General features: G+C 39.6%; 2 protein-coding genes across 3 annotated transcripts in view; both read left to right on the forward strand.

Moving 5' to 3' along the window:
* Window positions 1-18,635: 18,635 nt before the first annotated feature.
* Window positions 18,636-40,420, forward strand: LOC130930010 (nuclear receptor ROR-beta-like). The gene is made up of 10 exons (XM_057857670.1): window positions 18,636-19,080; window positions 26,351-26,436; window positions 26,518-26,659; window positions 27,443-27,973; window positions 33,079-33,200; window positions 33,362-33,494; window positions 33,953-34,060; window positions 34,745-34,855; window positions 37,950-38,059; window positions 38,140-40,420. Exons 1-10 carry the CDS (start codon window positions 19,074-19,076, stop codon window positions 38,299-38,301), a joined length of 1,512 nt encoding a protein of 503 aa, XP_057713653.1. The 5' UTR covers window positions 18,636-19,073; the 3' UTR covers window positions 38,302-40,420.
* A 22,575-nt stretch (window positions 40,421-62,995) lies between these two features.
* The window catches only part of LOC130930459 (endophilin-A2-like), a 10,684-nt gene continuing 7,737 nt past the window's right edge, over window positions 62,996-65,942 (forward strand). The window contains exons 1-3 of one of the 2 annotated variants that reach the window (XM_057858428.1): window positions 62,996-63,222; window positions 64,648-64,716; window positions 64,808-65,024. In XM_057858428.1, coding sequence (XP_057714411.1) covers window positions 63,178-63,222; window positions 64,648-64,716; window positions 64,808-65,024 — 331 coding nt within the window. In that variant the 5' untranslated portion in view covers window positions 62,996-63,177. The remainder of the gene's footprint in view (window positions 63,223-64,647; window positions 64,717-64,807; window positions 65,025-65,942) is intronic. The other variant, XM_057858429.1, reaches the window with a different exon arrangement.

A 65,942-nucleotide genomic window follows, 5' to 3' on the forward strand; every position in this document is an offset into this window, starting at 1 on the left:
CACACAATGAGTTGCCACAACAACTGTTTAACAAGTTAAACGATGACTGACTCATGCAGCACTTGATGTTTGCTTCTCTGGCAAGATCAAGTATTAAACATCTGTCAATCATCATTGACTTTAATAAGCAACTCCAGTTCACTGCCACCAACAAAGAACAGAGAGAGGGAGGGAGAGGGAGACTACGTGATCGGCTCGGGACAGCTCATCCGTATTACCGTTTTGGCCCGAATATAAGACGGCCCTGATTATAAGACGACCCCCTCTTTTTCAAGACTCACGTTTGAAAAAAGACTTTTGAACACCAAATTAATTTTTTTACAGAAAATGATTACAGTACATCTGAAACAAATGATTATAACAATATATTTGAGAGAAAAAACATGTTATTTTGCCTCATTCAAATCTTAATATATGAACATTTGAATATGTAAACTAAAGTGCAATCACATTTGTAAATGAATGGCTTCTGGTTTTTGAAATGTAAATAAACCAATCTATTGTGATAAAACAACAAAATTGCAATAACTGCATTAACCATCAAAGCGAAGTCTAACTGTAACTGTAGTCTTGAAACAAATCTGAATAAGGTACAACATTGCAATAAAATAATGCAAACTGGTTAAACTTGAGAGTAGCTGAGATCTGTCATGACAGAACATCGCTTCATTGATATCTGGCGCCATCTAGCGTCGTAAATTGATATAATGTGTCGACCACGAATATAAGACGACCCCCACTTTTTCAGTCTTATTTCAATGCAAAAAACACCATCTTATATTCGGGCCGATACGGGGTTGTTGTTTGTTTTTTTTTAATATATAATTGAAAAAAAATGGGGGCAAACATTTCTTGGCTACTGAGAGTGATGTGGGGAGTGGGAATTTGAAGATGGGAGGGAAAAAATGTAAAAACAAAACCAAAAAAAGATCACGGCCAGGGTAAATTAAATCACAAACACACATATCTTGAGACTTGCTTGGATCTTGAAAAGGCACTCATAGCTAAATGAAAAGCTTACACTGCCCTCTATTGACCCTTGAGTCCTTCTCTTTCTGCACATCTACTTGAACTTGAATGGGAAAAAACGGGGTCAAAAGGTTAGCCAAACAGTGAGAAGCCTGGAGGTTAGGTATACCGTAGCTGGTTCTCTAGTAAAGTCTGTCATTAATCCTGTTTATTCAACCCCATAGACATTACATCGTCTACTGCAGTGGCCATGAAATTCAAGCTTTAACCTGAGAAACACAGGAAATAAGAGATTAGAACATGTTTATGAGTAATCATAGCCAGTATTTGTGCGTTTATAGCATTTCTGATTTTATTAAAAGCTGATTTACGCTGCGAAGATGTGATATCTCCCCCAAACGAAGAGAAAAATCTAATATTCCACAGGATGTGTGGGGGTTTAATATTACGAATGAAGCCTGTTGTTGTTATTAATTTGCCGTAAGCCCCTGGAGGCTCTTCCTGTTTGTGCAAAGATCTTTCCCATCTCGGCACAGATCTTGTATATCATTGTGGATATATTTGTCTGCTTGTCTCAGTTGACCTTAATTGTGTTGCATCCGTCCACCCGTCCTCAGTTTGCCCCCCTCTGTCTGCCTCTGCCGGACTTCCATTCCTGACTGTCTGTGCTGTTTGAAAGTGCCCTTTACACGTCACCAAGTCAGGCAGGGATGGTGGATGGTGGGCTGTGGGGGGCGGGGGTTCTATTGCTGTAACTAGGTCAGTGAAGACACACCCATCCGTCCCCTCCCAACGTCCCTGACCACCCCTCGCTCCCTTTTCCCATTGTGACGCAATGCAGAGACCGTTGCACAGATCATTTCTTTCTGTCATATTATCAGCATGCATCCACTCGAGAAAAACCTATTTCACTTAAAATGAGTCAGCTTTGCATCCTTTTAGTAGTTTCATGATTTGATCCGACATTCCCACTATTGCATAATGTTGTTTACTAATATGGCGCTGTCAAAAGTACATTATACAGGCGAGAAAAGAGTGTGCATATACTGTAGTAATGTTGGTATAACTTTACGTGTGACGATCCTATCTTTGGCACTGCTTTGAATTTCCAAAAGATGTAGAAATCATCTTTGAAGTCAACATATTGGGTATTGTAATGAAAACTGTAGCTTGAAACCTGACAGCACACCTTTTAGATTGTAAAAGAGCAATAAGAAAGCTACCATAGCACTGCATTCACCCGCAGTTTTCAGCCGCATCACAGCTTGTGACTTGTCATGTGTCTCTGCAGTGTTCTGATCAAAAGGGGATGAGAGTCATACAATATGCACGATCTAGAGCAAACTCCAACTATTACATAAGGGCGCCTGTGGTATCTCAGCGCCAACACTAGATGTCTCTGTGAAGGCCTGCGCCCCTATGAGTCATCTGGGCTGTTGCAAAGGAACTGATTTATCCAATCTCACCCATGTCTGATTCTCAAATGCAGCGTTTCTGTGTTGATTATTACACCAAATCTGGGGTGATGCATGCACCACTTCTGCAATGACGAAAAATGATGTGGGTGGTGAATGTGATTAAACTTTAACAATGCACAAGTTTGAATGGAACACAAATGCACAGGGAAGCGTATGCGGTTTTAAACTGATGATTCATGTGTGAATACAACCTCATAATTTCAAAAGCCTCAACCAATGACTCCCGTCTTCCATGATTAGATAATGTATGACTGCTAAGGCTTAAACAAACATGCAAATCTGGCCCTGAAGAAAATTGAGAGATGAGAGAATCTATGAAGGTTGATGAAAGAAATATGATAAGGAAAGTTTGATTGCCCAGCAGAAAACTATGGACAGCAGAGAAAGGTTCCAAAGGATGTAGGTCATTGGGCTAAACACGAAGGAAGCTAAAAGTATTTCCTTTAGGGAAATATGCAAGATAATGGGACTTCTTGTTTCCACCTCACTACACTAGATGGCCTTGGATACAAAATACAAACAAATATTACAACAGCGTCAATGCGAATGGAGGAGGGGAATCGCACTCACTACAGGGTGTAACTGGGTCAGGTTCACATAGCAAAGCACGTTGAATCACACTAGGGATGAAAACAGTCCGGTTGCCTTGGAAACCTCCCTTTACGCAGATATTTGCATGGCATATATTTGCATCCGAGCTTGTGTACACACAGGAAAAACAGCTTGACCTCACATATGTGCATTATACGCAGGTTGGTGCTCTAATCACTCAAGAACATCTCATTTTAAGTTAATATATTACCTAATTTAGAGGCTCAGTACCATTACTGTGTCAACATTAGCCACAGTCCTGCTATTCAAATGCATGTGGGAGTGGAAAAGGAACAAAAAGAGATGGACAGAGTGACAGAGGAAGAAATACATTGCTGACTGTGTTTGTTAGGGCATGTCTGGGCATATTGTGGAAATGCATGAATCATAATGCATGGAACGAAAAAGGATAATGGTCTGGATTTAGAATAAAGTATGTAATACACTTTAAACAGTATTTTTCCTTTTCTCAAATATTTTCAGTTTTCCAAATTTACTGTTTTAGTTTGTAAAAAAAAAAAAAAATGTAACTATGCGACAAAGGTAACCTAAGTACGCATAAAATGTAGTTTTTGAATGTTAATACTTAATTTTATTATACAGTGGTATGATAAAGTATCTGAACCTTTGAGAATTTCTCACATTTCTGAATAACGTCACCATCAAATGTGATCTGATCTTTGTCAAAATCACACAGATGAAAAAACAATGTCTGCTTTAACTAAAACCGCCCAAACATTTATAGGTTTTCATATTTTAATGAGGATAGTATGCAAACAATGACAGAAGGGGGAAAAATAAGTAAGTGAACCATCACATTTAATATTTTGTCCCCCCTTTTGGCAGCAATAACTTCAACCTAACGCTTCCTGTAGCTCCAGATCAGTCTGGCAAATCGATCAGGACTAATCTTGGCCCATTCTTCTCTACAAAACTGCTGTACTTCAGTCAGATTCCTGGGATGTCTGTCATGAATCGTTGTCTTTATGTCATGCCACAGCATTTCAATGGGGTTCAAGTCTGGACTTATACTTGGCCACTCCAGAACGTGTATTTTGCTCTTCTAAACCATTCTGAAGTTGATTTACTTCTGTGTTTTGGATAATTTGTCTTGTTTCAGAATCCTTCCTCTTCTTAGCTCAACAGTCTGACAGAGAGCCTCATGTTTTCTTGCAAAACATCCTGATAAACTTTTGAATTCATTCTTCCATTAATGATTGCAAGTTATCCAGGCCCTGAGGTAGCAAAACAGCCCCAAATTGTGATGCTCCCTCCACCATACTTCACGGTGGGAATGAGGTGTTGATGTTGGTGAGCTGTTCCATTTTTCCTTCACACATGATGTTGTGTGTTGGTTTCATCAGTCCACAAATTATTTTGTCAAAACTGTGAAGTGTCCAAGTAACTTCTTGCGAACATTAAGCAAGCAACAATTTCTTTTGAGACAGCAGTGGCTTCCTCCGTGGAGTCCTCCCATGAACACCATTCTTGGCCATAGTTTTACATCTGGTTGAAGTTTGCACAGAAATATTGGACTCTGCCAGTGATTTCTGTAAGTCTTTAGCAGACACGCTCGGGTTCTTTTCTTCCTCTCCGAGTATTGTGCGCTGAACTATTGGCGTCATCTTTGGTGGACGGCCACTCCTTGGGAGAGAAGCAACAGTGCCAAACTCTCTCCATTTGTAGAAACTTCTCTGACTGTCAATTGATGAACATCCAGACATTTAGAGATAGATTTGTATCCTTTCGCAGCTTTATACAAATCAACAATCCATGATCACAGGTCTTCAGACAGCTATATTGACTGAGCCATGATACACATCAGACAAAGCTTCTCATCAAGACAATTCTTACCAGGTGTGTGTTTTACAGTGGGCAGGGCAGCTTTAAACCACTCATCAGTGATTGGGCACACACCTGACTTAAATTGTTTGGTAAAAATTGGTTTTAATTGCTCTTTAAGTCTCCTTGGGCAGAGGGTTCATTTATTTATTTTTCCCCCTTCTGTCATTGTTTGCATGCTATCCTCATTAAAATATGAAAACCTATAAATGTTTGGGTGGATTTAGTTAAAGCAGACACTGTTTTTACATCTGTGTGATTTTGACAAAGACCAGATCACATTTGCTGGTGATTTTATGCAGAAATGTGAGAAATTCCAAAAGATTCAGATACTTTTTCATACCACTGTATTCATAAAACTAAATAAATAAATATTGCCTCCTTGTTAAATCATGACATGCCAAATTAGTCAAATATGGTGGTGGTCGTGGTCGTGGTCTGTGGCTGGTTTGCCATTTTAAGACCTGGACAACTTGTTGTGATTGATGGAACCGTGAATTCTGCTATTTACCAGCACATCCTGAAGCAGAAAATGAAGTCCTCATTAGTGACCTAAATATTAAGTGCACTTGTGTTTTGCAGCATTACAACAACCAAAACATAACTGCAACTAAAGGTACGAATGACTCAAAAAGACAAAATGAAGATTTTGGAGTGGACAGGGGCGCCTGGCCGTCAAGGTGTGCCTCAACTATGTAGTTATGCATTCACAAGACGCCAAATGAAGTACCATTCATTGTTCCAGGTTATGGGATTTATAATTGGTTGACAGCTGACATTTGAGCAGGGTGTGGTTTTTAAAAAAAAAAAAACTAGCAGACACGCGACATTGATTGTTTTAGATTATTTAAAATCATTCAAGTTTGGCAGAGTTGTCTGTGTGGTGTGACAAAAATTTACAAGGTCAAATTTATTTTTTACCTCATAGGGAATTTAACAAAACGTAACATGAGGAAGGAACAGAGTTTGGCAACTGGAGGCAAATCAAAATGGAGAGGAAGCCTCTGAAAACTTTGCTTTACATCTAAAGCCCGCTGTATAAAATCAGGTCAAGGACAATATAAAAATACACTGTATGTTTGCGTTTCTCTCAGCTATCCATCTAATTCGTGGTGGGGGTGTATTTGCACAATGAGATAATCTCTACCTATTGACCTGCATCTGAACTCTAATACTATTTATAAATGCTTTATCATACTCAAACCTGTACACTGTATGACTAATGACGTTGATAACAAAAAACGACTTTGGAAAATAATCCAGGTGCACTTCAAAATGGTATAAAAGACATACACACGTACAATAAAACATGGGAGTGGTGAGGGATGGGCGGCAGGAGAGAAGTGACACACTGACCTAGTGACATAGCAAAGAGCAGCACTGCAGTTTAACCAGCCCTGTCCGTTGTAAAGGGACCTTCAGAGAGTTGCAAGTAAACAGATTTATCAAATGAGAAAAATCTGGATAACAGGGTAGGGTGGACTCTGACATAACATGAAATATCCCTGTTTACATAGATTATATTTGGTGAAATTTGTACTCCACACAAATGAAAGACTAAACATGTAGTTGTGAATTTTGTCTGCAATCTTTTTCATATAACCTTCGAATGTTCCTTGGTACAGCGTGGGAGAAGGAAGAAAGGAATGTACAGAGTTGATGCGACTAAAGCAAAAAAAGATTGGCCGCGGGGCCCCCATCTAAAACCATGTGCAGCCAATCAGTTACAGTCCAACCGCCATCTCGAAAAAGGCGCTTTGAAGTAAGCAAGGCCCTTAAATTTATCTCAGCAAAGTCACAAGGCTGCACTAGCTTTGATCAGAGACAGCAGATACCTAGAAAATGAAAAAAGTCTGATAAAAAAATCCTAACGATCTAGCTATTTAAAAAAGAGCTATGCATTACGTACAAGGAAATGCAGCAGTTGACTGTCACAGCCAGCAAGGCCTTACTTGTTATGAGCTGGCCTAGACATAATCAGAAGCACTCACCCAAGTTACAAACCTAAATTGTAATATTTGGAATTGGAATCTTGTCACTCCATTCCATCCATCCATCATCTTCCGCTTAATCCGGGCGGGGTCGGGTCGCAGAGGCAGCAGTTTTAGTAGGGAAGCCCAGACTTCCCTCTTCCCAGCCACTTCAACTAGCTCCTCCGGTGTTCCCAGGCCAGCCTAGAGACAGTCTGTCCACCGCGTCCTGGTCGTCTCCTGGGCCTCCCACTGGTGGGACATGTCCAGAACACCTCACTAGGAAGGCGTCCAGGTGGCAATCAAATCAAATGCCTGAGCCACCTCAGCTGGCTTCTCTCAACGCGGAGGAGTAGCAGCTCGACGCCGAGTCCCTCCCGGATGAATGAGCTTCTCACCATATCTCTAAAGGAGAGCCCCGACACCCTGCGGAGGAAACTCATTTTGGCTGCTTGTATTCGGGATCTTGTTCTTTTGGTCACGACCCACAGCTCATAACAATAGGTGAGGGTAGGAACGAAGATCGACTCGTAAATCGAGAGCTCCACCTTTCGGCTCAGCTGTTTCTTCACCACTACGGACCGGTGCAGAGTCCCAATTACTGCAGACGCTGCACCGATCCGCCTATCGATCTCCCGCTTCCTCCTACCATCACACAGGAACAAGACCCCAAGATACTTGAACCCGGAAAGGGCACGCCACTCTTTTCCGACTAAGGACCATGGTCTCGGATTTGGAGGTGCTGCTCTTCATCCCATCCGCTTCATACTTGACTGCGAACTGCTCCAGTTAGAGTTGGAGGTCACAGCTGCATGAAGCCAACAGCACCACATCATCTGCAAAAAACAGGGATGCAATGCTGAGGCCACCAAACCTGACCGCCTCAGCGCTTCAGCTGCGCTTAGAAATTCTTTCCATATAAATGATGAACGGAATCTGTGACAAAGGACAGCCTTGTTGGAGTCCAACCCTTGCTGGGAACGAATTGAACTTACTGCCGGCAATGCGGACCAAACTCTGACACCGGTCGTACAGGGACCGAACAGCCCTTACCAAGGGCCTCGGTACCCCGTACTCCCGGAGCACCCTCCACAGGACTCCCCGAGGCATATGGTGTGAATATGTGTATCAAATCGTCCTCTTTATTCGCCCCTCTGGTGATGAGGTGTTCTGACAGCTTTACGTAGGTGTATTACCTTGTAGTCTTTACTGTTCTTTGTTTTTTACAAAACGCACAACTCTCATGTATTTGTGACATGTTGTGATGCATTTGTATCCTTTATAAAAGATTTATGTCTGAATTTTGGGGGGCTTGGAACAGACTAAAGCATTTACATAGAAAACGTGTATCTACTTATGGAATTTTCAGTTTGAGAAACTGCTTCCAGAACCAATTAATTTCGTAAGTAGAGGTACCACTGTACAATCTGAGATGCACTACTGAAAATGGACATTGTTTATCACTTTGTATGCAGGTCTGCTTGTTGTCAGAAGATTTATGATGTCAAAAACTCATGTTTGTATATTCACCATCCACCCCCATCCGCTCTGTTATCCTGTTATGCAGCAGCTGGCACCTTCCCAAAGCTATTCCAGCTCTAAGATCTTCTCCTTCCTTGTCTCTTGTTCCATTTTACTTTTACATCACGCAACAAAATGTCTGCCTTGGCAAAACCTTGCTTTCTCAGTTCCTCTCTCTCTCTCCTTCCCCTGCTGTCTAACCTATCTGCACAGCAGTTACATAAGCGCTAAGGTCAAAGTGTCACTGCTGTTGTCAAGGGAGACATATAACAGAGGGGCTTTATAGGAGGTGTGAGTGTGAGGCAAAGGGAAGAGGAAAACGGCTAACGGTTGAACGGAAACAACTGTAGGGATTTGCACACATGTTGGAGAATGAAAATATGCAACAAATTAGATGAGGAATGAAAGGATTAAAAGGATTTCTAAAAGGGGAATGTGTGTGCGTGTGAGTGTAGGAGCGAGAGAGAGAAAGAAAGAATCTGTGACTGCCGCTGCTCTACTAACCTAGTTTGAGTAATCTCTGCCTTCATGCTGTTTCATAACATTGCTGCCAGAACATTGCATCATAAGCACCCGCCCCCCACACGCCACAACCCCCACTACACCCCACCTCATCATCACCCACCTCCTCATCACCAGAGGGAGGACTGAGTTACGCACATGTTTATAATAGCTTACAATTGCAATTCAATGTGCCTGATTGCAACAGAAAAAAGTCATATGTATTTGTTGCACTGACATGTGTACTTGTTGTTACACTTCAAAATGCTAGAGTGAAATAATAATTGAAAACAGTGTGACATTAGAAAATGAAGCGAAACAGGAACTAAGTGGTATCAGACCGAGGTCAATGGGTGTAAACTCTGCAACTTCTCTACAGAGAATACATTGAAATTCTGTGAGCAATGACTGTAGAAAAATATCCAACCTTCCACACTGACTGAATTTATTTGCACACGCACAAACAACGTTCTTAAATTGTTACACATGTTTGGAAGTTTGACCATGTTATCGTAGTGCCATTGGGAAAACGTGATTCTTTCATTATACTGTCACAGTATAATACAGTATATACCAGGAGGGAACCTTGTTAGCAAGTTATACAATACGGAGACGTAAACAATTGTAAACTTATATGGTTTATTTTTGATACTCTCATAGACATATTCAGTATATAACACTAATTATTATTTTGTATGTACCTTTTGTAGCACTACAAAACATGGATTGTTTGTCACTGAGAACATTACAATGCCAAGTGATAACAAGTAATGATTATTCACTGGCAGCCCTCCCATTTCAAATGGATTTGACGTCCTTGCGGCATCAATGGCCACCATCGACGGCGACAGTTCCTACCATTTCACCAACACTGACCGATTAAGAGGGACAAAGTATTTGTTCCCAAGCTCTATAAATCTATCGATATTGTGTAAAAACAACAGACAAAGTGGCCAAAGATCAACTGATTTCTACAATATGGGGGAAAGTTTCTGTTTTATGTAGTACAAACAACAGCCCTTTGCCTTTCCAGAAGGAAATGAGAGTTTCAAACTGTTTAATGCGCTACTTGAAAACAGGCCTAGAATCAATACCTATAGTACTTCAGCAGACCTGTTCTTATTTTTAAGAACTGCACTAGAAAATACTGTAAGGACCTATGTTTTTGCATTACAGAGGCCCTTTAAAGTGACAGTTTTAGCCACAATTAAAATCTCTATATTTCTATTTTATAATTTTGACCATTTGACATGTTCTGTTCAAACTAGGGAGGGAACGTAGGGAGGGATGGTATAGTACAAGAAAAAGTTGTATTATTACATCGGGCTAATGTAGCTATACTGTATAAGCAGATACATGCTTTATGTACGTAGTGCGTGGCCGCAAATCAACAGTATTAAAAGTAGTGCTGCAACGATTAATCGATTAACTCGAGTATTCGATTAGAAAAAAAGATTCCAATTAAATTTTGCTGCTTCGAGTATTCGTTTAATTAAAGTGGCGTTGTAATGGTTTGTTTTTTAAAGTGTTTGCGTTTAGTTTTATTGATTTGCGTGGATACACTGCCCTCTAGTCTGCCTCATTTTATATGGCCAAATCCAGCTGCTCCCTGTTAAGACCAACATAAGCTAGGTTTTTGTTTGAGCTAATGTTTTTTAATGCATTCGTAATTTAGTTTAAAGGTATATTTAGCCAATTTTTGTGGTAATATGTGTCGTTACGATTTGTTAAGAGCATTGTAAAATAAAAAAAGTTTTTTTTAGTATTTTATAGCATTTAAGCTAATCGACGTTTGCTACGGAAGTTAGCCAATTGTTCTTTTGTTGTACATATGTACAGAAACAGGAGGGAACCTTGTTAGCAATTTATACAATAAGGACACGTAAACAATTGTAAACTTCTAAGGTTTATTTTTGATAATCTCATAAACATATTCAGTATATAATGCTAATTATTATTTTGTATGTACTTTTGTAGCACTACAAAACACTGGATTGTTTGTCACTGAGAACATTACAATGCCAAGTGATAACAAGTAATGATCATTTACTGGCAGCCCATTTGACGTCCTAGCGGCATCGATGGCTGCCATTGATGGCGACAGTTCCTCCCATTTGATTTCAACACTGACCGATTAAGAGGGACAAAGTATTTGTTCCCAAGCTCTATAAATCTATCGATATTGTGTAAAGACAACAGAGAAAGTTGGCCAAAGATCAACTGATTTCTACAATATGGGGGAAAGTTTCTCTTTTCTGCAGTACAAACAAGTCTTTTGCCTTTCCAGAAGGAGAGTTTCAAAATGTTTAATACGCTACTTGAGAACAAGCCTAGAATCAATACTGATAGTACTTCAGCAGACATTTTTTTATTTTTTAAATACACTACAAAATACTGTAAGGGCCTCTGTTTTTTGCATTACAGAGGCCCTTTAAAGTGACAGTTTTAGCCACAATTAAAATTTCTATACATCTATATTATAATTTTGACCATTTGACATGTTCTGTTCAAACAAATAAACTACAAGTTGTTTGCAAATTCATAACTTCAATGTAGAAGTTCGTGCATCAATTAAATCATTAGCTTCCATTGACGCCCTATACCATGGGTCCCCGAACTTTATAATTTTGACCATTTGACATGTTCTGTTCAAACAAAAAAACTAGAAGTTGTTTGCAAATTCATAACTTCAATGTAGAAGTTCGTGCATTAATTAACTCATTAGCTTCCATTGACGCCCTATACCATGGCTCCCCGAACTTTTTCCTGTGAAGGTCACATAACGTTTCCCCTCTCTGATGAGGGGCCGGGGTCAGTTTGTAACAGAAAAGGTGTGACGATTGCAGGAGTGCCTAAATGTAAAAACTGTATTGTTTTTCAGAAAGCCACAATAAAATAACCCTCTGGATTCTTCACGGAACAAAAGTAAATAATAATAATATAATATAATATAATATAATATAATATAATATAATATAATATAATATAATATAATATAATATAATATAATATAATAATAACACTATTAATTAAATAGATAATAACCAAATAACCCTCTCTGGGTTCTTTTCAGAAAAAAAGCCAGGAAATAAATAACACTATTGAAAAAAAAAAATTTGTTCAGGGGGCCTGACCAAATGTGGGGACCCCTGCCCTATACATTTGAACTCGGAGGGTTGACAGCAAATGAAGATTGGTTCCTTCACTGCTAAACCTCCCAGGTCAAATGGATTGGATGTCTACTAATGCCAAACTATTGAAAAATTGACAGCACAAGGATGAAAAGAGACACCTAACTAGGGTTGGGCATCGAGCATAGATGGGATCCGGGACGAACAGTTCGACTCTCCCGGGGAACCGTTCGAATTTTCAAATTTTCTATTCTATGTTTCGATGCCCTGACCACCGATCAGCAAAAAAAATAGCTGCCGAAATCCACAAAGAAGAAGCCACATGCAGCATGTGTTTGTGCATTGCAACTTGATTTCAGTATACACTGCGGCGGGGCTCAAAAGTTTGGCTCAACTTCATAAAGAAAAATGACCGGTCAGCTCAGTGCAACATTTGCAACACAGCTATATCATACAAAGGTGGCTGGACGCCCAATATGATTAAACACCTCCAGCTTCATAGAATACAAGGGCTGAGTAGTGCATACAGTGCTGGCCAAAAATATTGGCACCCCTGCAATTCTGTCAGATAATGCTCAATCTGGGAGAAATTGAGCATTATCTGACAGAATTGCAGGGGTGCCAATACTTTAGGCCAGCACTGTACTAATGCTTCGTCGTAGCTCCCAGGTAAGGTACATGCATGTAAAGTGCGTAATATTTGCGACTTTTTCTTGCTTTCTCATATTTATGTTCAAGCTTCATCTATACCCGGTGAATTTGTGTTCTCCACTGCAGGAGACACTATCTGTCTAGAACGCTCACGCTTACTGCCCAAGAAGGCAGATATGATCATTTTCCTCAAAAAAAAAAAAAAAAAACTTTCTGATTTTATACTGTACCCACTGCTAATCTGGACTGAGTTTTACAAGTTTTTTTGTTTGTTTGTTTCATATTCTGCACCAGGTTAGCCCATTAGTGAGAGCGCAATAACATGCAAAAATACCTGCAGCATAAGATACTCTAAAACATGGGCAAAAGAATATGTGGTAATGTTTTCCTCCACTCCTGTGGAAAGAAACTTCATCATATTCAAGTTCAAAGACTGATATATACTGTGTATATACAAGTTAAAATAGCCCTGTGAGAAATTCATAGTTATTTGAAAGTGCATATTTAGAAAAAATAATCGAGAAAAAATTAATATAAACTATGTAATTTTTAAAAACCTGCCTATTAAAAGAATCGGAATCGGGAATCGTTTGGAACCAGAATAGAAACGTCGAATCAGAATTGGAACCGTTCAAATTCAAACGATGCCCAAAATCAAATTTAAAAATCTGTAAGTTTTTGGTGCATTACGTTTTTTTTCTCCGTTCGGATTTTGTCAACGTTTCGGCAACGGGACAATGTGCGTTATTATGCGTTACTACGTTGGTTGAATGACGCGACAAAAGTCAGAGACACGAAGGGCGATGCTAGGCTAGTTGGCGCCAATATTTCCTAACTGTAGCCGACAGCCTACAATCTATGCCCACCTGATGCTACACTAGATATCACATGCATATAGAACTGGATGCGAAATGACAGACTCGGCGGCGTTAGTATACAGCCGCCATCTTAAAGCAGTAGATTTCTCAGAAAGGCTCTGTTGTAGTGAACCTTCCTAGCAAACCTAAATAACTTATCTAAAATACTCCTAAATCAGCAAAATCTTGACTCAAATCTATCTTTAAATGATGAAACAGATTTAAAACTTTCACATGTCAAAAGTAGACAGAAGGGAACTAATGCAAAAACGGGTGCAATTTTAACAAGTTTAATGGTTGATTCACAACATTAAATAACTTCCAAACATAGAAAATGTTACTATGGCTTTTTTTTTTGGGGGGGGGGGCACGAAAGGTACTTTCCCAAGTAACTAAATACTCTTACATTCAGGTAATTGGGAGAAGTAATTTGTAAATGTAATTACTTACTTTTTTAAAGAAAGATTAACAACACTGGTCATGAAGATGCAGTCTGCAGGAAAAAAAAAAGTGACGAAAGCGGGGATTTTATTCTGCCAATTTGTTGCCGAACACAATTTGCCTGCAACTATTGCTGACCACTTCTCAGAATTAGCAAAAGAAATGTTCCCTGACTCAAAGATTGCATCGGTAAGTTCATTTTATCAATGGACATTTTTAATTTATAATTGGACACACTAACGAACTACCTTCAAGTGAAACTGTATTGCGAGCTGAAGTGCCATGAACTGCAGCCATCAAAAGACATGAAAGAAATTGCCAAAAGTGCTACATAAAATTATAACAAAAGTCACTGTTAAATTTTAGTAATCATGATGTTGCTGACGATATCGATTGTTCTTTGATTGCACCAGGTTATATGTGACAATATTACCAATGAATTCATGTTATTTAAAAATTTGAGTTTTATTTTTGTTTCATATTGCACCTTATATAAAACGTAAGATTTGTCACCAATTTGTAAGAGCATACGTCACTATTTGTAAGATTGCCAACGGCCTCGGGTTGACAGGTACAGTAGTGCAAATAAGTATTTAGTCAACCACTAATTGTGCAAGTTCTCCCACTTGAAAATATTAGAGAGGCCTGTAATAGTCAACATGGGTAAACCTCAACCATGAGAGACAGAATGTGGGGGGAAAAAAACAGAAAATCGCATTGTTTGATTTTTAAAGAAGTTATTTGCAAATCACGGTGGAAAATTAGTATTTGGTCAATACCAAAATTTCATCTCAATACTTTGTTATATACCCTTTGTTGGCAATAACGGAGGCCAAACGTTTTCTGTAACTCTTCAAAAGCTTTTCACACACTGTTGCTGGTATTTTGGCCCATTCCTCCATGCAGATCTCCTCTAGAGCAGTGATGTTTTGGGGCTATTCCTCCATGCAGATCTCCTCTAGAGCAGTGACATCTTGGGGCTGTCGTTGGGCAACACGGACTTTCAACTCCCTCCACAGATTTTCTATGGGGTTGAAATCTGGCTAGGCTATCCAGGACCTTGAAATGCTTCTTATGAAACCACTCCTTTGTTGCCCTGGCTGTGTGTTTGGTATCATTGTCATGCTGAAAGACCCAGTCAAGTCTCATCTTCAATGCCCTTGCAAATGGAAGGAGATTTTCACTCAAAATCTCTCAATACATGGCCCCGTTCATTCTTTCCTTTACACTAGGGGTCCCCAAACTACGGCCCGCGGGCCGGATACGGCCAACCTCCACATTTGGTCCGGCCCCCTGTACAATACCAGAGAGCTTTTTTTTTTTTTTTTTTTTCTCAATAGTGTTATTTATTTCCTGGCCTTTTTCTGTGAAAAACTCAGAGAGGGTTATTTGGCTATTATCTGTTTAATTAATAGTGTTATTATTATTTATTATTATTATTATTATATTATATTATTATTTATTATGATCTGGAGACTGGCTAGGCCACTCCAGATCCTTGAAATGCTTCTTGCGAAGCCACTCCTTTGTTGCCCTGGCTGTGTGTTTGGGATCATTGTCATGCTGAAAGACCCAGCCACGTCTCATCTTCAATGCCCTTGCTGATGGAAGGAGATTTTCACTCAAAATCTCTCGATACTTGGCCCCATTCATTCTTTCCTTTACACAGATCAGTCGTCCTGGTCCCTTTGCAGAAAAACAGCCCCAAAGCATAATGTTTCCACCCCCATGCTTCACAGTGTGTATGGTGTTCTTCAGATGCAATTCAGCATTCTTTCTCACACAAGAACCTGTGTTTCTACCAAAAAGATCTATTTGCGTTTCACCTGACCATAACACATTCTCCCAGTCCTCTTTTGGATCATCCAAATGCTCTCTAGCGAACCGCAGACGGGCCTGGACGTGTACCTTCTTCAGCAGGGGGACACGTCTGGCAGTGCAGGATTTGAGTCCCTGGCAGCGCATTGTGTTACTGATAGTACCCTTTGTTACTGTGGTCCCAGCTCTCTGTATGTCATTCACTAGGTCCCCCCATGTGGTTCTGGGATTTTTGCTCACCGTTCTTGTTATCATTTTGACGCCATGGGGTGAGATCTTGCATGGAGCCCCAGATCGAGGGAGATTATCAGTGGTCTTGTATGTCTTATATTTTCTAATAATTGCTCCCACAGTTGATTTCTTTACACCAAGCGTTTTACGTATTGCAGATTCAGTCTTTCTAGCCTGGTGCAGGTCTACAATTTTGTCTTTGGTGTCCTTCGACAGCTCTTAGGTCTTGGCCATAGTGGAGTTTGGAGTGTGACTGACTGAGGTTGTGGACAGGTGTCTTTTATACTGATAATGAGTTAAAACAGGTGCCATTAATACAGGTAACGAGTGGAGCCTCATTAGACCTCGTTAGAAGAAGTTAGACCTTTTTGACAGCCAGAAATCTTGCTTGTTTGTAGGTGACCAAATACTTATTTTCCACTCTAATTTGGAAATAAATTCTTTAAAAATCAAACAATGTGATTTTCTGTTGTCCCCCCCCCCCCCCCACACACACACACACATTCTGTCTCTCATGGTTGAGGTTTGTTGGTTGACAATCAGTGGCGGACTTGGCAATTTTGGAGCCTAAGGTGAACATATCCAGGGGCCCACTTCATGGGTCAGGGGTTAAAAAGGTGAGAAGGGAGTGGAGGAAATATGTTCTAGGACACTAGGGCTGTCCTAAACGACAAATTTTCTCCTGATTAGTCAGCCGACTAGTTTTACGATTAATCTACTAATCTAATAATTTTCTTTTTTTTTTTACTAATTGAGCAATGAAATTTTTGTTGACGCTTATTAATTCACAAAACTGTTTTGGAACACTTACATTCTTAATTAAAGTACAAATAATCATGTAAATAAAATAATTAATCACAAATAAACAATGAGGTTAAATGCTGATAGCATTTACTAGTGCAAAAGAATGGAAAGTAAACAGAATCAGAACACTGAATTTGCCTTTCCAACATTATTCAAAACAATTCTTTAAAAAAATTCTAGCAATGTTATTATAGTATACTACTATATATACTAGTATAATAATTCTAATAATTATTCATTTCCAATCGTATTTGTCATGAAGAGTGTCATTTGAAAGCTATTCTTAGTGTAGAATCTTTATTATGTAGTATTTACTCAACATATTATAATATTAATTCTGAAGTATGTGGGATTAACTCCAGAAATCATTATTTACATGACAAACATGACGTGCTTTTGCTGTTAACCAGCTGTTGAGTGTTATTGTATGACTGATTGGAACTGTACGACATTGTTTCGCCACAGGGTGTGCTGTCGTGTATTTTATGTTCGGTGTGAAGAAGAAGAAGAAGAAGAAGAAGAAGAAGAAGAAAATTAAAAGAGGCATTAGAGGCCTGTTCTCAACTTCTGCCTCACTGCACTTTGGCTCTCATGGAGAGCACGTACGCTCATGTGTTCGAAATAAACGATAGCCGACGTGCAAAGTAGCAAGTGAGCTGTAAAAATAGCGAGCTTAGTGGCGTGAAAACCGCGGGAGAGCTAAGTGAAGCTAACGAACAGCTAAGCGATGCTAAACGGCGCTAAATGAAGCTAAGCGACTGATACTCGGTCCGTCGTCGTGGAACAGTCCATTGTACTGCGTGTGTGGGAGGGAGAGATAATATAAACACAGCATTCAACTGGCTTTGTTTTTTTTTTTTGTTTTGTTATTTGTTTATTTGGTATGCTGACATAATTATACATGACGAACATTTGGGGGTGCTGCTGGCTCCAGTGGCCCAAACCGTTGCTCGTTGGGGCAAGGGCAGCTGGTTGGGGGCCCCCTACTGGTTGGGCGCCTCAGGCGATCATCTACTTCACCTGAATAGTAGATCAGCCTATGCAGACAATTACAGGCCTCTCTAATCTTTTCAAGTAGGAGAACTTCCACAATTGGTGGTTGACTAAATACTTATTTGCCCCACTGTATGATCATCGTCAATGGCACAGAAAGAGTTAATCAATTAGTTGTCAATTAACTGATTGACAACAATTTGATAATCAAGTTGAGATTTTTATTGAAATATTTTTGATGGATTTTCCATCATAAAACAGGAACTAAAATAGAATCAACGTATGTTGAAAATAGTTTAAATATTGTCCTGCATTTCAAAAAGGATTAAAATCTTTTTCAACTGATCAATACGTTAATTGAAAAAGAATCTACAGATTTATTATTAAAAAGATTAATAGTTGCAAGCTGGTCTCAGCAGTTTTTTCCATGTCATTATTTGGAGACCTACTTTTTAATTTTCTTGAGTTACATTATTGTTACAGGACAGTTTTGAGGGAAAAAAAGAAATGGTTGTTTTTTTTCTTTCAAATGGTTAATCAAGATTGTTTCCGCCGAGAAGTACTTGATCAAGGTATTGTTTTTCGGTTTCTTTTATTGCCTGCCATTGACAACCTACCAGTCTTTCCCCGTCAAAATTGATTGGACGTCTAGAGCCGTCAATGGCAGCTAACAATTTAAACGAGTGCCCTGTAAAGGGTTAAATAACATTACAGTAATGTACAGTGCCCTAATCTAATGACATTTTAACCTGGCCATGATGGGATCACTCTGATGCGCGCCTCTCAACTGCCACTGCCACCTTAAACTCGTCCCCGCGCATGCGCGCCCCCTCCGCCGCTGCTGCTCGAAGAGCTTGTGGCGGTGAGATCATGTGAGAGAGTCCACGCTTGGAGAAAGTAGGTTAGCAGGGTAGACTGAGAGGAAGGCGCTGAGTGTGTGGACCACCGTGGGGAATATACTAGCCAAACAGCACCACCATTCGCGAGGGCGTTTAGGATGCAACCCATAACGACTTTCTTCACTCTATTCTTTCGATCGGACTTTACCGAACGATAGAGGACACTTGGGGGTGGGGTGTTTTTCTTACTTTTCCCTTTCCTCGATACGAGATCCTGTCTGCGGTCAGGACCAAGAGACATTTTTATTTATACAGCCACTTCTTGCTGGCAGTCAGTGAGTCAGTCAGTCAGTAAGTCAGTCAGTAAGTCACCTGCAGCGCAGCCAAATGTAGCCGCGCGTCTTTCTAGATCGGTTATTAAGAAGAAAACGTCAAAATGAGAGGTAAGTGCATTCAAGTTAAGTCGTCTGCATGTTTGCTGTAACTTGGCGGCGTGTTTTAGCCGTCAGGAAGTAACAAAATTGAAGGGGTTGCCTGCCACATGTGCGCACAGATCCTCGGTGTGCGCCTGTTTTGCTCCCAAATGCGCACTAATCCCCCCCGTGACTGGATTATGGTTGAAGACTGCAGTGCTATGTTTAGTTTTAAATTAACTTGCAAGGTTAAACAAAAAAAATCAATTTATTAAAGACGAATTAAAAGTGATTTATTATTCAGCACTGCAACATATTTGTTTAGTTAACTACATGTAAATATGAGTTAAATAATCATGCCAAACCTGTCATAGAGTGAATTATGACATCTATGTCAGACAGGGGACTCTCTGTACATTTTGGTTGGGGGTTCCATGTTTGTGTTATGCAATAAGGAGAGGGGAGGGGCGACAGACCAGCTTGTTGGTAACCAAAACTATAATTATGTAATCGAGATGTTTATATTTCTTTACTTCAATTGTGTCAACCTAAACGTGAACTAATGCATATTACTGTATATAAAGTATCTCGTTAAAATACTGTATAACATGTGTCTAATTATGAGCACAAAAAGCTATGGTGTATAAAAACAAATTGTTTTAAGACAGTTATTTAAAAAAAAAAAATAAATAAACAAAAAAACAAATCTTTAATGCCGTTTTATTAGATTGGTTGCCGTGTTGATCTGGCGTGGCTTTGTCAGCATGGCCGGCCGTGTGACTGTACAGAGGGAGAGAGACCTGGCTGTTCCACTGACCTAGTTATGTCACCCAACGTTACACAGCATGCGCAGCAGAGGGAGGGGGAGCGGCTGAGAGAAGCGCCTGCCTGTAGTCCATGTGCAAAAAAGCACACTGACACTTGCCCTTGCACTTCAACTTGACTCTTGACTACCGTCACTCAGGAATGAACTTGAACTTGACCGGGAATTCCTAGAAGAGCACAGTATATAGTTAACATCTGTGCATTCCATCTGTCTGTCACACCCACCTAAAGTTTAGAATGAGTTACATACACAGAAAGATACATAATTTATGGATTCTGTGATGGCAATCTGTTTGCATTTATGCACTTTAGCATTTTGTAATCAAAATATGAGTTTTATGATCAAACTGATTAAAAATGTAAAGCCTTTATTCAAATTAAATGACATATTCCGGAGGACAGGCAGTAATGTAAACCCCTGCATATAGTGGCGGTTTGCCTTTCATGAATTACTATATGTTTTCCCCCTCAGGAACCTATCGTCAGGTACACGCTAAATAGCTCACCACCAAAGCCCTTTCTAAATAGGAATGTGTGTCAAGGAATTATGTTAACCCATTGATGGCGATTCAAGAAGCAGATTTACATTACAAATGACCTGTTTATACATTCTCCAAGCTCAGAAAACAGATTAACAATATTCCTACTGTTGTAAATGATTTGTTCATAAATTAACCCATGATTAATTGTTATGATGACAAACTATTTCTGATTTCCTCCATACCTCAAATCACCCTTTTCAACACTGAAATCAATGGAATCTGTTTCAACCCTGCCGAAATTGTTCTTAGTAGGGCTGCAGCTATCGATTATTTTAGTAGTCGATTAATCAATGAACTAGTTAGTTCGAATAATCGAGTAATTAAAAAAAAAACTTACACATCAAAAGTCCGCTAGCTTAAATGCTATAAAATGGTTTTTTAAAGTTTGTTTTAAAACAATGTTCTTAATGGGTCAAACACATATTTCCACAAAAAAAAAAAAAAAAAAAAAAAAAAAAGGCTACATATACCTATGACCTAAATTACGGATGCATTAAAAAAAAAAACATTAGCTCAAACAAAAACTTAGCTTATGTTGGTCTTAACAGGGAGCAGCTGGATTCAGCCATGTGAAATGAGTTGTCATATTCACTGTTGCCACTATAGGGCAGTGTATCAAATCAATAGAACTAAATGCAAACACTTTCAAAACAAAACATGCCAACACCACTTTATTTGAACGAATACTCGAAGCAGCAAAATTTAATTCAGATCTTTTTTTCCTAATCAAATTACTTGAGTTAATCGATTAATTGTAGCAGCACTAGTTTTTAGCATGGTTTTTTTGTATTCGACTGTGTTGTACTCCATAGAAACAAACAGTATTACTGTTTGCTCTCCGCATTAACCTGCAAAAACACAAAAGCAACCACGCTAATTCATTTTCCATGTACTTAATTGTTGTTCATCTGTGGGGTATTTTATCTTTTGGCAAACCATTTTAAATGGAGCCTTACTACCACTAACTGATATTGTTCTTCCTTTAAGGGCAGCCAATTGGAATGAGGGTGGCTGGATGTTGTGGGGCTCTGAAGTGCTTTCATCTAAAATGTTGATTATCTCTGAAGCCCCAAAAAGGGTTAAGAGATGGCTTGTATCTTGAAAAACCTGAACTTGTCTCAAACCACGACTGTACAGACAATTACTTTACAAACAGTTTTATGAAGGGTGTCAATTATTTGCGTTTTTTCACTATTCACAGCAGGGCTCGGTCCCCCACAAATAGCAGGGGCTTACTGTATAATTTACTGTACTTGTTTTTGTCAAGGCATGGGAATAAATGACGGAAAGCGCTAGGAGAACTCAGAGAGGGCCTCTGATGGTGGGAGGTTCCCCTTTTGGTGCAGGATGTCCAAATGTAAACAAATTTGAGCCCTTACTTGGCACACAGCACTGAAAATGTAGGTTAGTCAATCGAAATGTTTCTCAGGGGGAAAAATGTGTTTAACCCCAAAAGATTTTAGCATGTACATATCTGCTTTAGTACAATTAGTTTTGTCTGAACTGTCAATTTCGACTTTGGCATGCTAACGTAAGATTGCATAGTCCAGATATCCAGATTTTGTCGAGTTACTGTACTTTGAATCGCTGGATTTATTGTAACGCGCTGTACATGCACATCACATCAGACAGGAAGTTATTTGAAATTCTTCGCTTTGTTATACAAATTCACCTAAATGTTGGCTACAGCAGCAAATAATGATTATTCTCATAATAGATTAAACTCCTTTATATCTTCCATTTTATTTGGTCTGTCACATGTCAGAATATAAAAACAGATGTTTGCAAATATCATATTTTGATTAAACACAAATGATAATCATTCTGCTTTCATGAAGGACTACACAAATCTGGTAACATTTACTGTTGAGCAGCTGAAATCAGCAGATCTGGACAACTTGAAGTTGAACAATGGCTGTAAATAATAACTTGAGAAAAAAAATATTCTTGATGAATTGATTGTGACACCTCTGACATGCATTATATATATGGCCTATACAACAGGGATGCATCCTACATGACCTGATGGAATAAATTTTAGAGTGTGATAGCTGAGGGTTTGTTCGATTTAACTGCATGTGCTTCACTGTCATCCTGCACCCTGCCGTGAGACATGATGCAATCAGCGTTGCTGTAACCGAAGGAATGCAACCCCATGCTGTCATCCTGACTAATTAGTAGCAAGCAAGTCACAACTCTACATACTTGGCTCATTTACTATCAAAGCGTATGCATGAATAGACAGGATTAGCACACATGAACCAATGGTATGAAGATAATTATTCCGTTTGAAATGAGGTAATTAAAAATATATAGATCACTGGCTTCAACAAAGTGTTGCCGAAGGGCACCGAGCAATGCTCATAACATTATGACGTGGAAACAAGAACAACTTGTCCTCTCCTTGTTTTGAAACTGGTTGCGCAAGTATTGACATGAGTTACGTATGTTGGCACACATATGATCGTGCATCCAAGGAAGCGCGTATGGAGGGTCAAAATTCATTCTTTTGCTCTCCGACACGTTGGTGACACACTGACACACTTTGTGTTTGACACACTGGCCCACGAGCTGTTTTTGTGCAATTGCTGGTGGTCTGTTCCATATTAGACACTAAGAAAAAAATGAAGGAAGATTAAAGTCACTGATTTCATCTGCGTCACTTTTCCCCACTCTTGACAGACGATAAGTTCAGACATTTAACTGGCTGAAGAACAATAAATATCCCGTTTTTTCCTTTCTTTTTTTCTTCCTTTTTTAAAACAGGCTCATCTTTCCCATACTGCGCAGCCAACCAACATATGGAAAACAACTTTCCTTCCCTTATAGATTTTGGAACTGAGTCATTGTGTTAGTGAATATAAAATGTAGAGTGATGCATTTTGCTGTCGTAGATTAGGTTTGTGAAAAAGGCAGGCCTCTACTGCTCAGTTGGAATACAGCAGCCTTCTTGAAACAGAAGTCATTTGGATCAACACAATTGTGATAGACAGGTTCTAAAGTAAATGTTGCCTTAATGCGATAAGATAAATTTCCATACCTTAAAATAATGGGGAGAAAATATGGCTTTGTTTATCAACTTGGCATTAAGCTATGCGCTTACATTCGAGTTCTGTGTTTTACCGTCTTTGGTCAAGAGATTAGAGACATGCATGAGAGGCCGCGACATTGCGGATGGGCCTCTGTACTGTATTTCTGGCTCCTAGCACTGTACAAGAATAGACGTGGCTGTAATGTGGTTCACAGTCAAAGACAGAGGCGAATTAATTTGGCATCACTGGTTAATGCAGTTTTCCCTGTACCATTATTGTGTGCCGTGGTTAATTTTACTGTTATGCAACATTTTTTTTTTCTGATTCAAATTGTAGGCCTGAAGGAAAACGTTTTTCATGGAAGGAAACGAGCTCCACCTTAAAAATGGTCTGTGGAGTGCTGTGATGTGCCTGCTTCCCTCCTCTTTCAGTGGGAAAGTGTGTCAGTGGGACAGAATGTCCACATGGGCTGACAGGCTACATTGCCCAAGTGATGGTTGACTCAGCCAATACCGGGCAAGCTGCTGTCACCGCCTAGCCAGTGGGAAAGAGAGATTCTGGTGAGGGCGGGTCATTGGTGTTGCTAGAGTGAGCCGGCTGAATGAGTGTTGTGAGGAATGCTCACAGACGAGAGTTATATAATCGAGAGACAGGAGAGGGAGGGAGGGAAGGCGTAGGGGGTTTTTCCATTGCATGCCTGCAGCTGCCACGATCAGTTGAGTACAGTATTATAGTCGACGGCTTAAGAGTTGAGCAAGCAACAAAGTGCACATACTGTAGCGGGCTGGAAAATTGTCTTTTCAGTTTATAAATAATCACACTTAAGCAGATTATCATACATAACACAAAAAATTGGTATCATCGCAAGGCCTTGAGTTAGAACAATGTAAGACTTGGTAAACAGACCAAGCAACTTATCTTATGATATTGCTGTTTTGCCTCTTACGAGACAGAAGAAGTCTTTGTTCATCTCAGTGTGCAACAGTCATGTGATTCCCCCATCTGTTTGTGCAATCTATTCCTTCATGGGGGCCTCATGCAGGGTGTAGACAAACACTGTTGAAGGCAATTGGACTTTTGTGGTCCTATTACGTCCGTGCAATCTTTGTGAGACTTAAAAGTTTCTTTGTTCACAAGACCACCTTTTTCAGATTAATAGATTCATGTTGCTATCTGTTGCCATTTTAAAGGGCTACTCGGACAGAAAGGCTTGTAGTTCTTAAAAAATAAACGTTATTATGAGTTAAAATAATTTGATATTGAAACCCCTCTTGATCATTTCGTTTTTATACAATTTGTAAAATAAGTTTAGCCAGTAAGTCGCCATTGTTGTTGACGTCGCAGGGCGGTGACATCACATGATTATGCTGCCGGGCTTCCAGAGTATGACTCTAGCTGCATAAACATGTCATCTGTCCAACCCTTTCAATTTGAACCCGAGGGGAACATTAATGAACATCACAGCACTGCCGATATTTCACAAAACGAGCAGCAAAAGCAAAATGAACAGGAAAGACAGGATGAGACGAGACGAGAGTAAAAAAAAAAAAAATGGTGTTCTGCCAAAATGTGCTAATTTTACATCCAATGTACTACCGTGCGCTTTCAGCTTGTTTTGCTTAGATGCATACAGACAAAACATACTAAAGATGCCTTAAGAAAATACTTAAACGTAGTAATATCAAATAAGGGTGGTTTAAAATATCCAATATGACTAATGTGGTCAACAGATCAACAATCTGCTTTAAAGCTGTCACAAGAAAACACAATGCTTAAAAGTATGATAGGGAAACACATGCAAAAAGTATTTTGGGGCAATGAAAAGGTAATAAAAGACTCAATAAAACACAAATAGTAAGCACTCGCTGCTTTAAGCCCATGTACGCATGTGTTGGACGTCTCGCCGCATAGAAGGAATTGGAGTAACCCGGTAGTGTTCATCTAGTGACAGTGAAAATCTGCGTCATCACCCCGGGCCTCCATTTCTCGCAAAAAACATGGCGCCTTCCGTAGATCAAAATATGTACTAAATAGTATACAGTGGGGAGAACAAGTATTTGATTGGCAATGTATTAAATACTTGTTCTCCCCACTGTAGATTTTTTAATCAATGGCAATATTTGATGTGTTTCTAAGAACATATTTTCTATGGTAAAAGAGAACAATTGTGGCTTAATACAGCCTATAAGTCTTTAAGTCCGAGGTTCTCTTTAATCAAACAATATACCTTTTATCAATCAATCTTTAAAAAAGAGGTATCATGTTCATGTTTCTTTTAAAAATAGGTCTGGGACAAAACATTACTATTTTGTTCTTGTTAAAACCAAATGTAGTACGTATTTTAAAGATTGTTGAAAATACTGTAGGTGAAACATAACTCTTTAATTTACAGTCTGGAGAAATACAACTGTCTGTGACAGGATTGAGCTAGCTGTTTCTAGGTCAACATAAGACACAAAGGATATTATTTTGGCCAAGATATATAACAGAAGAGCACAAGACAGCACTGAACTAAAAGGCAGGCAAAGTTCACCACCACCACCATCATAAAGCAATATAATAGCTGCTTATCTGAGTGCATAAAACGCAATCTGTCTAAAGTCTTTTAAGGATATTGCAGAATATTGTGTCATTGAAATGATGTAAAAAAAAAAAATAAAAAAAATGCACCTTAAACAAATGTCACACTCTAAATCAGTAGGAGTACTAACCCAGCAGTCAGGTGAAATTAAGTTTGACCTATATACATTTTCTTTGTTAATGACATTTTTTTTTTTTTTTTTTTTGTTTTGTTTTTTTTGGGGGGGGGGGGCTTGTTTCCTTTCCATGCTCAAATCCGGCTTTATTTCTGGAATTACATTATTGTTCTGACCTGGTCAACTTTGACTTTTGGTCCTGCAGCTCAGATCGAGGTCATTCCCTGTAAAATCTGCGGGGACAAGTCCTCGGGGATCCACTATGGGGTCATCACCTGTGAAGGCTGCAAGGTAAGATGGATGACAAAAATGCTTAAAAGAACATGTTATATTGCCAATGCACACGTGTAAACTGGGCTTGCATTTTTTTAGGGGTTCTTCCGTCGCAGCCAGCAAAACAATGCCATGTACTCTTGCTCCCGCCAGAGGAACTGTTTGATCGACCGGACGAACCGCAATCGTTGCCAGCACTGCCGTCTGCAGAAATGTCTGGCTTTGGGCATGAGCCGAGATGGTAAATACAACAGAGCACATACTCCATTGACGCACTTCCTATAACTTTATAAGGATTACCCTTTTTGACGTAATCAAATGTATCTTCGGCTGGGTAGCTTCTGCTTTAAAACCATGTTCAAATTCCTCTAAATTGAAGCTGATACCATGAGAATTTGAAGCCCTCAGTTGCTAATGTTCCACTTCAGCTGTTGGGAGATGCCTCGAAACTTGTGCTCCACTCTTTTTTGGGATACAGAGAGAAAACGAATACAGTGTATAGACTGTCATGGAGAAAACTGGATATCAAGCCTGGAACATTCAGTTCTCTACTTGGAGGTTAAAGTGGATGTTGAAGTCATGGTCAAAAGTTAAAAATGACCATAATCACTTCTATTCAGTATCTAAGACAGACAGAAAGTTAGAGCTAACATTATTATGCAGAGTAATGTAATAGATATATTTACTGACCTGTACAATTTGCATGTGCTGAAACACTGTTTGATGGATGTCATGTTATTGTTAACTGTGTCACATACCTCTTCTTGATGAATTAGTTGTGCATTAGAATGTGTCACTGGTATGATTCCACAATTGTAGGGCTATAAATAAGTTAGAATCTAGATAGGTCCAGCTGAGCTATAGAAAATGTGCCAGCTTTAGAAATTAGCTGACACAACTTGGACATAAGTTCCTTTTGACTCTATTGCCTTTGGCTGAAGTATGATGTTGTATAAAGTATGTGTAGGGTTTTACTGTATGAAGTAGCGTGATCCAATGACCAAAATGGATTCTCTCTCAACAGCGGTGAAGTTTGGCCGTATGTCCAAAAAGCAGCGTGACAGCCTGTACGCTGAGGTGCAGAAACATCAAAAATCCCAAGAGTGCGTGGGCTCAGGAGATGGGGGCTCTACTGCTTTGTCCTTACCCAGAGAGGACGGTGTATGTGGCAGTAGCAGGGAGGATGGTGAGGAAGGTTTAAGCCGTTCCTATAGCACCGGGGGATCCAGCTCTACCCTCAGCGACCTCGATGACATTGCTGCACTCCCAGACCTTTTTGACCTCCCACTGACCCCAGAAGAGGCCAGCGAGTACTGCAGCCTAGAGCTACTGGGCGGGAGTGGAGGGACCAGCACTGGAAACACCTCCAACTCATCATCGGCTTCTCCCTCTTCCTCATCCCTGTCCAATCAGAATTCTCCGCAGACAATGTTGGATGGGTCAGACAGCAATGGCATCCAGCTCCTGCACACACATTCTCACTCACATTCACTGCTTGGAGACACGCATTCACTGCTGGACCAGTTGCCTGATGACTGCTCAATAACAGAACTTGGTGAGTAGAAACACAACAACACAACTCGTTGAAACATCTTGAGACGGACATTCACTTAGTCTGGACAAAAATGATGGTATTTGTTACTTAATAATTTGAACAATCTTTGGAGGCCAAAGAGACATTGAAATTGATCCAAGCGAAACTTGTCAAAAGGTATTTTGGCCCCCACACACTCAGGTTTGATCAATGCTTTCTCCATAATTTTTGTCAGCTCATTAATGGTGGAATGAATTTCTGGTCTGAATCTCCTGAGAAAAAAAATGTGATTCATATAAAAAAGGACACATCAAACTAGAGCTGAAACGAATACTCGAGCAACTCGAGTAACTCGAGTTTAAAAACTGATCAGAGTAATTTTATTCACCTCGAGCAATCATTTAATTTTGCCAGCTCTAAGCATCACGTTTTGCCCCGACTACTTTTCATGCGGGACAACGTGCCGACCTCACGTGCGTAGAGAAAGAAGCAAAAAAAAACAAAACCTTACTGCAGCCGACAGCCGTTACAAACTGCGCCGACGTTGCTAAAAACTACGCCCGCATGTTGCTACGGTAGTAGCGTGTAGCGTCTGATGCGTGTCAGATATCACATGTACGTAGAATTAGATGCGAAATGACTGACTCGGCGGCGTTAATAAAACAGCCGCCATCTTAAAGCAGTACACTTCTCAGCGCTCATAAATAACATTAACGTTAATGTCATTTGCTCACGTAACGTCATCCCTGCGGAGGGCTAGGTTTCTATTCATTATGACCACTGTCGATGCGTGGCTAACTCTTACATACAGGCTTTATTTAATCTGTGAAAACAGCGATGTAGAGTGATTAGGGTGTAAAATAAAAACTTAATAATGCTAACTGTCAATTTTAGCTTAGTAGTCATTGCTGGAAAAAATACCAACTAGCACTGGTGCCTAATGTGCTCCAATACAGCACAGCATTTATTTTGAACACTGCAAAATCTCAAAATCCTATCAGGACTTATAGTTTAGACTAACTTAAAACTTAACTAGAATTTATAGCTTGACGCAAGTGGAAATTCAATTGAAACACGTGGGAAAAACACCTAACTTTTAAGTGAAGTGTGTTATCAAGCGTAATGACATTTTTAGGTAAGAATTTTTTTATAAGATCTAAAAGTTTTTGAGTGAAAGTAGTGAATTATTTTTTATTTTTTTTTTTTTTTTTTTAGTCACATTGAGATGCAATTGTTGGCTGTTTTCAACAATGTACATCGAAAATAAAGACATCGATTGACTGAAAATGGTTCAATATTAGATGAAATGTCTTGTTTTCTCATCTATATTTGTAATTGCTCTTTACCTAAAAAAAAATGTTTTATCCGATTACTCGATTAATCAATAGAATTTTCAGTCGATTACTCGATTACTAAAATATTCGATAGCTGCAGCCCTACATCAAAATGTTGCCCGGTATGGCTAGTGGAACAATGATCTTGCATACTAATCAGTCATTTAATTGAGTTGAGGCAAAACAGCTTGTTAGGTACACGGTTTCCTTTGAATAGGTGAACTTTGGGGAGAAGAAGGCCAGGTTATTATTAAAAGGCAGACAGTGACTGGTGCCCCAAACCTCCTCCTTTGTAGAGAGATGGCTTTTTTACTTTGATATAGAGCACTTTAGAGCTCAAAGTTTGGACATTGTTATTCTTGAAGGTATATTCCTTCTCCTTGAAGTCAACTGTCAAGGTTCTTGGTGGATATAACAACATCCTAGTTTAGCAGCTTTTGTGGGAACCTATCTGCTATTATTCACATAAAGTCTTGCCTTTTGCTATTTTCCGTAATGCGTCGCTGCAACAAACAAGGCATGTGGGTGTGCGCTGTCGTGTTTATCTAGGATATCATGCAGTAGAGTTTGCGTTGTAGTCTTTTTGAGCAGCGTTGGAATGTAACCAGCCAGCATGGAACCAACACTGAAATCACTCGGCAGATAACTTTTTTCGCTAAACCATCAGCACTGATGTGTCATTCAAGCAGTATTTATTGATCATACGAATGTCTGCGTGCACAAACAGACTGCAGATAAATTACCTTGTCGAACACGTAGTCACCTAGCTATAGCCAATAGCTTAGCATGCAGCTAGTCTGCTTTTGCCGCTTTAAGTTAGCAGACGGTTACTTTTAAAGTCACCTCAGTGCTTCATGCTGGATAATCCTTAGAAGCATTTGAGATGCTTGTGGGAGCCTAGTAAAATTAATGAAAGATACACAAAGGTACAGATAGGATTGGGGAGTTTCCAGTCAAGGAGATCATAAGAAAGCTCGTGGTGAGCGTTACCGTAGCCTAAAGAAAATCTCTATTGTGTTGTCTTTGAGTGTGTGGTGTGCTACTCCCATGCATTTATTTTGAAGGCATATAAACGTCTACGGGATGTTTTTTTTGCCTTTTATGAATAGATGCTCATTTGTAAGCCTGATAGTGGCAATTCTAATTAGTTTTATTGAAGCTTTAATCGATATACAGTGCTGGCCAAAGTATTGGCACCCCTGCAATTCTGTGAGATAATGCTCAATTTCTCCCAGAAAATGATTGCAATTACAAATGCTCTGGTAGTAATATCTTCATTTATTTTGCTTGCGATGAAAACACACAAGAGAATGGAAAAAAATTAAATCATTTTAATTTTACACAAAACTCCAAAAATGGGCCAGACAAAAGTATTGGCACCGTTTGAAAAATCATGTGATGCTTCTCTAATTCGTGTAATTAACAGCACTTGTTACTTACCTGTGGCACATAACAGGTGGTGGCAATAACTAAATCACACGTGCAGCCAGTTAAAATGGATTAAAGTTGACTCAACCTATGTCCTGTGTCCTTGTGTGTACCACATTGAGCATGGAGAGAAAAAAAGGAAGACCAAAGAACTGTCTGAGGACTTAAGAAGCAAAATTTTAAGGAAGCATGTCCATCTCCAAAGACCTGAATGTTTCTGTGTCTTCCGTGCGCAGTGTCATCAATAAGCGTAAAGCCCATGGCACTGTGTGTAACCTCCCTAGATGTGGACGGAAAAGAAAAATTGACGAGAGATTTCAACGAAAGATTGTGCAGATGGCGGATAAAGAACCTCGACCAACATTCAGACAAGTTCAAGCTGTCCTGCAGTCCGAGCGTACAACAGTGTCAACCTGTACTGTCCGTCGGCGTCTAAATGAAAAGGGACTCTATGGTAGGATATCCAGGAAGACCCCACTTCTGACCCAGAGACAAAAAAGCCAGGCTGGAGTTTGCCAAAACCTACCTGAGAAAGCCAAAAACGTTTTGGAAGAATGTTCTCCGGTCAGATGAGACAAAAGTAGAGCTTTTTGAGAAAAGGCATCAACATAGAGTTTACAGGAAAAAGAACTAGGCCTTCAAAGAAAAGAACACGGTCCCTACAGTCAAAAATGGCAGAGGTTTCCTGATGTTTTGGGGATGCTTTGCTACCTCTGGCACTGGGTTACTTGACCAGTCTGCATGGCATTATGAAGTCTGAAGACTACCATCAAATTTTGCAGCATAATGTAGGGCTCAGTGTGAGAAAGCTGGGTCTCCCTCAGATGTCATGGGTCTTCCAGCAGGAAAATGACCCAAAACACACTTCAAAAAGCGCTAGAAAATGATGTGAGAGAAAGCACTGGAGACTTCTAAAGTGGCCAGCAATGAGTCCAGACCTGAATCCCATAGAACACCTGTGGAGAGATCTGAAAACGGCAGTTTGGAGAAGGCACTCAACAAATTTCAGAGACCTGGAGCAGTTGGCCAAAGAAGAATGATCTAAAATTCCAGCAAAGCATTGTAAGAAACTCATTGATGGATACCGGAAGCGGTTGTTCGCAGTTATTTTGTGTAAAAGTTGTGCTACCAAGTATTAGGCTGAGGGTGTCAATACTTTTGTCAGGCCCATTTTTTGAGTTTTGTTTAGAATGATGATGATTTCTTTTTCATTCTCTTTTTCGCTTTTTCATTGCAAGCAAAATAAATGAAGATATTACTCCCAAAGCATTTGTAATTGCTATCATTTTCTGGGAGAAATTGAGAAATATCTGACAGAATTGCAGGGGTGCCAATACTTTTGGCCAGCACTGTATCTTACGAGTTATTCTTTCTTAACAATGTTTTATGTTTGTGAAGGACTTTCACCCTTAAAAATGTTATACGTGAACAAACTGGCAGACGAAAGCTATTTTCAGTTTAATCAGATGACTATGACAACGGTGAAGTTTTTTTGTTGCTGATCTCACTGATTTCCATCACATCATGAACCTTATTCTGCTACTTTTTGAAAATTATTCAAAACATTATCTAACTAGGTTACTCCCTCTGAGGTCAAAGATCTCTTTACAAGTGAGACTTGGCAAAGACTGCAGTCACAGAGTAACTTTAAGAAACAGTAAACTGATAACATTAACAATGGAACTTTATCACATTAAGCACCTACTTGTACAGAGACAGCAATTATTTCACCAGATTGAAGCACATTCAATGTAACAACGGATACAAGATGAAGTTTAGACCATTTATTCTAAGCAGAAGGTGCCTAAATGTTTTTTCCCCCAATTAAGTTCATACTTTGAAACAAGGGTTTCAAACTGAAGTTTAGACCACTTATTTTAAGCATAAGGTGCTCAAATGCTTTTCTCCCAATTAAGTTCATACTTTGGAGCAAGAAATTACAGCAGATCGATAGATCAGACAACTTTCCATGTTAAAACCATACTAGTAGTTCAGTCCCTCATCAAAACTTAAGCTCCTTGGAAACTATGGACCCCTTCACACCTATCAGGTCATGGCTCCAGTAGAGGGTCTATTAAAATATGAGTTAAAAATACTGAAAGGTCTTGCAGTATATGACAGTGTTATTAGACAGACATTCCAATATCTCAGAAAAAGAACATTTCACGGTCTTCTTGTGATATCAGTTCTTAACCACCCAACTGTTTGTTGCCCAAAAAAAGATAAAGTAGATTAATACACTGTAATCTGAGGTCACACTGACATGATTTTAGGTTAGGTAAACAAAACCATGTTCTCAAAAGTTGAATTTGGTGTTGGTTTCAGTGACAATAGATTTATATGCTTCTTATGTATGTCTTACAGAGCGAATCACTCAGTGTATTTTGAAGTCTCACTTGGAGACGTGTCAATACAGTGCTGAGGACATGAAGAGATTTACATGGGTACAATACACACCTGAGGAAACGCGTGCTTTTCAGAACAAGGTACATATTATCTCCTAGTATTACACATTGTGTATGTTTGTAATGTCATCATTTGCAAACTAACTAGCCAAAGCCATAAATGCCTCAGTTAAAGTCATACGTTTTGTGTTTAAAAAAAACTATTTGCATGATTTGAGAGTGGATTGTTTTCTGTATATCAGTCAGCTGAGTGGATGTGGCAGCAATGTGCACATCACATTACCAACGCCATCCAATATGTTGTGGAGTTTGCCAAACGTATTGCCGGCTTCATGGACCTTTGCCAGAATGACCAGATTATTTTGCTGAAAGCAGGTCAGTGTACAGTCCACAATGGGTATATTTAGAAATCATAGGTCACAGACTACTACCTGAGTAAACAACAATGTAAAACTTGCTAACTTGAGTTCCTTCTGTTCTTTGTCTCCAAACTTCTCTTCCTTCTTTTGCCCCATTTCTTTGGACAATGGGGAGAAAAACATTTTTTCCCGGAAAATTCATTTTCCTTATCTATGTTTATCATATGTGTGGGGGAAACATGTATTTGACAATGTATTTATTTTATGTAAATATTGGAACTCTTTAAAACATACATTTGTGAATATATGTTTAAATGGTTCTAATTGTCACATATATGATTTATATTAATCCGAATCAAAATTTACATTTGTTTGTGTGTCCATGTTGGAGTATTTCGGCCCCTCTGTGAACCCCATTCTATCTCCCTCCTCGTGCATTTCTCCATATCTTTGCCCCTATGGCTACCCTTTCAGGATGCTTGGAGGTTCTGCTGATTCGGATGTGCCGGGCTTTTAACGTCAACAACAGTACCATTTTCTTCAATGGAAAATTTGCCTCGCCTCAGTTCTTCAAAGCACTTGGTGAGCAATGCCATTACAGAAGTTCCAAAACGATAAATTTAACACATCTATTGTACTTTATGCTTACATTTTGAAAGGCAAATTAAAATGCAATTTCCAGTGTATTATTTTCAGATTTAAACATTACGTATGCACCTGAAGCATCATTCTGTGACATTTAACACAAGACATAACACACTGTACAATAGTAACATTTGTACAGAAATACAACAGATGTTTCATGTGCATGAGTTTAGAAACATGATACAGCGCAGTGCGATTTTGCAAGGAATGCAATGGTTATCGCACAAGCACCAACGAGGAATTTAGTTGCAAAAAAAAAAAAAAAAAAAAGCAGCCACAAAATATATGTAAATTCAAAATGTTCGAACAAGGTCTCCTCGTAAATCTGTCTGATGGAAAACTTCAGACTGGAAGGCCAGATACACAATGGCTCAACACTGCCTTCTCTTGTACAAAAAGTAGTAAGACACTTGGCTTTGCAATGGAAGAAATGTTAAGTCATTGTTACGTCAAGAAGCAGTGGTTCTCGTCTCTCAAGATGTCTGACATAATTCAACAGTTCTGCTGTTTTACCTCAGTTTTCTTAGACAAGTAGATTATAGGTGTTATTTTTAAGATTAGAAGCAGTGGAGGCCCTTTGACACAGCATTAGATAACAGTTATTTTCATGTGTTTATTCAGGTTGTGATGACCTGGTGAGTGCAGTATTTGAACTGGGAAAAGGATTCTGCCGCCTCCAACTGTCTGATGAAGAACTGGCCCTGTTTAGTGCGGCTGTTCTTCTCTCCCCTGGTGACTATTTCTTCTTTTTATTTTTGGGCCATTAAGTTATTCAGTGCCACTCATTTACAGAACATACACCCCCTTGGTCGATAGCTATTTTGGAGAATTTTTACAGTTTTTTTTTTTTTTTTTTTTTGGACCCACTGACTATTTAGTTCTTTTTTTAAAAAAATGCATTGACCCACTGACTATTTAGTTCTTTTTTTTAAAAAAATGCTTTCAATATTTGTATGCAGTAGAATATGTGTTGGTTTGATCAAAATTCAGCAACTTCTCGAGAAAACCTGTCATGCGGACTCACAACTTGGACTGATCACGTAACTGTTTACATGACATTTACAGTGAGGTAGCAATAGACCACCCCCATCTACTAGTATTGTAATTGAAAAGCGTAACTGACATGTGGCGGAAAACACTTAGGTGACTTGAAGTTGCGCTCTGAGACCCCCAATTTGTCCAAATTTCAAAATTGTCCGATTTGCACGTGTGATACATCATTGGAAAGCTTAAAATGTCAATCTTCTGGGGGAAGAAAATTTTTGAACAGGAGGGCATTTTTAAAAAAATATATATTTTCTAAAAAGCAAAACCCTAACTGGAGGTGAGATGCACGCGAGAGCAGATTAAAGACGCCATGATTTTAACGAGATATTATCGCGTACTTACCTCGATCCAACAACTCCATATAGCATGTATCATCGAGTGTCAAGACACAGATGTGAATGGCCACAGCTGGATTTTTTCAGGATTATATGGGTCAAACATGGTAATATAACAAGAGTCGCGATGCAGAAATCGTAGACGTCAAAGAGTAATCGAGATTTTCATTTTCATATATTTACCCTTTTAAACGTTTTTTTTTTTTTTTTTTTTCCAATTTTTCTTTGTTTGGATCGATTATTTCTCATCTAAAATATTGAGGAAAATGCAACCGTAACGAAAAAAAATACAATTAAGTGAGCGTTATAAGGGAGATATCCTTGACTTTTTTGCAGACACCAATTTTTTCATTGTGACGTAATTTGTTTAAAAGTTTAAAATATGCGAGTAAATAATTTTTTAAAGTCGTTTTTTTATTTCTAAACTAAATATTAGATTTCAATTAATGATTCTAAGCTAAAAATGACACACATTTCGAATAATCAATACGATTACTTACCTTCTCTTTATGGCTGGGTTGAAACAAAAGCGGTTGCGCGATGTCTGTAAACGAGGGTTTTCAGGGTAAAACGGACTAATTAAAAATAGTTCGGGGACTTAATGCGCCATGAATCTGCTATGGCAGCATATAGACATATTGTTCTCTCAGACACAACAGTTCTTTTGGCTTAAAATACAGCAATTTATTTTATAGAGGGGTGTGACAGCAGAAACTGCTTTTTCAGCCATGTCTGTGTTTTCCGCCATGTATATTAATTAGGCCTGCACAATATATCGTTTGAATATCGGCATCGCGATTTGCGCATGTGCAAAAGTCCTGTTGCAGGATGTGCAATTATTTTTTTTTTTACACGTAAAACTTGGGTCTGGTTCATAAAAGCAGCAAGTGTGCAGAGACATGGCTTCCTGTATCCTTTGATCATTCACAGATAAACCTCCTTAGCCTGGATTAAACAATATTATATGAATACAATCATACATCGCAGTTTTGGCTTTTTTTTTTTTTTTTTTTTGCACTTTCAGTTCTTAAACAAATAAATAAATAAATAAATTTGAAGCACCTAAAACCTGTTATGCAAAAAGAAAAAGAAAAAAAAAGAAAAAATACAGAAACTACAGTAAGGTAACATTTTTATGATGAGGAATATGATAAATAATTTGAAGAATATGGATGAAGAATATGAAAGAAAAAATTAACAATACAAGTATAAACGTCAAACAAAGGGGGGTAACCAATCTAAAACAATACTGAATGCAATACACTAATATAAAAAAAAAAAAAAACATGATGAGTCAAGCAAAGTCTTCCCAAAGAGAGCTATTCAAGTCATCTGGTGAAAATTGATTTGACCTGATTCATCGATGTAGTATATTGACTACGCGTCCTATGATCACGCTGGGCACACGCAGCCAATGGAATTGGACTTGGGGGGGATCTAACGTAGCACATCTAGGTTGCTATTTGATGTTATCTAGTGTGTGCGCACAAGTGTTGTCGGGCATTAAAAAAAGTTAACAAATGCCACAGAAGTCACGTCTGCTCATTACAGTAGCATTTGACAATCTACATTCATAAACAGGACAAGTATGAAGTACAGCGCTCTTAATTTGTCACTCATTGTTCATCATGTAACCGTGATTTAGCTCTCTGTGACCCACGATCTTAACCTGTCTTTTGTCAAAGCGAGGTTATGCAACAATATATTGGCAGACTTTGTTATACGTATTCGTAAAGACAGTCTTTGATTAATATGTACGAGTGGGGATAGCATATCAGCTCACCCAAAATGCTGCCAAACAACGGATCTGTACGATATAAAGCCAGCAAGCCGCCTTCTTAAGTTTCTGTCTTTTCTCCCGAGCAATGATCCTTGTACGCCACAATTCCCACCTTTCATGCAGTTTGGGGGAGGAGTGGAGGGGGGGTGCTGCTAGGGGCAGAGTTTGTTTTTTCAAGGCAAAGCTGCGCCGGATGTTTTAGCCAGAGAGAAGACAAAAATAAATTCGGAAAATACATTTTGGGAGCTTTTTATTTGGATTGAATGTCTTTACGTGTTGAATCGAAGAGGGCGTATCGAACGGTTCAATATAAAACCGAGTATTGTTGCATCCTTAATCGCAACATATCACAAACTTCCCAAAAGTCGCAATTTAAGGTTTTTCCAATATTGTTCAGCCCTAATACTAATATAAGTATGCTCATCAGTTGCAGAGTTAGCATGTTTTAGAATCATAGTTAGTTGTATATTTATAGTTCAATCTAACGTTGGAAACTGAACATTTGGGGGGGATCTCTCAATTATTCTGTTTTTTTTTTTTTTTTCTTTTTTCATATGGTCAATTACTTAATTCCATAAACCTGCTTGCTGGTTCTATGAATTCTTACTCAGCAAAAACTATATTAGGAGACTTGCCTAATGTGAAATCATGGTGATTTTGGCAGATCGGCCATGGCTTATGGATGGCCAAAAGGTTCAGAAGCTTCAAGAGAAAGTTTTCCTGGCTCTGCACCACAGTCTTCACAAGAATGCTTCTGAGGAGAAGCTGGACAAGGTATAAGCAATGCAGCTATAATGTGTCATGCTTGTGTAAAGAAAAAAATGCCCACTCAGTCTATCTCTAATTTTCCACAGATGCTGTCCAAACTACCTATCATGAAATCTATTTGTAACCTCCACATTGATAAACTGGAGTTTTTCCGTCTGCTCCACCCAGAGACCGCATATAGTTTCCCTCCGCTGTACCGGGAGGTGTTTGGAACTGACATGACCCTCCCCGACTCCACCAACTGCTAGACAGATGGACTGACTGACTGACTGACTGACAGAAAGACTGACTGGCAGAGAGATGGAGTGAGTGTATTTGGAGGAAGGAAAAAGGAGAGACAGAGTAGGATATATATATATATGTTGACGTTCAACAACCAGCAGTTAAGAGACAATCTAGGACTTTAAATACTCCGTCTCCCACGATTCCAAAGTAGTTCTCCACTTTCTGAGCAGGCAAAGCACCTTACACTACAGACATGCACGCTCATGTTCCTCTGCGTATCGTAGCAGCATCACTCTAAGCAGATGCATGAAGCAGATACAAGTCAAAAAACTTGTTTAACGTCTGGTCCGCTGTGGATCACCCAACCTGTAATGAATGTACCTCATCGACGAGCACCAGTGCACAAGCAAGGACTCAAAGCGAATGTATAACCCTGTCCCATTAGACAGTTTTATACATGCTCATAGAGATAAGAGTTCACTCAATATTGATCTTTCAGTATGACGTGTGCTCATATTGATACGAAACCACCTTATTCATGTACTTATACTTAGGGACCAAGATCACTAGTCATTTTCTAGAAAAAAAATACACAACTTCACCACCTCGAGCCGCTTCTCTCACAACATTTCGCCTGTATTCGGTGCTGCCTTGAGTAGGCCCTTGAGAAACCTCAGTCCCACACATCCCTTTTCCTTGCAAATGCCACTTAGAGACAGGGCAAGATGAAATAATCTTTAATTTATATACACGTTTATATACAAATATTTTAAATAAGAATGTACATAGATGACTATTTGAGACTGCAGAGAGCTTTAGAGTGTGTGAGATTAGTTCAGAGCGAAAGGGAGTGAAAAAAAAAGTGGATAGATAGCATATATACACAAAGTAAGCCGATATTTGGACTCTGGACTATTTTCCTCTCTATATCGTACTCTCAGGTTTCCATGACAACCCCTCCCCCTCTTTCTCTTGACAACAATCCCACTAAGGGCGTGAGCAGACACTTGTTCTAGAAGCAAATAGGGGTAGTATGCCCTTGCAGCGGATGAAACAAATTGCCTTTGTTTGGCATTTAAACTGAACTCTGATGCTGATGGTCTGCCCCTGCCTGGAGAGACAAGAGGAGGACAAAACCGGACTCTAAAAAAAAGAAAACTTTAACAAGACAAACTTCATGGACTTCATTGGAGGGGATACAAAGTGTCCCCTTCCAGCTGTTTCTAACCAGCAGTCAGGTGTAGTGTATTTCAATCACTCATGTAGTCTCACCTGTTCAGGTCCACAATTTGTATCATAACTCCTTCTTGCTGGTTGGATAAACTATTATTTGTATAATTCCTGTTTCTCTTTAAGTCCCAAACCTAACACTTGTTTGAATGAAAAGCACTTACTGTCCGCTCTTTCTTACTGAACACTAGTGTGATGCCAGAAAGAGCTACCAGCTGCCCCCGAGTTGGGTGCTAGCGAGACATTCTCGTTTATCTTTTTGTCCTTCAAAGACTCTGTTTATTTCACCTAAACATAAAGTCAGCTTCTGAAGGTTAGTATTGAGATAAAAATGTCTTACTCGAGACGCTGTCATGTTTTTAGGGCCTGTCTCCTGCTTCTCAGGGAGCTAGCTGTGACGTCTTGTCCCTTTATGACCAGCCTTGTACTCGACACACCTTTGCACCCCACAGCCATAATAATCACCGTGGACGTAAGATCTATTTTTGTGAATGTTGCTCACAAACTCTCCGAGCCCATCCCGTTTGTCCTAATATTGTAACATTACATTTATGAGAATTTTACATAGGAATACAAAAAAATCAGTTTAAAGATCAATTTCATTCTTGGGGTTTAATGTTCAATTTTTCATTTGCTGTGATGTTCACTTATTTGTCGTTTATCCACTTTCTTTACGCGTCTCCACTTTTGTCCTTTTAAGTCAGTAATCATTTGTTAAATTGGCAAATGATTTGGAAAGTCCAAAAAATGAACTAGTTTGTCTCCCTTTTCTTTCCTTGTATGACAACATGTACAAGAGATATATTACTAGTTCAAGACTAAGTGAGTCACACAGCTCGATATATATTGTTGTCCATTGGGATACATTATATGTTGTTTTAAGAATGTAATAAATGGTTTCTTCTTTAGAAATATTTGTCAAGTCATTTTAACATTAAATGGATCAGTGATCTCCAACCAGTGCCATGGGAGAGATCATTACCGTATTGGCCCGAATATAAGACGGCCCTGATTATAAGACGACCCCCTCTTTTTCAAGACTCAAGTTTGAAAAAAGACTTTTTGAACACCAAATTAATTTTTATACTGAAAATAATTACTGTACATCTGAAACGAATGACTATAACAATATATTTGAGAGAAAAAGCATGTTATTTTGCCTCATTCAAATCTTAATATCTGAACATTTAAATATGTAAACTAAAGTGCAATAACATTCGTAAATGAATAGCTTCTGGTTTTTGAAATGTAATAAACCAATTAGGGCTGTCAAACAATTAAAATTTTTAATCAAGTTAATAACAGCTTAAAAATTAATCGCAATTCAAACCATCTATAAAATATGTCTTATTTTTCTGTTAGTTATTGTTGGAATGGAAAGATAAGATACAAGATGGATATATACATTCAACATACTGTACATAAGTACTGTATTTGTTTACTATAACAATAAATCAAGACGGCATCAACATTCTGTTAAGGCGATCCATGGATAGAAAGACTTCTTTCTTCGTTCTTAAAAGATAAATGTTAGTACGAGTTATAGAAATTTTATATCAAAACCCCTCTTAATGTTTTCGTTTGAATAAAATAAAATCAGTCGCACCCAAGCACCAGCAGAGGGCGACAAAACTCCAAAAAAAACACAAGTAACAAGCGCACATGAGCCTGTGCTGTCATTTTAATCTGTTTGAGCGGGGCATGTGCATTAATTGCGTCAAATATTTTAACGTGATTAATTTAAAAAAATAATTACCGCCCGTTAACGCGATAATTTTGACAGTCCTGAAACCAATCTATTGTGATAAAACAACAAAATTGCAATAACTGCCTTTACCATCAAAGTGAAGTCTAACTGTAACTGTAATCTTGAAACAAATCTGATTAAGGAAGAACATTGCAATAAAATAATGCAAACTGGTTAAACTTGAGAGTAGCTGAGATCTGTCATGACAGAACATCGCTTCAATGATATCTGGCGCCATCTAGCGTCGTGTATGGGGAGAGTAGCTGAGGTCTGTCATGACAGAACATCGCTTCAATGATATCTGGCGCCATCTAGCGTCTTAAATGGGTATAATGGCTAGACCACGAATATAAGACGACCCCCTCTTTTTCAGTCTTATTTCAATGCAAAAAACACCGCCTTATATTCGGGCCAATACGGTAGGTGCACAGAGGGGAAATTATCCAATTTCTCAGAAAATAGGTGTATCGAGTTTATTTTGCTCACAATTATAGATTTGTCGATTTTTTAAATTTTATCCCAGACTGGGATAAAAGAAAAAAAATCACTAATTCTCAGAAAATAATTACAGTATTACCCCAAAAGTAGTTGCCCATCTTTGCCAGTGACGTACTGTGAAAGCACGAACAATAAATTACACTTCCACGAGATGGCAGAAGGTTAATTTACCTCTGCATCCTCCAGTTGCCATTCATATAAGAGAGTAAAATGGAGATCAACTCAGCATGCCAATATTTCACACTGCATACAGCATGTCAGATATTAGCAAATAGAGATGAGATCATTATAATTTTTCAGTTCGCGTTTACATGTTAATGGTGAGAAATTAGAATTCAGGTCCCGTTTTGAAAGCCAATATAAATGCAGAGTGAGTACAAAAGAGCAAAATTGTAAGGTGCATAAAATTATAACAAGCAAGACAGACAACAACAATGTTGAATAGAAGTATAAAAATATGTAACTACTAAAACGATTTAGCAGTTGGCTGACTTGGGCTTTTTAGGTGCTAAAATGTACGTGAGGTATATAGATATGATCATTGTTTTCATAGTTTTACTAAAACAGCATTCAAGACAATGATAAATTATAATTGGCGATGGGTTTATTTTTAGAGAGGGTGGGGATCAGTATTTTGTTGAACAAGGCTTGTGCTCCAGACTGTTGTGAACGTATCATTTTATCTCCATTTGAGAGAAAAGTGACTTGTGCAGGCCACTGAAGAATAAAAGAGCAGAACTTGACATTTTAAGTCAACCTATTTCACTTTTATTTGCAAGTTGTGACGGAAGGGTTCATTGTCAGCCCTCCCAGTCAAAATGGATTGGACGTCTGTCACTGTCAGTGACACCCAATTATTTAAATTTAACCCGAAAACTGAAACTTTCCAACTTCCCAAACTCCCAATAAAAAGTTCGGACCAACTTTCAAGTAGCCTACAATTAAAGTGAGAAAAAGTCTACACCAGTGATCCCGAACCACTGGGCCAGGGACCGGAACCGGTCCGTGGCACATTTGCTACCAGGCCGGAAAGAAAAATAATTTGTTAATGACCGCAACTTAGCCTGTGCCTTTTGACATATGACTAATCTAAGCAGAGATTTGTGTACGTCGCCCTCTAGTGGTTGGCCGCCATTACTGGGGTGTTTACAGAACTATAGCAGCCCAACGTCAGTCAATGTAAACAGTAACGTTAGCTGCTGTTGGATGTGTGCTGCGGGCGGCACACCGCAGCAATGGCGGACAGAGTACTTCTGGTCGTTTTGCTCGGATTAGTCAATAGATATAATAATACATATGGATAGGAAGTCGTCCTTGGAATCCATTGGAGCTAGTATCTAAATTTTAAAAATACATAATAGGTGGCTAAAAGCTAGCAAACGAGGCGACAAAAGCAAATGCACTGAGAGCATCATACTCATACCTCGTGGCGAGCCGTATTGCTAAATCGAAGAAAACTTTCACGATTGGAGAACTATTAAGAATTATGCCTGCGATCAAGAATATGCCGCCGAGTTTTAAGAGAGGCCACTTTAAAGGGATCCATGGATAGAAAGACTTGCAGTCCTTAAAAAATAAACGTTATAATAAGTTAAAATAATTTGATATTGAAACCCCTCTTGATGTTTTCGTTTTTATACAATTTGTAAAATTGGTTTAACTAGCAAGTTGCCATTGTTGTTGACGTCACAGGGCGGTGACGTCACATGGTTACGCTGCCGGGCTTCCTGAGTATGACTCTAGCAACATACACATGTCATCTGTGGCCTAAACTACGAAGCCGGTTTTCTGGCTTCGCAGGGTAACTTCGAGAGTAACTTCATCACGTGCGACCTAAGGTCGCAGATAAGCGAGGCTACGAAAGGTGGATATGTTGGAACCGAGAAGTGTTGCCATGGCAACACACGCCACACGCCAAACCTGGTCGTCTCAGAGTTAGATCTTGCTTAACCCCAGGATTCCAATTAACCACGCTCTATTTAAACAGCACTCCTCCGCGGACGTGTCCTCCTGACAATGACAGCTTACCTGGACGACCCATACGACATTGGCGCGTGGATTGTGAGGGGCTCTCTTCGGAAGGCACGGGTTTTTGGAGACCGCCAGAATCCGCTGGCGTACCCGGAAGATGTTCGCCATGAAAGATATAGATTTTCAGCTGAAGGAATTTGTTGCCTGTGCCAGCTGATCGAGGCGGACGTCACTAATGTAACCCGCCAAAGTCAGGCCCTCAGAACCGCGCAGATTGTGTGCCTGTCCATGCGCTTTTTCGCCAGGGACAATATATCCATTCCATCCGTGATGCTGAATATCTGCGTAAGAACACTGTATGCCGTGCGATTCGGAGTGGGGTATGGAAACGCTTCAAATTGATTGTTGAAATCGCTGAATGTAAATGAATGCTGAGCTTTGCTCTCATACAAGAAATATATTTAACAACATATCCACCTTTCGTAGTCTCGCTTAGCTGCGAACATAGGTCGCACGTGATGGAGTTACTCTCGAAGTTACCCTGCTAAGCCAGAAAACCGGCTTCGTAGTGTCGGCCACTGGTCGTCTCAGAGTTAGAGCTTGCTTAACCCCAGGATTCCAATTAACCACGCTCTATTTAAACAGCACTCCTCCGCGGACGTGTCCTCCTGACAATGACAGCGTACCATTTGTAATATTCATAGAAATATGTAGACTATTTAAACATTGAGAAAACTTGTGTTTTTTTTCTGCCAACTCGAAGAGATTAAATTAAATGTCAAATCCACTGATAGGACAGACGCACAAATATAAAAGATATACACTCACCGGCAACTTTATTAGGCACAGCTGTCCAACTGCTCGTTAACACTTATCAGCCAATCACTTGGTGGCAACTCAGTGCATTTAGGCATGTAGACACGGTTTAAGACAATCTCCTGCAGTTCAAACCGAGCATCAGTATGGGGAAGAAAGGTGATTTGAGTGACTTCGAAGGTGGCATAGTTGTTGGTGCCAGTAGGGCTGGTCTGAGTATTTCAGAAACTGCTGATCTACTGCGATTTTCACACACAACCATCTCTAGGGTTTACAGAGAATGGTCCGAAAAAGAAAAAATATCCAGTGAGCGGCAGTTCTGTGGGCGGAAATGCCTTGTTGATGCCAGAGGTCAGAGGAGAATGGCCAGACTGGTTCGAGCTGATAAAAAGGCAACAGTGACTCAAATAACCACCCGTTACAAAAACCAAGGTAGGCAGAAGAGCATCTCTGAACGCACAGTACGTCAAACTTTGAGGCAGATGGGCTACAGCAGCAGAAGACCACGCCGGGTGCCACTCCTTTCAGCTAAGAACAGGAAACTGAGGCTACAATTTGCACAAGCTCATCGAAATTGGACAATAGAAGATTGGAAAAACGTTGCCTGGTCTAATGAGTCTCGATTTCTGCTGCGACATTCAGATGGTAGGGTCAGAATTTGGCGTCAACAACAACAGCATGGATCCATCCTGCCTTGTATCAAGGGTTCAGGCTGGTGGTGGTGTAATGGTGTGGGAAATATTTTCTTGGCACTCTTTGGGCCCCTTGGTACCAATTGAGCATCGTTGGAACGCCACAGCCTACCTGAGTATTGTTGCTGACCATGACCATCCCTTTATGACCACAATGTACCCAACTTCTGATGGCTACTTTCAGCAGGATAATGCGGCATGTCATAAAGCTGGAATCATCTCAGACTGGTTTCTTGAACATGACAATGAGTTCACTGTACTCAATGGCCTCCACAGTCACCAGATCTCAATCCAACAGAGCATCTTTGGGATGTGGTGGAACGGGAGATTCGCATCATGGATGTGCAGCTGACAAATCTGCACCAACTGTGTGATGCCATCATGTCAATATGGACCAAACTCTCTGAGGAATGCTTCCAGCACCTTGTTGAATCTATGCCACGAAGAATTGAGGCAGTTCTGAAGACGAAAGGGGGTCCAACCCGTTACTAACATGGTGTACCTAATAAAGTGGCCGGTGAGTGTAAATGTTTACTGAATATGCGTCTTACAGTCTTGTTTAACTGTGAAAATTTGTTACAAAAGACGGGCTTTAATTTACGCAACAACGCATGGCATCCCCACAGTTCCTTCTTTTCCTGAGTCCTCACAAATATAACATAAAATTTGGGTGGGGTGGGGGGTATCGGGCTCGGGCCTGCAAATCAAGTTAATTGATCGGGCTCGGGTCGGGTTGAGCTGGATTTTTTTAGGCCCAAACTAAAAAAAGGACATACGTATTCATACAGTCAATGGGACTAAATATACAATCATCCTGCTTCATGTGGTGATGTGGGTTAAATTATTTCTTACTGTTAAGGTACCAAATCTTATTTTATTGTCCTGACAGCAGGCTTTATTTCTTTGCATGGACAGAAGTAAACTGGCATATTGACGTATTCACAAATCACACGATCTGTAAATTCGCTGTCAACAGACCCGTCACGCTCTACTCTCCGAAGCGATGTTGGATTTCGCGTTGAGGGTGGATTTTATTTCCTCATAACTCCGCATGATCATCGCGCATTCCTCCTCCGTGAAGTAAGGTGCCCGTGCCATCGTCACAAGTAGTGTTTGACTCTGGTCTCCGCCCCCTTTTATGTGAACGCGCAGTAATTCTGACTGGGTTGACACAGGTTCGACTAATCAACCTCATAATCAGCGTCGTAGCACCGATTGACCACAAACTAGACAACCAGTTTTTTTTTTTTTTAATAATTCTTTTTATTGTTTTCCAGTCACAAGTTAAATTTGACATACATTCCTCAGCAGTGTTGTTAATCTTACTGAAAAAAAGTAATTAATTATAGTTACAAATTACTTCTCCCAAAAAGTAATTGCGTTAGTAACTCAATTATCTGAATGTAAGCGTAATTAGTTACTTGGCAAAGTAATTGGTGATAATTACTTTTTTTTTTCCTCAAAAAAAAAAAAAAAAAAAAAAAAAAAAAAACATTGGCCACACTATGTGAAGTTTTTTGTGGAGGTTTTTGGTACAATTGGCCCGAGCCCAATTCTTTACCCTAATTTACCCTTTACCCTGAATCAACTGTTAAAAGTTGTTAAAATTGCTCCCATTATTGCATTAGTTCCCTTCTCTCTACTTTCGACATATGAAAGTTTTAAAACTGTTTCATCATTTAAAGATAGATTCAAGTCAAGATTTTGCCGATTTAGAAGTATTTTAGATAAAAAGTTACTTAGGTTCGCTAGGAAGGTTCTCTACAACAGAGCCGTCCTAAAAAGCCTACTGCTTTAAGATGGCGGCTGTCTACTAACGCATTTAGTGCCATGTCTGTCATTTTGCATCTAGTTATATCTATATACAGCAGTGTTGGGAAAGTTCATTTTCTACATGAACTAGTTCAAATTGCAGTTCACAAATTTTAAAATGAACTGTTCAGTTCATAGTTCATAATTCAAAATTTTGAACTAAAGTTCATGGTTCCAAAAAATGAACTTTTGTAGTTCAGTTCTTTTTGTTCGTCAAAAATTGTTGCAACCTATTATTTACTGTATTTATTTCCAAAGCTTATAGAAAATAATCACAGTTCATTTCCTACCTGAATATTTGACCACCGATGCTGAAGAGTCTCCCACAATATACTGCAGAACTAGGTTGTCTAGCTACGGCTGGGAGAGACAGAAAACGGGGCCACTCTGGTATGCTGTTAGCGGTATTTGGGTGGCAGAGGTACTGCTCTGGCCAACCGTTCCCGTCTCTTTATTTAATCGCACATGCTCGCAGTCGCAGATACCTAGCAATTCGCATGCTTTATTTCGATGTGCCGTTTAAGGTTGGCTAAAGACGTTACCGACATACGGACGGTCTTCTTCAATCCAGGTGGACAAAGTTTACAAGTAAACGTTATATTTTTGCCATCCGGGTTGGTACTGACTTTTTCGTAAAACTCTTTTAAATGCTGGTACTGTGTAGAAAGTTGCTCTGAGGGTTTCGAGAGCTGCCGGCTTCTGTGTCCATGCTGCTGTTGTTATGATGACGTATTTGCTTAAACAACACGGCCGTGACAGGCAGCTTGGGTTGCCAGGTTGGATAATGTTCCGCTATTAAGGCAAAAAATTTTATTGTGTGTTTTTAGCCTATGGCTTTATATGCAGTTTTGTCGGTAAGGCTCTAAATATGATGAACTCATGAACGAAGTTATGAGCACCGCTCACAACCGCTAGAATGAGCGCGTTCACAGTAACGTTCATAAGACAGAAATATGATGCGTTCAATTCACGTTCGCCCAAAATATGAACGTGTTCATGAACGATCGTTCATTGAACGCGTTCATGCACAACACTGATATACAGTATATGTGATATCTACCATGTCTACCATAACATGCGGGCGCAGTTTGTCGGCTATCGGCTACAACATGTATTATTGGAGCTACCTAGCATCGCGTTTGCTCGGCGTCACAACTTTCTTGCCTCCTCCCCGCTCCTGCTCTGCTCTGTCGTCTCGGTGAGTCCGTCTCCCTCAGACTTTTCGACCAATATAGTAACGCATAGTAACGCATGCCTTTCCGTCCTCAGTAACGGTAACGGCGTTGCCAAGATGAGAAAAGTAATTAATTAGATTACCCACTACTGAAAAAAATAACGCCGTTAGTAACGCCGTTATATTGTAACGCCGTTATTAACAAAACTGTTCCTCAGTAATGAAATCCAACTTACACACTATGTGACCTTGACATATACACACACACAAACAGCACCTCGTCATTTGTAAAAATACTGTATAATAGGGCAACGTCTCCGCAGTTTAACAGCACCAGATAGCCCCACACAGTGCTCCCAAAAAAATCCACATACAACAATGTATATATGAACTTTGGGTCCGGTGGGAGGAGCAGCCCCATACCGTATATCACCAACTGGAAAGAAAGAAAAAACAAAAACAGGCAAACAAAATATCGTTATTCTGGTATCTGAGAGAAATCCAAGGCCCTAGCATATGTCAGAAAAGGGGTCCACCGCACAGAAAATTTGTTTCTGCAGCCCCCAAGCGTACACCGGATCTTCTCTAAGTGGACACAATTTAAGATTGACTTAATCCACAGTGTGTGGGACGGTGAGATGGGAGATTTCCACACAAGCAGTATCAGTCGCCTTGCCAAAAGGGTGACAAAGGCAATTCTATCCTGATCCATCTTGGATAACTTTAACAGAGATGAGGATGTTCCAAACAGCGCTATGGTAGGGTCTGGACTTATCTGTCTGCTGCATATTTCTGAAAGTGTCTTAAATGCATCCAACCAAAAGTTGTATAAAGATGGGCAAGACCAAAACATGTGGGTATGATTAGCCGGTGTATGGTTACATCGTGCACAGGTAGGGGCAACATCTATATTATTATTATTATTATATTATTATCTATAATATCAGATATTGAACAACCTATCTTTAGTCCAGTGTGCTCTATGAATAATTTTACATTGAATAAGAACATGCCATGCGCAGATTGATGAGGAATAGACTCTTTTCAGCGCAGCCTCCCATACTTCCTCCGAGATCATCACACCCAGTTCCTTTTCCCACTGTGCTTTAATTGGTGCCAATGAGACATTTTGTAAATTACAAATTTGGCCATAAATAATTGATAGACTGCCCTTAAGTGAAGGCAAAGGTGCCAAAAACGTATCCAAAGCAGTCTCCTCTGGTAAAGTGGGGAAGCAGGTGTTTAAGCTGCTAACAAAACTGCGTACTTGCAAAAACCTAAAGAAATTATTCCGAGGAATATCAAATTTGGTCATGAGTTGTTCAAATGTTGCAAATGTATTATCTATGTAAAGGTCCTTAAGCCTGCAAATACCTCTGCTGGCCCAGGAAAGGAAGGCATTGTCATACATGGACGGTTGAAAAGCCGGGTTAGCAGCTATTGGAGCACAGAATGAGACCGCTTGAAGCCCAAAATGGTGTCTGAACTGGTTCCAAATCCTTAATGTCACTCCAACACATGTATTTCGTGTAAATGATGCAAAAGTGTTTGTAATAAGGGAGTGAACCAAGGAAGACAACGTCGCGGGTGTGGATGACCTTGCTTCCATTTCCAACCATACCAGAATTAGAGTCGCTTCTGGACCTTTGAGCCAGTATTTAAAGGTTTTGAGATTTGCCGCCCAGTAATAAAACCTAAAATTTGGTAGTGCAAGGCCGCCACCTATCCTGGCTCTTTGTAACAATTGTCTCCGTATTCTGAAGGGTTCGCATCCCAAAGAAAAGACAATAGTGAACTATCTACTTTCTTTAAAAAAAATCTGAGAAAGGAAAATAGGAAGGCATTGAAAAAGGTAAAGAAATTTAGGAAGGGTGTTCATTTTAATTGCATTAACTTTTGCAATCAGCAACATCCAGAGTAGGGCCCAGCGTTCCAAATCTTCTTTAGTGCGAGTTAGGAGTGGCACAAAATTTGCTTGATATAGAGCTTTAAATGTGTTTGTGACGCGTATTGCAAGATACATAAACTGTTTATCGGCTATTTTAAAGGATAGAGTATCCAAAGGGAAAGTCTTGGCAGCAGTATTAAGTGGCATCAGTTCACTTTTATTTAAACTAAGCTTATAGCCTGACAAGGAACGAAACGTTGAAAGTGTTGTTAAGATGGCAGGCATAGATATTGGGAGCTCAGAGACATACAGCAGCAGGTCATCAGCGTACAGCGACACTTTGTTCAATTCCATATCTAACTATTCCCTTTATGGCGACTTTTGAGCGTAGTGATATTCCCAAAGGTTCTACCGCTAAGGCAAACAACAAGGGACTAAGGGGGCAACCCTGTCGTGTTGACCAGTGTAGACAAAAGTAGTCTGAATATGAGCTATTGGTCCTGACGGATGATTTTGGGGATGAAAACAGCAGTTTGACCCATAACATAAATCTAGGGCCAAACCCAAATTCATTCAGTGTATAAAAGAGATATCGCCATTCTACCTGATCAAATGCCTTCTCTGCGTCGAGCGAGATCAGTGCCTCAGCGATATTAAGAGATTGTGAATTATACAAGACATTGAACAGTCGTCGCAAATTAAAAAAGGAATGCCTGTTTCGAATGGACCCAGTTTGGTCAGGTGAAATAATAGAAGGAAGAACCGGATCCAGACGCATTGCCAGTATTTTGGCTAGGATTTTATAATCCACGTTAAGCAGAGTAATTGGTCTATATGACGAACAGTCAAGAGGGTCTTTGTTTTTCTTAAGAATGAGACATATGGTTGCATAATTTAAGGTTTGCGGTAGACACCCTTTGCCTAGAGAGTCATTATACGTATCGATCAACATGTGAGAATTTCTAGGAAAAAGTTTCTTGTAAAATTCAATTGAAAAACCTTCAGGGCCAGGGGTCTTGCCTGAGCTAAGTGACTGGATAGCCCTATGGAGCTCCTCAGTTGAAATCGGCTGCTCCAGTACGTCGGCTATTTCTGCTCCAATCAATGGCATAGGTAAGGACTGAAAGAAGCCCTCCAGTTCTAGGGCGCCTGCCGCTATTTCTGACGTGTACAGGGCCTGATAAAAATTCTTGAATTCGTTGTTAATTACTAGGGGGTCTATTGAAGTACCAGTGGATGTTTTTATTTCAGGTATCTGGTTTGACGCTGATGAACAACGGAGCTTATAAGCCAACAGTTTACCCGCCTTATCCCCTTGTTCGAAGTAATTGCTCTTTGTCTTAATAAGGAGGTCTGTGACCCGGTCAGTAAGCAGTGTATTTAGTTCGGCTTGCAAAATTAAGCGTTCTTTATAGACACTGGGTGAAGGTGAAATGGCATACAGACTGTCCAATTGTCCAATACTGCGCATTATGACTGACAAGTGCTCCCTTCTCAACTTGTTCTCGAGTGCAACATATGAAATGATCCCCCTAATAAAAAGTTTGAAGGCCTCCCATAAGATCGATGCAGAAATATCTGGAGTCGTGTTGGTGCTCAGAAAGAGGTCAACTTGATCTCTGAAAAAGTTTATGAAATCATCATCACTAAGTAACTGGGTGTGAAGCCTCCAAGGTGGTCTTCGGATGTTGGCATGTTGAAATGCTATTCCCATAACCAGAGGAGCATTATTAGATATAATAATGGGGTGATAGGAACTGGATGTAACTGTGTGCAGAAGCCTATCGTCCACTAGGAAGTAATCAATGCGCGTGTAAGTATGATGAACTGGTGAAAAGTAGGAGTAAGCACGCCCAGAGGGATTAAAAAACTTCCAAGACTCCGATAGTCCAAGATCTGACATGAAAGTTTTCAAGGTTTGTGCTGCTGCTGATGCAGTAGAGGGCTTCGTAGAGGATCTGTCCAATACTAGGTCAAGCCAACAGTTAAAGTCCCCCCCCAAAATTAGCAAGTGTGAGTCAAGGCCTGGTAAAGCGCAGAAAATAGATTCTAAAAACTCCCCACTATTCCAATTTGGAGCATAAATATTCACAAGCAGCACTTTACTTTCTAACAGTCTGCCACTGACTATAATATACCTGCCATTGGGGTCTACCATTACCTTTATGCACGTGAAACTTACGGATTTATGAATCAAGATCGCCACACCTCTGGCCTTGCCCGGAAATGAAGAATGAAAGACATGATTTAGCCATCTGGTTTCAAGTACTATGTGTTGGTTTGATTTAAGATGGGTTTCTTGGAGGAACACTACATGAGCATTTAATTGGTGGATGTGATGAAATACCTTACTGCGCTTAACCGGGTTGTTAATGCCTCTGCAGTTCCAGGTTAAAAAAATTGAGGCCGTTCCCCACCACCGGATGAGTAACACCTTGTTTACTCATATTATATCAAGGGAAAAACAAAAAAATCAAGAAGTTAATCAACGTGAGCGCATCATGTGAGGGATAGTCCATAACTGATTCTAAGGAGACCACTGAAAAAAGCGCACACAAATGACGAGGAACTGAAAACACAGAACTAAAATCTAATTGAGAAAAATCAAACACTACACTCCAAACCCACCTTGCTGAAGTGTCTTCAAAATTGAAGCGCAAGCTACCCCTTAGGCCCAACAAAAAACTAGAGGAAAACATGCTTACTATACGCTCTCCCTCTACTCCACCCTGACCCTGAGCCAGTGACCATATACCTAGAGTTCCAAGATGCCAAAACAAAACAAAAAAAAAAAAGGGGGGGGGGGTATCAAAAGGAAACATTTATATACGTGTGTGCATATGTTTTTTCCCTTCCTTCACGCTTAGTGTATTTTACCCTGTCTCATACTTGAAAAGATAGTAAAAAAGATCAGATGAGAACAAATAATTGCATTAAATAACAAGCAAAAAATGTCCCTTTTGTAGATGCGCGAGCAATCTAACCCCACAAACAACACACACAAACTAAACACAGTCTATGGTATTACCAGAAAAAATCCAGTCGATCCTATATTAATGGAAGATAAGACTATTTTGGCTGACAATTTAACAGCACAAGAGAGCAAGATAAAGCAGAGACCTTCAGAACCATTCCAAGAATAGATACTTCTCATTTTCAAAAACTGGGTTTTCCTATAAATTGTACTACCTAAATACTCTATAACACTGAAAGGGACATTAAAAAAAAAAAAAAAAAAAACTCTTAGGAAACAGCCCAACAGCATAATGAGCGGTAATGAAAATGAGCGAAATAAAACAAATCATACCACTAATTCCCCTTTGAATAAAACAAAAAATAATAATAACTAGGCCTGCAAGCAGGACTGAACGGGCCCTCGCAATCTAGCGCAACTCGGACGTCACGCAACTCTGACAGTGTGCAGGTCAGGGTGGTGGCAGATCCTCCTCTCTAATCATCTCATTAGAACCTAACATGCTCAAAAGTCGCCTCTTTACATTCACACACTTAAGAGATAAAAAACCCTATTGGATAAAGTACTACAAAAAAGGAGCCACTACTGAGCTGTGCAGCCAAGCCCTTATTCAAAACCAAAATGAATCTTCTAACTGGGCCAATTCAACCAAGTGTGCGAAATTCTGTGGCTCTATAAGCTGCCTGAGTCTCTGAAAAAATTTTTTTCCTTTTAATGGCAAACAAAGGGTCGTCACGGCAACAGACAGAGACAAGTGGATATGGGCCGTAAAATAAGTGTTTCAAAAGGTCTTAAAACTACAATGAACAACCTGAAAAGAACTGGACATGTATTGGAAAAACGAGTGACTTTCTATTGCCACTAGTTGGCGCTGTAGGGTTGATGCAAATGACCCCCACAGGACCCTTCAGAGTATGACTCAACAAGCACGAGATGTTTGGCGCAGATATGTTGTAGATCTTCTAAGTTATGACTGTTCAAAACTTGTGTTGACACGAAATGGCTTCAGTCATGTTCACTTCTCCTGTTGGACCCTTCTGCTTCAACCAAACCTCAGTATTTTTCATCAGGCACCTGAACACATGTCTTATGGCTCCCCTGATGCAGGTTTCAGGTGAATAGATTTTTTTTCCTTGGAGGAGGAGCCTGTTTTGTAAAAAAAGGCATTTCCTGTTCCCACTAGGGGGCGCTAGGCCTAATGGGTAATATTTCAATGCACTCGTGTTAAGGGTGGGATCCGCACATACATGCCAGATATGAATATCATTTACTGAATTCGTCATTTTGCCCAAAAAAATGGCCGACTTTGGCACCACGCCCAGGTCAGACCCATGAATGAACACGCACCATTTTGAAAATTTTAGATCTCCTATGTCTCCTGAATAGTCTCACCAATGGCGTACCGCACGCAGGCTATTTTTGGACCGTGACGTCGTATCGTAAAGCAGAAGTAAAGCCAAAGTGGGACATTATAGACCCGCCCTCGCATAGACACAACGTAATTTTGTGCTTCTTTTCGCCGGTAATCTTTCAAAAACGAACATGCCGATCACGCATTGCTTTTTTGGAACTTGTAGAAACGACTCTAGACATTACGACACATGAAGGATGTTTTCTTCATACGTTTCCGGAAACCAAAAACCTCGAGAGGAAATCAACTTGCGTGGACTTTAACACCAGCTTGGTGAATCCATTCACATTTCATATGCAGTAAACATTATGTTGGGTTGGCATGGTCTTTCAGAGGACAAAGAGGTAAGCCATTTTTATATTTTTAACTTATTTTTTTAGCGTAACGTTGTGCCGTACTGCTTCTGTCTGACAATGAATGACCTGAAAAGAATTACAATAGTATCTGACTGCCACTGTTACCGTTTCTGTTCTATATATATATATATATATATATATATATATATATATATATATATATATATATATATATATATATATATATATATATTAGGGCTGTCAAACGATTAAAATTTTTAATCGAGTTAATTACAGCTTAAAAATTAATTAATCGTAATTAATCGCAATTCAAACCATCTATATAATATGCCATATTTTTCTCTAAATTATTGTTGGAATGGAAAGATAAGACGCAAGATGGATATATATTTTCAACATGCGGTACATAAGGACTGTATTTGTTTATTATAACAATAAATCAGTTCTAAATCAGTTATAGAAATTTTATATTAAAACCCCTCTTAATGTTTTCGTTTTAATAAAATTTGTTAAATTTTCAATCAAAAAATAAACTAGTAGCCCGCCATTGTTGATAGCAATAATTACTTACACTATAAAATCAGTCGCACCCAAACGCCAGCAGAGGGCAGCAAAACTCCGCAAAACACAATTAACAGGTGGGCCTTTCACTCTAGTGACATTTAAATATGTCTGAGCTGGGCAAGTGCGTTAATTGCGTCAAATATTTTAACGTGATTAATTTAAAAAATTAATTAACGCCAGTTAACGCGATAATTTTGACAGCCCTAATATATATATGAAAAAAAACAACATTAGCAAGGGGGAAGTGTAAATAAATTATAGGATTAAGATGTGTGATAATGAAAAAATTAAAAAAGTGTTCGTTGGCTGTCACTGAGTAGCATTTGCGATCGCTACACAAAGCTAACTAAATTACCCCCAAGAACGGTAAGAGACGTAAGACAACCAGAGGATATATATGAAAAACAGGGCTGATGGTAAAGGATAGCTTGTTGAAACAGGAGAATGTTATTGTCAGTCGCGTCGATAAAAAAGCTAAAGCTATGCTTAGGTCGGCTCGCTTTTTCAGCCTTCGACACTAAAGCAATCTCTTTAACTGAACATTTTTATGTTCTTCCACATCTTTGCCAGTCAATTTGGCACCAGGCACATCAATTTCGGAGAGAATTGGTAGGTTTAGCTCTGTAAACATCTCCTTCGTACACGATTTCCATTCATTTCCTATTAGGGACAAACGGTGGCTTGTCCCTACTTAGCAACAGTAGCTAATGTCATGAATATTAATGAGCGGAAGTGACGTGTTGCTTGCGGTACGCCATTTTGAAGATGATCCAACCAACTCCTTCTGTGACAAGGTCTCAAATGTGCACCCTGTTAATTGATAAAAATTTCACGTTCGATCCAAAATACCCGATTTCCTGTTGGGTTTGGAATATGGGTTCAAGAGAGTTTTTGGAGCAGTTTTGCACAAGGTATTGACTCCCCAAATTTCATTGCTCTACGTTAAAAAAAACCTAATAGGAAATGCCTTTTTGAAAAATTCAAGGGGGCGCCACTGAGCCATTTTGTTACATTTTTTGTAACGTCGCAAGATTATGGAAATCCACGCAAAGCCGCATGTATGTGCAAAATTTGGTGAGTTTTCGTGCATGTTCAGGCCTCCAAATGTAAACTATACTACAAATTGATAAAAATTTCACATTTGATCCAAAATACCCGATTTTCTGTTGGATTTGGAAAATGGGTGCAAGAGACTTTTTGGAACAGTTTTGCATAAGGTATGGACTCCCCAAATTTCATTGCTCTACGTTGAAGAAACCCAATAGGAAAGGCCTTTTTTAAAAGTCCTTTCTGTCGCCACTAGTTGGCACTGTAGAGTTGATGCAAATGACAAGACCTTTCGGGGTATGACTCATCAAGCACGGGAAGTTTGGCGCAGATATGTTGTATATCTGCCGAGTTATGACTGTTCAAAGTTTTTTGCGAGACAAATTGCTGACGGTCATTTTCACTTTCCTGTTTGGACCCCTCCGCTTCAACGAAACCTCAATATTTTTCATCAGGCACCTGAACACAGGTCTTAAGGCTCCCCTGATGCAGGTTTGAGGTCAACAGATTTTTTTCCCTTGGAGGAGGAACCTGTGTCGTAAAAAAAGGCATTTCCTGTTCTCACTAGGGGGCGCTAGGCCTAATGGGTAATATTTCAATGCACTCGTGTTAAGGGTGGGATACCACACATACATGCCAGATATGAAAAAGATTGAACGTTGTGTCAAGGAACTATTAGTCATTTACTGAATTTGTCATTTTGCCGAAAAAATGGCCGACTTTGGCACCACGCCCAGGTCAGACCCGTGAATGAAAACGCACCATTTTAAAAACTTAAGATCTCATATGTCTCCTGAACAGTCTCACCAATTTTGAAGATGATCCAACTAACTCCCTCGGCGAAAAGGTCTCAAATGTGCACCCTGTAAATTGATAAAAATTTCATATTAGATCCAAATAAACCCGATTTCCTGTTAGGTTTGGAATATGGGTGCCATGCTTTTTTGGAGCGGTTTTGGACAAGGTATAGACTCCCCAAATTTCATTGCTCTACGCTGACAGACCCTAATGTTATAGGCCAATTTTAAAATTTCAAGGGGGCGCCACTGAGCCATTTTGTTTTTCCGCACGTATTTACAAATTTTGGTGACTTTTCGTGCATGTTCAGGCCTCCAAATTGGCCGTTTTCATTTGCCCTGAAAAAAAATAAAAATAAAATAATAATAATAGTCCTTTGCAAAACAATAGGGGCTTCGCACGCTTAGTGCTCTGGCCCTAATAATAACAATAAAAGTCGAATAAAATGAAATCGAGAAAAAAAGAAAAAAAAAACTTTATAGATGCTGAGCTTGCTTTTCCAATGAAAAATTCCAGTCCTTATACATCAATGACATCCCAGCTTACCCAGAGCCCCCAATCCATCAGCGAGGGTCCATGATCGAGCCTCCCCCATTAGCAGCCCCACTCCCTCTAAAATGTTTGTTTACAAAGTCCGACGCCAGTCCCGGATCGTCGAATTTATACATTGTTTTATCAGGAAGTCACTCTAAGAACTGCTGGATAAACAAGCTCCAAAGCCAGCCCGCTGCTTAGCGACCGACGAAGTGTAATCCGGGAAAATGGAGATCCTCTTACCCTTGTAGACAATAGGTGATACCTCCGAAGACCTCCTCAGAATCTCGTTGCGGACATGGAGAAGGTGAACACGAATTACGACGGGACGCGGGGCCACGGGTCTTGTCATGGAGGATAGGGTGGGCCCGGTCTAGAAGCGGTCTCTCGGCGAGACCGAGCAACTCCTGCAGCAGCTTTGCCATGAATGACAGCCAGGTTTTGTCAACTTCGGTTACCCGCTGGTAAACACTGTGGCCTATACTACGAAGCCAGTTTTCTGGCTTAGCAGGGTAACTTCGAGAGTAACTTCATCACGTGCGAACTTAGGTCGCTAAACTAAGCGAGACTACGAAAGGTGGATATGTTGGAACCAAGAAATGTTGCCATGGCAACACACGCCACACGCCAAACCTGGTCGTCTCAGAGTTAGATCTTGCTTAACCCCAGAATTCTAATTAACCACGCTATAATTAAACAGCACTCCTCCGCGGACGTGTCCTCCTGACAATGACAGCGTACCTGGACGACCCATACGACATTGGCGCGCGGATTGTGAGGGGCTCTCTTCGGAGTGCACAGGTTTTTGGAGACCGCCAGAATCCGCTGGCGTACCCGGAAGATGTTCTCCATGAAAGATTTTCAGCTGAGGGAATTCTTTACCTGTGCCAACTGATCGAGGCGGACGTCACTATAATGTAACCCGCCGAAGTCAGGCCCTCACAAACGGGCAGATTGTGTGCCTCTCCGTGCGCTCTTTCGCCAGGGACAATATATGCATTCCAATGGTGATGCTGAGTATCTGCGTAAGAACACTGTATGCCGTGCGATTCGAAGTGGGGTATGGAAACGCTTCAAATTGATCGTTGAAATTGCTGAATGTAAACGAATGCGGAGCTTTGCTCTCATATACAAGAAATATATTTAACGAACTTTTCCAGCGTTATTTCGTTGTGTAAATGAGTTAATAATAACCATAGAAATATGTAGACAATTTAAACATTGAGAAAACTTGCGTTTTTTTCTGCCAACTCGAAGAGATTAAATTAAATGTCAAATCCACTGATAGGACAGACGCACAAATATAAAAGATATAAATGTTTATTGAATACTCATCTTACAGTCTTGTTTAACTGTGAAAATTCGTTACAAAAGAGCAAAGGGCTTTAATTCACGCAACAACGCATGGCATCCCCGCATTTCCTTCTTCTCCTGAGTCCTCACAAAGATAACATAAAATTATGGAGGGGGGGGTCGGGTCGGGCTCGGGCCTGCAAATAAAGTTAATTGATCGGGCTCGGGTCGGGCTTGATTTTTTAGGCCCAAACTAAGGGGGGAAAAAAAAAGGACATACGTATTCATACAGTCAATGGGACTAAACATACAATTATCCTGCTTCATGTGATGATGTGCGATAAATTATTTCTTACTGTTAACGTACCAAATCTTATTTTATTGTCCTGACAGCAGGCTTTATTTCTTTGCATGGACATAAGTAAACTGGCATATTGACGCATTCACAAATCACACGATCTGTAAATTCGCTGTCAACAGACCCGTTGCGTTCTACTCGCTGAAACGGTGTTCGATTTCGCGGTGAGGGTGGATTTTAATTCCTCATAACTCCGTATGATCATCGCGCATTCCTCCTCCGTGAAGTAAGGTGCCCGTGCCATCGTCACAAGTAGTGTTTGACTCTGGTCTCCGCCCCCTTTTATGTGAACGCGCAGTAACTCTGACTGGGTTGACACAGGTTCGACTAATCAACCTCATAATCAGCGTCGTAGCACCGACTGACCACAAACTAGACAACCAGGTTTTGTCAACTCCGGTTACCCGCTGGTAAACTGGATTACGTCTGGGGAGGTTGAACTCAGTTCATAGTATAGGCTACACTGGATTACTTCTGCGGAGGTTGAACTCCGTTTGTAGTATAGGCCACTGGTTTGGCGTGTGGCGTGTGCTGCCATGGCAACACTTCTCGGTTCCAACATATCCACCTTTCGTAGCCTTGCTTAGCTGCGAACATAGGTCGCACGTGATGAAGTTACTCTCGAAGTTACCCTGCTAAGCCAGAAAACCGGCTTCGTAGTATAGGCCACAGGTTTTGTCAACTCCGGTTACCCGCTGGTAAACTGGATTACTTCTGGGGAGGTTGAACTCCGTTCGTAGTATAGGCCACTGTTCAATCCTTTCAATTTGAACCCAAGAGGAACATTAATGAGCATGACAGCACTGTCGATATTTCACAAAATGAGCAGCAAAAGAAAAATGAACAGAAAGACAGGATGAGACGAGATGAGAGTAGCAAAAAAAACAAACAAAACTGTGTTCAGCCAAAATGTTCTACACCGGCGAAACGTCTACAAGAGGTGAATTTGACACCCAAAGTACTACCGTGCGACTTCTGCTTGTTTTTAGCTGCATACAGACAGCACATACTAAATATGCCTTAGGAAAAAACTTTAGCTATTAAATAAAAAAAACTATTAAATAAGGGCGGTTTAAATATGCTACGTGACTAATGTGGTCAACAGATCAGCAATTTGCTTTAAAGCTACCACAAGAAAACAATACCTAAAAGTATGAAAGGGAGACACATGCAAAAAGTATTTTGAGGCAATGAAAAGGTAATAAAAGACTCCCTAAAAACACAAATAGTAAGTACTCGCTGCTTTTAACCGATGAACGCATGTGTTGGACGTCTTGCCGCGTAGAAGGATTTGCAGTAACCAGGTAGTATTCGTCGACTGACAGTGACCATCATCACCCTGAGCGTCCATTGCGCGCCTAAAACATGGCGCCCTCCGTAGGTCAAAACATGTACTCAATATTATAGATTTTTTAATCAATGGCAATATTTTATGTGGTTCCTATAACATATTTTAGTAGAAGAGAACCATTGTGGCTTATTAGAGCCTACAAGTCTTCACATCCAAAGTTCCCTTTAAAAAAGGTTGATTCAGCATATGGTAAGTTACATTTTCCCTGCACTTAATGTTCATTTTTAGCCCCGTCATGTTATTTTATATTTTCTGTAATTTTATGCCACACATTGCCAGTCTGTGAAAAAAAGGCAGACATTACACAGGTTCCTGGTGCAAAATAAAGGTTGGGGACCATTGGTCTACACCATTCACAGGTAAGGCAGGATGACCTATCAGTTTGTTTGTGCCTTCTTTTGTTTCGATTTTTGCAGTTATCTCAAGACATTATATTATTTTCTGACCAAAACATTTCAGCGTTAAAGTATGTGAAACAGTGTTGTTTTCGTCAACGATGGCTATAACGAAAATATTTCGTCGACAAACAATTTTTTCATGACAGTGACGATAACAAGCTAAAATCGTGTCTTGGGAGACGAAAACTTAACGACACGAATAACAGTTTTCCTCTGACGAGACGAGAACGACACGAAAATGCGGCATAGTTTCCGTCACATGTTCACAATGTGTGACATTTTATGTGTAGTTAGCCTGCCTGGTTGTGTCACTCATGTGAAGTGCTGCGCCCCACAAACTCACCCACTAGTCTAGTGTCCTCTCCAGTTTCCTCATTGCTTGTTTTGAGACACACAGTAAGATTTGTCTTCTTATCTTGGCAAGAGAGAATATGCAATGTTCTTTTAACCTTTCAAGGTCCGCGTTGCTAAGTGCTAAATGTAACTCGTAGCGTTAAAATAGCATTCATGTTTGCGTTAGCATTAGGCCATTGCTAACAGCGAGCGTTCTCCTAAACTCTGGGATAACTTTTTTAACATAAAGTTCGTGGCATCCATGTGGATATAACTAATTGAAAATAATGTAGCCTACTGTTTTCCTGAGAGTGTGTACAACCCCTAGCAAAAAGTATGGAATCACCTGTCTCGGACGAGCACTCACTCAGACATTTAATCATGTAGAACAAACTCAGATAAAAAGCTTGAAAAAATAATGAATTAGTTCAAAATTGCAACTCTTTAGCATTCAGAAACACTAAAATAAATGAATAAAAAACATTGTGGGGGTCAGTAAATGTTACTTTTATAGAGCAAGTGCAGGGAAATATATATGGAATCACTCCATTCCGAGGAAAAAACTATGGAATCATTAGAAACAAACAAAGAAATAACAATCAAAACACATCTCTAGTATTTAGTAGCACCACCTCTGGCTTTTATGACAGCTCGCAGTCTCTTAGGCATGGTCTAGATGAGTCCTCTTCCTCAATTTGGTGCCAACTCTCTTTTATTGCAGTTGCTAGATCATCCTTGCAGGTCGGAGCCAGCCTTGCTTGTAGACCATTTTTTTCAATTTCCACCACAGGTTTTCAATAGGGTTGAGATCTGGGCTATTTGCAGGCCATAACATTGACTGAATGAGTCTTTCTCCAATGAACGCTTTTACAGTTTTAGCTCTGTGGCATGATGCATTGTCATCTTGGAAAATGACAAACATATTTTCAATTGAAGGGATAAGAAAGCTGTCTAAAATTTCAATGTAAAGTTGTGCATTTATTCAAGATTTAACCACAGCCATCTCCCCAGTGCCCTTGCCTGACATGTAGCCCCATATCATCAATGGCAGAGGGGAATTTTGATGTTTTCTTCAGGCAGTCATCTTTGTAAATCTCACTGGAACAGCACCAAACAAAAGTTCCAGCATCATCACCTTGTCCAATACAGATTCTTGACGCTTGACACCTTGTCCAATGAAGATTCTTGACTCTTGACAAGGTGATGATGCTGGAACTTTTGTTTGGTGCTGTTCCAGTGAGATTTACCATCAGATTTTTATCTGAGTTTGTTCTACATTATAAAATGTCTGAGTCGGTGCTCGTCCGAGACTGGTGATTCCATACTTTTTGCTAGGGGTTGTAGTCCAAAAGACTACGACTAAGACGAAAATTAAAAGGGGCTGTCAAAAACAACACTGATGTGAAAGAAATGCCCCTCGGTGCCACTAAAAAGTCATTTTAGCTGTCCGAAAGACGAACCTGTGAGCAAGTCAGCTATTGACCCACTTTAACAGTACAGGAGCCTCCCACTACAACTGGTGCCAGGAAGCTGCGGTAGCCAAGCCAAGGCGCTGGAGGAAGTTCTTCAAGTTTCACATCTGCCGTCCAACTCTACAGAGAGTGCAGACGTGGTACTCTCTTAGAACGTTCGCGATATACCTCGGCTTTTATCATTTCCGTTCGAGCTCCACTGGACAACAGCGACTTTCACGATGTCCGTCGCTGGGTTTAGGAAGCAATTAATCAAAGGCTGTCAGGTAAGTGAGCGTTGATTTTTCTAACTTTATTAGTCGCTTGCTAGCGCTGTTTATTGGTGCTCGTTAGCCACAAGCTAGCTGGTGAAATTAGGTCATTAATATTAGGCAAACGTATGATAAAAACATGTTTACGTGTTAAATGTCGCAGACGAGATATTGAATTAGTGTAACCTAAGTGTGAAATTTAGGTGAACGAGAGCGACAGGCTTGTTTTTATGTGGTTTTACTTTTAGGTAACTTTGTTGTTTGTAAAAATTCTATATCCCCATGTAGTCCAAGAGGCAGTCATAGTAAACCTGATTACATAATTGCCGTATTATTTTTTAACGTTTCTGAATAAATAAAATTCTGCGTGTTTAGTTAACATAGTTACCTCGATTCAACATATACCTGGTTCACCGGTAGTCTACACAGAAATTAATAATAAATAGCAAAAATACCACAGAAACATATTTACGATTGTGACAGTAAGGAAAAAAATAATCTTTTAAATTGTGGTGGAAAAATCCCCGATTCGAACTAATCTGAAAGCACGTGTATCCTAAAGAGATTTAGCAGAATACGTGACCATCTGGTTGGCATGTCTCCAAATTGGGCTAGTGATAATTGATATTAAGATACGTGCATTCAAGAACCAGTTAATGTGAATGATCACGCGACTCTAAAATTTTCATATGAATTGGAAGTTGTGATATCACTCAAAACGATGTAAAATACATCACTTAGAAGGCCGAAGATATCTAAACAAATAAAACGGCTTTTCTAAGTCAGATGATAGAATTTTGGTTCCTAATGAGCTGGACTTCTGTTGCCCCAAAAGAAATTTGAAGCTCAACAAAAACACAACATAACTGGCATAACCAGTCTCCTTGAAGGTGATTGTTTTGCAAGTCACCACTGAGGCCCATCAAAGTTATTGGGTAGCAGCTAAAGTTGGTGGGCGTGCCATGATTATAGCTGGAATCTTAGTAATTTCAATAACCTGGCCATACCAGTTTCACACTCCAATGGGTTTAGGTGTCAGAGGCTTGACAGCTCAGAAGTGGAAAGAAGCCAAAGCCAATTGATAGTTCAGATTACTTAAGCTTTGCAATAGCTAAACCCACAAAAAAGAGACCAGAATTCTTGTATAGTTACGCAATTAGTTCTTTTGACCATATTTCTCCTCGAGGTGAAAACCCAAGTCCGCATTAACCGGTGATTTTATTGGTGGGAAAAAAATTATATTCAAACCTACCTGCCGCTGCGTAAAAATGCAATTGCCCCCTTTTTGAATGGCTAATCACAATTTTCTGACCGCTAAGTTCATTTCACTGATTACACCCAAGCCTGATTACCTGTTTAATTAAGAAATCACTTAAATATGTTAACACCTAGCCTTTGTTTCCAGAGTTTGCTTACAAATTTGTTCCTTGATGTTCTCAGTTGGTCAGTGAGAAGGTCGGAGCTGCAGAGGGAACCAAGCTAGATCAAGACTTCAAGGACCTTGAAAAGGTATTAAATGCATTTGAATAGAAACAAAAGATTTAGAGTGTTGCACTTATTCATGTTTATGTTGCTATTCCTCCCTAACCTGTGCCTCCAGAGAGCAGATATTACCAGCAAAGCAGTAGTTGAAGTCGTCAACAGAACAACGGACTACCTCCAGCCTAACCCGGCCCACAGAACGAAGCTCTCCATGCTCAATACGATGTCCAAAATCCGTGGACAGACAAACAATCTTGGGTACCCGCAGGCCGAGGGCCTCCTAGCAGACTGCATGATGAAATACGGAATGGAAATGGGCAGTCAAAACAACTTTGGTAAAGAAATAGGCATTTTATTTGGAATACAGAGGTTTCAAGCAACGAGTACAAATACATACTTTCCCAACTTAGATTTTTTTTCAAGTTTTTGTATTTTAAAGTGGTACTTATGTGTTGGTCAAGACTTTACTTTAGCTTCAGGTTCATACTTTTTACCAATGAACTTGAGTAAAAAGTATGTATTTAGTATTTTAACTAGGGCTGTTAAACGATTAAAATTTTTAATCGAGTTAATCACAGCTTAAGAATTCATCAATCACAATTCAAACCATCAATAAAATATGCCTTATTTTTCTGTAAATTATTGTTGGAATGGAAAGATAAGATACAAGACGGATATATACATTCAACATACTGTACATAAGTACTGTATTTGTTTATTATAACAATAAATCAAGACGGCATCAACATTCTGTTAAAGCGATCCATGGATAGAAAGACTTGAAAATTTATAACAAAACCCCTCTTAATGTTTTCATTTGAATAAAATTTGTAAAAATTTCAAACAAAAAATAAACTAGTAGCTCGCCATTGTTGATGTCAATAATTACACAATGCTCATGGGTGCTGAAACCCACAAAATCAGTCGCACCCAAGCGCCAGCAGAGGGCGACAAAACACCCAAAAACACAAGTAACAAATGGATATGACACTGTGCTGTCATTTTAATCTGTTTGAGCGGGGCATGTGCGTTAAATACGTCAAATATTTTAACGTGATTAATTGAAAAAATTAATTACCGCCCGTTAACACGATAATTTTGACAGCCCTAATTTTCACTAATACAGTACTGATATCTGAATTTTCTACTCCTTACAAGTAATGAGCTCATTACTTTTAAAATCTATTTAGATGGGCAATGACAAGGGGTAAAAGTCATGAATTCTGGAATTTGAATAGTATAAATTATTGGGC

The sequence above is a fragment of the Corythoichthys intestinalis genome, chromosome 14 (genome assembly GCF_030265065.1).
Source record: "Corythoichthys intestinalis isolate RoL2023-P3 chromosome 14, ASM3026506v1, whole genome shotgun sequence".
In the NCBI taxonomy this organism is placed as follows: Eukaryota; Metazoa; Chordata; class Actinopteri; order Syngnathiformes; family Syngnathidae; genus Corythoichthys; species Corythoichthys intestinalis.

What these genes read in the sequence shown, in the direction of transcription:
- LOC130930010 (XM_057857670.1), top strand. An exon ending in TCACCTGTGAAGGCTGCAAG is followed by an intron (nt 26,437 to 26,517) that starts GTAAGATGGATG and finishes GCATTTTTTTAG; the next exon opens with GGGTTCTTCCGTCGCAGCCA. An exon ending in CGCGTGCTTTTCAGAACAAG is followed by an intron (nt 33,201 to 33,361) that starts GTACATATTATC and finishes TCTGTATATCAG; the next exon opens with TCAGCTGAGTGGATGTGGCA.